This window comes from Capsicum annuum, chromosome 2, assembly GCF_002878395.1.
Source record: "Capsicum annuum cultivar UCD-10X-F1 chromosome 2, UCD10Xv1.1, whole genome shotgun sequence".
Classification (NCBI taxonomy): Eukaryota; Viridiplantae; Streptophyta; class Magnoliopsida; order Solanales; family Solanaceae; genus Capsicum; species Capsicum annuum.
In genome coordinates this window covers 150406119-150457376 of record NC_061112.1, presented here as the reverse complement: position 1 = coordinate 150457376, position 51258 = coordinate 150406119, and the positions used below count along the sequence as shown (strand labels likewise).

The 51258-nt window shown below is 33.6% G+C and overlaps 4 protein-coding genes and 2 long non-coding RNA genes across 15 annotated transcripts; 5 read left to right on the top strand and 1 right to left on the bottom strand.

Moving 5' to 3' along the window:
* The first annotated feature begins 5440 nt into the window (after positions 1-5440).
* LOC107860538 (tubulin alpha chain) lies at positions 5441-7594 on the top strand. Its single transcript, XM_016705929.2, has 4 exons — positions 5441-5690; positions 5778-6012; positions 6310-6680; positions 6771-7594. Exons 1-4 carry the CDS (start codon positions 5598-5600, stop codon positions 7422-7424), a joined length of 1353 nt encoding a protein of 450 aa, XP_016561415.1. The 5' UTR covers positions 5441-5597; the 3' UTR covers positions 7425-7594.
* A 237-nt stretch (positions 7595-7831) lies between these two features.
* LOC107860539 lies at positions 7832-9313 on the bottom strand. The gene is made up of 2 exons (XR_001671566.2): positions 8917-9313; positions 7832-8061 (listed from the first exon to the last, which is right to left on the bottom strand). It is a non-coding gene; the product is annotated as an uncharacterized LOC107860539 (long non-coding RNA).
* Positions 9314-12160: 2847 nt separating this feature from the next.
* LOC107860537 (G-type lectin S-receptor-like serine/threonine-protein kinase SD1-1) lies at positions 12161-17782 on the top strand. Of its 9 annotated transcripts, none has more exons than XM_047407533.1 (9): positions 12161-12719; positions 13180-13277; positions 13710-14900; positions 15017-15139; positions 15332-15489; positions 15903-16104; positions 16258-16495; positions 16581-16731; positions 16821-17782. In XM_047407533.1, exons 3-9 carry the CDS (start codon positions 13901-13903, stop codon positions 17127-17129), a joined length of 2181 nt encoding a protein of 726 aa, XP_047263489.1. In that variant the 5' UTR covers positions 12161-12719; positions 13180-13277; positions 13710-13900; the 3' UTR covers positions 17130-17782. The 9 variants fall into 9 exon arrangements, 8 of the variants coding, with proteins under 8 accessions (XP_047263489.1, XP_047263488.1, XP_016561414.1 ...); XM_016705928.2 differs by having other exon boundaries at positions 12164-12719; positions 15894-16104; XM_047407532.1 differs by lacking the exon at positions 13180-13277.
* A 676-nt stretch (positions 17783-18458) lies between these two features.
* LOC107860536 (cullin-3A) lies at positions 18459-23318 on the top strand. The gene is made up of 3 exons (XM_016705925.2): positions 18459-18718; positions 18832-19122; positions 21110-23318. Exons 2-3 carry the CDS (start codon positions 18962-18964, stop codon positions 23148-23150), a joined length of 2202 nt encoding a protein of 733 aa, XP_016561411.1. The 5' UTR covers positions 18459-18718; positions 18832-18961; the 3' UTR covers positions 23151-23318.
* A 1829-nt stretch (positions 23319-25147) lies between these two features.
* Positions 25148-26270, top strand: LOC107861454 (non-specific lipid-transfer protein A). The gene is made up of 2 exons (XM_016706792.2): positions 25148-25582; positions 26076-26270. The coding sequence occupies exons 1-2, from the start codon at positions 25254-25256 to the stop codon at positions 26083-26085; spliced, it is 339 nt and encodes a 112-aa protein (XP_016562278.1). The 5' UTR covers positions 25148-25253; the 3' UTR covers positions 26086-26270.
* Positions 26271-35529: 9259 nt separating this feature from the next.
* LOC107861453 lies at positions 35530-40365 on the top strand. Of its 2 annotated transcripts, none has more exons than XR_007052593.1 (3): positions 35530-35585; positions 35660-35809; positions 39762-40365. It is a non-coding gene; the product is annotated as an uncharacterized LOC107861453 (long non-coding RNA). The 2 variants fall into 2 exon arrangements; XR_001671813.1 differs by lacking the exon at positions 39762-40365 and adding an exon at positions 37965-38183.
* Positions 40366-51258: the final 10893 nt, after the last annotated feature.

Sequence of the window (51258 nt, the reverse complement as noted above, 5' to 3'; positions counted from 1 at the left end):
CATCCAAACAGGCACTTAATTGTCATATATTGAGAGATGAATAGGATACTTAACAACAAAGATAAAATATGTATAAAATGATAAATTATTTCTTAATTTTAAAATTAGATAATTAAAAATAAATATTTATTTTTAATAAAATGAACTGATAAAAGTAGACGAAAGGAGCAAGTATCTCCGCCTCTCCGGGGAAACAAAACAAGCTACTAGCATTGAATAACTTCCACACATTGATCCTACATTTTGGAATTGCTAGGCTAACAGGAAATTAAACAGCCTCTGACAGAAATGTAAGGTAAGGCTGCATATGATACACCCTTGTGGTGGGATCCTTCCCCAAACACCGTACATAGCGATAGCTTTAATACACCAAACTGTCTTTTTTTAGGCTAATAAGAAATCGACCATCAAATGGTGTCTTCATAAAACGAATACATGAGAGAACCTTTTGGAATTGGATTCGACAAATATAACATTAATTAATTGACGAGTTCAATCAACCCTACCAAAAACAGAGAAAAAGAATAGTGCCATTATATTTTAGATTGAAATTTATGACAGGACCATATTATTTTCCTTCTCTTTTTGCCAAACAGTGCTACATATGTTACATATGATATGTACAATACTAAAAGGGAAAAAGATAAAAATATATCCCTGTTGTTATACGATAGGGCCAAATATACCTATGCCATTAGTAAAGTTATCAAAAATATTCCTTTTTAACACTTCTCTACTATGACAAGGTGAAAGTCACGTGACATGACATTTGGGTTAGGTGAATGTCAAGCTCCATGCGACCTCAGTATTAATTTTTTTTCCTTTTTTATTAAAACTTTTTGCTTCAAATTTTATAAATTATTTATAAAAAACTGACAATTTAAATACTCATATATTTTATTTATTTAAAATAAAATATCTGAAATCATTAATAAACGTCGATATCTTCTCATCAAACGAAAGAGAACCACCACCAAAAGCGATGAAAGAAGAGATGTGCCACATATCGAGCTGTAATGAGCAAAAACGACAAGTTTAGAACTAAGTTATCGGAGAAGGTGGTGGAATTTGAAAAACATGGCGGAGAGGTGCCGAAAATGAGAGTTTAACGAAATGCTAGAAAAAGTTGACACTGTTATAGATGTTTTATTAGTAGTGATAGTGATTAGTTTTTTTTAGTATTAAATACTCACATATTTTATTTGTATTAAAAATTTGATAAATTAAATAATTAAGTACATTAAATCTAAAGCAAAAAATTTAAAATGAAGAAGGAAAAAAATCTGATGTTGTGATGGCATATCACATGGCATTCACCTTACCCAAATGTCATGCCATGTGGCCCAATCTTTGTCACGGTGGAAAACTATTTAAAAAAAAAGATATTTTTGATAACTTTGCTAATGTCAAGGGTATATTTTACCCAATAATATAACAATAGGAATATATTTGACCAATAATATAACGAAGACTAATTTAGCCAATTTATAAAAAATGTTTTGAGCCGAATGGTCTTCACAAAAATCTTTTGATTCCATTCCCCACATGAACAACCCCAAAAGGTTTTATTTTTTGCGATTAAAGGTTTTATTTATTATATCCATCACACGTTTGAAAAGTTTTTTGATGTCACCTTTTCCTCTTATGTTCTAGAACAATGATTTCAATTTCTCCAAAAAGAGAAAAAAAGACATTATCCCATACCCCAATTGGAAGAATGAATGAGGGTGTCCACTATCTAGCCTTTGCTTAACTGTTGATCAACCATTTGGGTAATCTGTATCACCTTTACAAACTACTAAATCACGAAATCCTGGCTTTAATGATCTGGCTGCTTCTTTTCCATCTTACACAACAAAAATATCCCATCTTTCTTAAGTCTAATCCTACATTGTCATTATTTTTAGAATGATGTTGTGTGTACCAGTTTTTGCGTATCGAATTGTTGTATTAGCATATGCTATCTCCCATTAGTGTAGATATGGTATAACTTAATTTATCCATCAAATCTTAATTAGACAGTTAGGAAGAAATTTATCATCTAATCAATGGTTGATCTAGAGGGTAAATTAAGTACGTGAAATCAACAACGTATGCTTAGACTTTCTAAACTTGAAACTTGGACTTGAAGCAGTTCTGAAATCCTTTATTTTTTTCAATAATCAGATGTTCATTGGTTCCATCATCACAAGGCTGGCTCTAGAGAATAAGTTCCTTTAATTTAATTCGTTTATTGTGCCCTCCGTTATCGTCTTCATTACTTTACCTCTATTCTTTCTCAGTAGCTTCACTTACCATGTATTGTGGTATATATTACTTTAAGATTGCTATATAGAAATTCATAAACTTTGACATTTATTAATTCCTTTTCTACTTGAATTTGAACACTCATCTCTTAGGGTTTCCCTCCACTCTATGACAACTATATCAAATTCTTGCCTTTCTCTTTCTTAAAGAACTAATTAAAAACTATAGTACAAGGGTTAATATATGATAATGTTCTTATAGAATATCCTGTGAGTAATTAAACTATCAAATCATGAGAAATGATCTGTTTTTCATCATAGTAATTCACACATAAACTATCTATTAGCTAGTGTGAAAAGAAAGACTAGGGCGCCATCAAATGGTGGCCGTTGTTCAAGCTGTAATTATTTATAATTAAATAAACGGCTTACTAAAATTTAAAAATATGAAATTAATAAACAGATCAGAAGGGAGAAATGGTAATATATGCTAATTAATTTATGATCCTAAATGTACTTGTTTGTTCTTATATGGCCCCATCAATACTTAGGCTTATAAAAAAGCTTGGGTGGTCCAGAAAAGATATGATTATTGACTAAAAGGGTCAAGAGTAAAATGATACTACTAAATAAAGATATATGGTACTCCGTATATTATTTATTATTATAAGGAACAAAATAGGATTTTGTATTTGAGCTAAAGGATTTATTAAGCAAATGAAGTGGCTTTTGTTGAGTTGTAGTCACTTTTGGGGACATAAGATCCGTTTTGGTGAAATAATTTAGACTAGTTTAAGCTTCTTGTAATTAGCTAGCATGCCCACTAGAGAGTACTAGCCATGTGCTACTCTTTTGGATATTATCCTCCCTTCTACCATGCAAACATTTCCACTTATCCCTCATTATCCCTTTTAAATTCCCTTTCTAGTTTTTTTTTTTTTTTAGACCTCAATAATTATCGAATGGTTCACTAAAAATAAGCTTAATAGAACTTTTGCTTATTTTGAAACAAAGTAATTTTTGAGAGTAGCAATTCGTGTTTGAAAATATTTATTAGAGCAGCAATTTGTGCTTGGCTAATCAATTTGAAAAGCATTATTGCCAATATTAGGATTTAGAACACCAATTTATTTATGGTCAAGATGCCAAAAGCGCTTATAGGAAAAGACTATTTTGTTCGTCAGCTTTTCCTAAAAGGTCAGTGAAACGCACCCCAACCCTCTAAAATAACGTCATACGTAGTGAAATCCACAAACATTGACGGAGCCAGAATTTTCACTAGGAAGTTAGTTTAAGATTGAGTCGAGGGTTGTCAATACGTAATATATATACATTAAAAAATATACTTTTATCTAGATAAATAGTATAATTTTTCGATGAAGAGGTGTGGACCCGTCAAGTAGATTGGCTCCGCTGCTGTCCAACATTGGGTTTGGAGAGGTTAGAGTGTACGCAGGTAGGTAGATTATTTTAGAAAGACCCTCGACTTAAGTGCAACAAACCCAAGAATAAAACATAGCAATTAATATGGAAAGGAGTGCATAGCGTACAAGAAAGGAACAATAACCATAACAAAATAGTGTGATAATCAAAATACAATAAACAACTCATGATGATAGATGTCAAAAGCAAGAACTACAAGAACACGACTACTACTTCAAGAGACACCAACAAGCCTAAGCCTTCGTAAAGCAAGACTGCACTCCATTACCTACTAATAATCTACTTTAATATGTGACCTTCACACCTTTCTATCTAAAGTCATGTCCTCGATAATATGAAGATGTGTCCTGTCCTGTCTAAACATTCCTTCCCGATGTTTTTTCGCTCTACCACTGAACCCTTCAAAATAAACATTTTTTAAAATAAAATATGCGCTTTTAGCTTTCAAAAGGTTTTGCCTAATAGCCGGCTATATGTCACTTCTTAATTTTTGCATGAAATCTTATGAAGTGATTTGGTTGATCAGATTAATTACAGTAATAATGGTTCAGTTGATTTAATTCATTCCCTTTATTCCCTGCTGAAACCTAGGCTAATAATTAAGCTAAGAAAATAGGAGGAAAACCTAGACAACTTAAAAAATGCAAAAGGGGCTTTGATAGTAATCATATAAATGATAACAGCAATGAAAATAAGAAGCTGAGAGTAATAATGAACAGCAATGATATATAAAAAACAACTGATTGGTGAAGGCTGTATGAATTTGCAAATGGGGTAGATAGGATTATTAGAGACAGACAGAAAGACATTAGGACCACTAACATAGACAGTGAAGCTGAATTAGTTTTATGTCTTGGACCACAAGTGCTTTTGTTCTATAAGTTCTATGGTCTATATATAAGGATATACCAATATTTCTGGTGAACTTTCCAACCAAATCCACATAATGAATTTGATGGATATATGTATAGTGGATTTTGAAATCCCTGAAAAACATGTCAAAAGTTACTAACATGGAATAATAATCATGTCAATAGCTTAGACTACTTTAGTTTAGGCCTTATTTATTGATTAATGGTTACTAGTAATTGAACATGTTGTATTTTATCAACATATAAAGTCCACAAGGCTAAATAAATTATTAGAAAACCGAAACTACAATTAACTTCAATCCTTCTAGTTTTTCAACTGCATCTCCACAACAACTATGACATACTCAGTATAATTTTATAAGTGAGGTCTGAGATTAAGCTATTTCTGACAGAACTTACAACTACATCTCCTTATTCCAAATCGATTTTTTCCAGTGTTTAGTAATTAGTTTGTTGTTGTCGACTTGTTTTTCATTGACTTGTTCATTTAAAGTAAACTTCTTTAACAAGGTGAAACAATTAAAATGTGAAGAAATCATTATAAATTATAAACTGAATAATAAAAGATGCTGACACAATGACACATCAATTCTACCATAATTTTTAGCATGTTAAACGCACAATCTTATGTCTCTTTACTTTTTACTCACCAATAAGTAAAGCGAGAGAGAGAGAGACATTGTGCACAATCTTCCCGTTAATGGTTTGGGCCACTTTAGAGTGTTTGGGCTTGGATCTCTAGCTAATCCACAAGATTGGCCCAATTAGTGAAAACAAGCGAGCCCATTTGTAGTCGGTCCAGTATAATGAGGCCCAAAGGAATCCAATTCAAATTTTCCAGAAAAAGTAGAGGAGCGGCAACGGTCACAAACAGCTGGCAATCATTTCAAATTTCAAAATTCCTCTTTCCCTCTCCTATTTAAACCACCCCTTTCATTCAAACCCTAGCTCCGTATTCATTTCACTCTTATCATTAGTTCTTATCCATTTTCCACTACATTCTTACTTCAATCTCTGTAATTTCTTCGAATTGAAAATGAGAGAGTGCATCTCCATCCACATCGGACAGGCCGGAATCCAAGTTGGAAACGCCTGTTGGGAGCTTTACTGTCTCGAGCACGGCATTAAGGTCTTTAGTTCTATTTTGAAAGTTTTTATAGTCAACGTTTATTTTTATTTTTTTTTATATTGACCGGGTTATGTTTGATATGTCTAGCCGGATGGACAAATGCCTGGAGACGTCACTGTTGGAGGAGGAGATGATGCGTTCAATACTTTTTTCAGTGAAACAGGTGCTGGAAAGCATGTACCTCGTGCTGTGTTTGTGGATCTGGAACCTACTGTCATTGATGAAGTGAGAACCGGGACTTATCGTCAGTTGTTTCATCCTGAACAACTCATCAGTGGCAAAGAAGATGCTGCTAACAACTTTGCTAGAGGACATTATACAAGTAAGACTCTAAACTCCAACTTTTGTTTAGTGTTTAATTGTTTATCGTAAACTGCCTTGCTACCTCTAAGGTAGTGGTACTGCCTGTGTTGATTTACCTTCCTTAGGACCTTACTTAGTGGGATTACAATGTGTATGTTGTTGTCGTTGTTGTTATATGCTGTTCAGTTGTCTATGGTATTGCCTGTGTAGATTCTACCTTCCTTCGACCTCACTATGTGGGATTAAACTGTGTATGTTGTTGTAGTTGTTGTTATTGTTGTATATATGGTGTTCAATTGTTAAATGTTGGTGACAGTTGGGAAGGAGATTGTGGACCTGTGTCTTGATAGAATAAGGAAGTTAGCGGACAACTGCACTGGGCTACAAGGATTTTTGGTGTTCCATGCTGTTGGAGGGGGTACTGGTTCAGGGCTTGGTTCTCTGCTTCTTGAGAGGCTTTCCGTTGACTACGGAAAGAAATCGAAGCTTGGATTCACCATTTACCCTTCACCTCAAGTCTCTACTGCTGTAGTTGAGCCTTACAACTCTGTGCTCTCAACACACTCACTTCTTGAGCACACTGATGTTGCTATCCTTTTGGACAATGAAGCCATTTATGACATTTGCCGAAAGTCTCTTGACATTGAAAGACCTACCTACACCAATCTTAACAGGCTCATTTCTCAGGTATTGTACTATTAGCATCGCATTGTGTTTCCTATTTTGAAATGATTGTTTGTTTTACGCGATGGACTAATCAGTTGGTTGACTCTGTAGGTTATCTCATCACTGACCGCGTCTCTGCGTTTTGATGGTGCTTTGAATGTGGATGTGAATGAATTCCAAACTAACTTGGTTCCATACCCAAGGATTCATTTCATGCTTTCTTCATACGCCCCTGTGATCTCTGCTGAAAAGGCGTATCACGAGCAGCTCTCTGTTGCAGAAATTACCAACACTGCTTTCGAGCCATCTTCTATGATGGTCAAGTGTGACCCGCGTCACGGGAAATACATGGCTTGCTGTTTGATGTACAGAGGTGATGTTGTGCCCAAGGATGTTAACGCTGCTGTCGCCACAATTAAGACCAAGCGGACCATTCAGTTTGTGGACTGGTGCCCAACTGGGTTCAAGTGTGGTATCAATTACCAGCCACCAACTGTTGTACCTGGTGGAGACTTGGCCAAAGTTCAAAGGGCTGTTTGTATGATATCAAACTCCACAAGTGTTGCTGAGGTTTTCTCAAGAATTGATCACAAGTTCGATTTGATGTACGCGAAGAGGGCTTTCGTGCACTGGTATGTTGGTGAAGGTATGGAGGAAGGAGAATTCTCTGAGGCTAGGGAAGATTTGGCTGCTCTTGAGAAGGACTATGAGGAAGTTGGATGTGAGTCTGGTGATGGTGAAGATGATGATGCTGAAGAGTATTAGTTTAATTTGATAATTCTCTATGTTTTGCTTGGAAAATTATGTAGCCAATGGTCTCATTGGTACCTAAATTTTAGTGGTTCATATTCAGTAGCTTCATGTATTGATTAAACTTTATGAATATGTATTTGCTATTTTAACTAAGTAATTGATAATCTGTGTCTCTCAACAAATATCCAACTACCTCGACCAATTTATGGAAGAGTAAACAAATATCTGTCTTGCCTACTATAGTTTCTTTGGCAAGTGTTGTATAGTTGTGCTTATTTTGAGTAAGTAGATATTTTAAACGTAGCAATCGAATAGCAACGTGGTTAACGTTCTATTATCTCCTTTTTCACATTCCAACAATACGTGTTCGTTAACTTATTTTTTCGTTGACAGGTAAGTACAAGTCACTATTCACTGACTTTGCTTCTCAACTACGTATATTGTACTTCTATATATTAAGGTACATACATAGAGGAGGGAGGAGATTTCGTCTAGTTTCTTCCTACTTGCTACGTATATACTACTATATATTACTGTACAACAAAAGATACATAACGAAAGTGATAAGAAAGGAACTTCATCTCCATATCTATTTACATCATCTTCATCATCCCTCTTTTCCTCTGGGCGGGTATGGCTCTATATCTTCCTGTTTCAATCATGAACTAAATCAGAAAACAAAATTCTGAATTCATGAACAAAATACACAGTACCTAAAAAAAATTTATAACATACCTGCTCTTCTTTCTTTCATGTATCAAGTAGTGATGAAGTCAATTTTTTAAGTAACAGAATTCCAAGAAATTTAAGGGTGTCCATATAAAAGTTGTACCGGCTACCTAACTCAATTCTTTAACTAATTTTGTCATCATATTAGAAGCTTCCCTAAAAATTAAGAGAATTTACCAATTTATATATCAACAAAGTTAAATTTCTCTCTATTTCAATTTAATTTGTCTGATTTAAACTTGAAACATAAATTATTTTAAATGAAAGACTTTGAATCACGTGATCTTAAGCCAAGAATATAATTTAATGTTGTGCCATAAAATGATGTAAGGCGAAAAACTAGAATTAAAAAGTCGTTAAGTTGACAGGAAAGAAAAGAAACATAAATGAACCTCAACGAAAAGTAAGGCAAATAAATTGACAGAATATATTTTTCTTTTCCACAGGAAAATTCAACTTTTCTTGACAAAGGATTTCAATCCAAAAAGGTGCTGCTCTTTTCTCCCCCTCTTTTCTCCCAAGGGAATTTAATTGAAACAATTTTGTGTAAAAACAATTGGATTTCAAAACAAGAGAAAGAAGAAGAGCTCCGTGTTAGAAGTTCAAAAAATAGTGAGACAGGTGCATTCACCATGACACCATGTTAATCAAAATTATCGAAATCTATCTATATAGAACACGATTAATTTTAAATTTTGAATCTGTCTCTTTGCTTCAACAAAGAGAATAAAAAATAAACAAGAAGGAAGGTAGAAAAAAGGATAGTGTAACGCACCTAGTTAGCAGACTTAATAGGCGTTTTGCCACTAAGTGGCGAAGCAGGCAAGATAGGCCTAGACAACATCAAAACAGAAGCAACATCTTGGTCAACAACAACTCTCTCCCAAAGCTTCTTAGCTATATCTTCACCAAGCTGTGAATCCTCTTCTCTAATTCTCATAATTTGGCTATGCATATAAGCATTCATTTTCCTACTACTACACTCCATCTCCCTCTCTTTGTTACTATTCTCCATATTTGAGTATTCGTATATCATTTTAGCAATAAAATGATGAAATCCCAAGTGTATATATATTCAAGGAAAAAAGAAAGATGAAGATTTGAGACAAGCAAAGGTGATGATAAAGAAAACAAAAATATGCCGCTTTGGTTGTCATCATGTAATATTGGAAGTATTTATAGTTGTTTATACATGTGGCACTGTTAGCGATAAGTGATAATTATTAATATGGTCATGCCCTTCGGTGGGCCGGTGGGGTGGTAAGCTATGACTTACCTGTTGAGCTACGCATTTTAGGTGGAGCTATGCTTAAGGCTTTTTTACCTTGTTGACACATGTATGCTCCCCTTGCCTAATTTTTTATTAATTATATTATACATGTACCTCATGTGTTGACAAGTCATCATATATGCTATTGGTGAGGGTTCATGATTTTTAAAAAAATCTACTACAAGTATTTTATGCAATATGTAAATTTAAAAACTATTACTACTATGAAATAGGATACATATTGTAGGTTTTTATTATGTGAATGTGTTGATGCAAATAAGAGCTATATTAAAAAGCAAATTTAAATTGTTAATGGTGAGAGGTTAGTGGAACTTAAATTATGTGATAGTGGAGATATACCCTACAATTAGGGTAGAAGAGTAGTGTTTCTGTTTAGTAATTTTATTTTGTATTCACGTATACGTTATTCTCCTGTTTTACTATAACTTATTGCTTTGTTTATTATGTGATCGTTCTGTTTCTTTTTATTTTATTTTGATTACATCTCTTTTGAGAGAACTTATATTGAAAACGACCTCTCGATTTTACAAAATCTACCTATGTTATATTCTTTCTAAATTTTATTTGTGAAAATTATACTAAGCATATTGTTGATGTTGTAGTGGAGGTACAATTCAACTTAATTAATTTTTTTTTTTGATTTCTCATCCGCTGTCCGATATTCGCATTGAAATTCGATTAATTCAAATTCGTGCTGGAGCCCCATTCGGGGGTAGCGCTCCCAACAGAGAACCTAATTAATATACTACGTTGTTAGTATGCCTTTCAGGTATAGAGGAAGACTTCTACCGGGTCGCATGTGTAAAGCTGCCGAATTTTTCAGGTTGAGATGTTAATTGCTAACTTCGCTCGTTGGAAAGTCGTGTGCCATCGTTGAGTTTATAATCATGATTTTAACATAATTAAATATTAAATTATATTAAAAAAGACACATATCGCATATTTGTCAATGACTATGGAGATTAGAGATGGCCTATTGAACGTCATCACGCCTCAGATTTAATTTTCAATAGAGATAAATACTAGATACACAGTCTGAGTTCGTGCTTTCAACGAGACTTTCTTAGCTTGTCAAACTTTCTCTCCTTCACCAGGAAAGTTATCCGGTAAGCAAGATCTTTGATTGATGTGCCTGAATAAGGTTGATCAATGGTAGCTGCTTGGAGCTTTCTCTATACCTTAATTGAACTGGACAGATACAATTGTTATCAAACAAAATTAAAAGAAAAAAAAGAAGAAGTGTTATGTTATAAAATGAAAAACTGGTCCAACCTAGTTGAAGCCGATCGAGAAGTCTCTTGAATTAACTTACATGACTAGATATCAACCTGACGTTTTCATTTCGTTTAACTTTATTAAATTATTATAAAATTACTCCTTAATCCAACAGTTTGGATTGATATAAAGAATAACTAATGCTACTTCATGTTGCTTCAAACTCAATTTATTAATTTACGAAAGAATTATTTTATCTTTTCACTTCTCAAATTACTATTTCGAAAATGATTGATCAAATTTAAAGCAAAAAATCAGTGGAATAAGTAAAGACCATTCTAAACTTGACGTATTTTATTTAATTCTCTTAAAACTATTAGTAATCTTAATTATTCTTTCCTCCATTTCGAACGTGGATATGGTCTGATGGCATATTTGATCAAACCATTGAGAAAAATAAACACAAATTCTCATAGTTTGAAGCTCAGTTTCAGTGACTTTTTTTGTAACTGAGGTGAGGTATTTTGTAAAATTTAAACAAAGGATTGGCCTTTTTTGATTGAAGGAGCCATAACTTTGATGGTCGTAATCCAGTTAAACCCGTAAAGCCAATTTACTTGCAGTCATATTAATTAAAATGACTAAGTTTAATGACTTGATCAGTTGTACTCATCATAAGAATCGACAGTTTTACAGATATTGATTGGAATATTGAAGGTATAAAATATTGCTTTCGGGTATAAATATTCTCTAATCTTTATTTAATTAGTGGAACGTATATTCAGCAAGCTAGTCGATATATTTGAATATTAAAAACATGTGAGGATCTTCAAAATGGCCTAGGTGGATTACAAATATTGGACTGGAGGTCCCTATCAAATCTGCACAGTCCCTATACAGTTTGCCAAACAATCAAGAAACTGATGAAGACAAATTTTTTTACAATAATGCAACTACTAGTGGTGTCCAAATGGCAGGGGAGTTGCAATAATGGTTGGGTCAATGGTCTTACAAGGATTTCTACGTGTGGAAATTGGAAAACAAGTGGCCTATTTTTTTAGCTTTTAATCAAGATTACAATATGACAGATATTTTTGAATTAGGCTTTAAATTTTGACAATCACTATCTATATAATATAAAGATTTTGAGATTACCATACACGTGGAATTGTTGAAAGTGCAAAAAAATTTTGTTCTTAAGCAATTACGTATTAATCTAATATACGTGAATCAAGCAATGCAAGATCAGATATGCTGCCCATTTAATAAGCGAAATACAAACTGAGTGTCAATCATATTTACACAATCAAGTTAGTTACTTTAGGTAATAGATATCTATAGGTAAACTTAACTTTAAAAAATGATAAATAAATGTCATAACATTTTAAAGTATTCTCCTATTCATCATTTCAATTTGTCTGTTATTTTTTTTTAGTTTGTTTTAAAAAGAGTATTTCTTATTTTTTTTTGGTAACTTTTTACTCTTAACTTTTCACATAGTTTGTATAAGATCACAAGATAAAACATTTGGCATATCTTTAATTTAAGATTACAAAACTCAAAATATTTGTACTTTGAAATGTAAGATGAGACCACATATAATGCACTCTTATTGTCCGATCCTTCCTAGACTCCAAACATAGCTGAAGCTTTAGTGGAACAGGTGCACTTTTAACAATACATGTAGCTTAAAGTCTTAATGCAAAGCACATGAAAACAGGCCAAACCCAATCGACACAGCAACTATAAAATGACTTTTGTGTATAACTCAAAAATGTTTACTCTTCTTCGATGTTCATTGACATGACAAGCAGCAGCCACCTTCAAAAATGAATTTAGGAGTCTATTGGTTGCCTGTTGAATAAAGAGAGTAACCAGTTGATGGATATACTGTCTTTATTTTGCCTTTTCATTGAACACACAAATGTTGCAGCTGCAGAAGCCAATATAATCAGTACACATTTCTATGTCTCTTTCAAGGAATCACAGAGAGAAACAGTATATTTATCCACCTCTTGATGTCATCAGTGTCAATTCTTGACCTACCAATTCCACTTCTGAGCAAAATAAGGGTAAGATGAAATTTCTTTTTAGGCAGCACTAGACTATAGTTTTCAAACGGTACTCAATTACTCCATATTTATTATTTCAGAAAAGTGATTTTTGTTCTTCATTCTAATTTTTTTTCCCCGTAAAAAAGCTCATGACCTTCTGAGATAATTAACTATTAATTGAGTGTGTCCATCTAAAAAATCAAACTTGTAATAGCTGATAGAGTACTGGGGATTGGGATATATAGCACTTAAGCAGTACCTATTAAGGCTTGACACCACAAGGCTGAAGATCTTGCAGCTAGAATTGTGAAAGCAAGTACAAAAGATTACGAAAGTAAAGTGCGACCAGATTACCAAGAGCCCAGATTTCAATTTTTTTTTAAAACCTTTTTTTTTTGTACGAACTGGCCATTTTCAAGGGTTGAAGCAAAATTTCAGAGTATAAGGAGAATGATTTACACTTTTTTCGCCGTTGCAGAATTTTTCCTCATACGGCGACTTTTCTCCTTGGAAAATTAACATTATGTGTAAATCTGGAAAACAATGGATAGATGTGATGGTCGTCAAAAACTGCGAGTAGGTGAACAGTTTGATTATGAAATCCAGCATAAAATATGACGAAATTTCCTTGTTATTTGAAATAGAAGCTTGTTTTCCTTTGAAAAGAAAACTGACCCTGTCAATCAAATTTCAAAGTAAACAAAAGATAAGAGTATCATTACTAACAACCTCATGTTTTGTGGTTATTTCAAGTTTTACCCACTTTTGACAACAATTTGGTCTAAACAAAAAAAATTAAATCCATTCATTGACTAATTATTTCAAGTTTTGATTCTTTCAAAGCAAAAAAAAAAAACAGGTGCATTCATTCAGTCATGAATTTGGGAATTCCTTTTATAATAACAAAATACCATCACAAGCTTCAACTCAAAAAAACAATGGAAGCCACAAATATTCATTTGTTTCTGTTTTCCATATTTTCTGTTTTGATTCTTTCTAGTGCTGCAGATACCATACCTATAGATCAACCATTGACAGATGGAAACACAATCATTTCATCAGGAGGAAAGTTTGAGCTGGGATTTTTCTCCCCTGGCACATCCAGGAAACGGTACGTTGGAATATGGTTCAGCAAAGTTTCTATACAGACAGTGGTATGGGTTGCTAATGGAGACAGTCCACTAAATGATAGAGATGGCATGCTAAACTTTACAAAACAAGGTACGCTTACTCTTCTTAATGGTTCTGGTCTTGTCGTGTGGTCCTCCAACATCACCAGGCACGTGCAAAATCCAATAGCCCAGCTTCTGGATTCAGGAAATCTTGTAGTTAGAGATGCAACTGTGAATTATTACTTGTGGCAGAGTTTCGACTATCCCAGTGACACAGAATTGCCTGGAATGAAGCTTGGGATCAATCTCAAGACTGGTTTCCATCGTTCATTCTGGTCATGGAAGAGCAGTAATGATCCTTCCCGGGGTGACTTTAATTGGGCATTTGATCCACGTGGATTCCCAGAACCATGTATCATGAACGGTTCCATCATACACTACAGGACTGGACCATGGAATGGTCGAGGATTTGCTACTGCACCATCCCGGCTACCAACTCCTCAAAATATCTATACATATGTATCTGATCCGGAGGAAATATACTTGACGTATGAGCCTACAGACAGCTCTATCATAACAAGGGTAGTGATGCAACAAAATGGGATTCTACAGCTTTCAGTATGGAACAATCAAACTCAGAATTGGGATAACTTTGGTAGACAACCAACAGATAACTGTGACTTTTATAGCCAGTGTCACTCATATGGTTTGTGCAACAATGGCATCTCTTCACTCTGCAGATGTTTGGATCATTTTGAACCCAGAAACACAACTGATTGGGCAAGGGGAAATTGGTCGGGAGGCTGTGTTAGAAAGACTACATTGAACTGCCAAAAGGAAGTTAAATTCTTGAAATATTCAGGCATCAAGTTGCCGGACACTCGTTTTTCCTGGTACAGTCAAGGAGTGAATCTCAATACATGTGAGGAATTGTGCTTGAGAAACTGTTCGTGTGTGGCCTATGCAAATCCAAACATAACAGCGACAAATGAAGGCTGCTTGCTTTGGTTTGATGACTTAATTGACATCAGAGATCTTGGTGCTAGAGGGCAGGATATCTATATAAAGTTGGACTCTTCCGCGTTAGGTACAACTCTCTGCTTCTTTACTTTTGCATGTAAGACAGCTAATTGCATTCTTGAGTTTTCTAGGCCAACTTAAGAATCAGCAAGTAACGAAACTCATGCCTTTTTAAATCCGCAGAGAACTCCACTACAGGGAAAGCAATGAAACTACGAATCATCTTGCCACTGGCAGCATTGAGCCTTCTCTTAGCACTATGCATCATCTGGTACATAAGACAAAAGAAGAAGCATCAGAACGAAGGTAAACTAGATGCATCACTGCTTTGCAATTTGAAATAAATGGCTCAACTTAGTGGTTTTATTTAGCTCAACAAATGTAAATCGCAGAATTTTCATCTTTACATTCAATTTTTGAAAAAGAAGGAAGAATTGAATATGGTATGATTTTTAATGGTTCTCTTTACATATCAAATTAAGCATTTATTTTTGGCAGGAGGAGGAATGAGATGCTTTGAAATGTTTTTCACTCGTGAAAGTAAAGACGAAGAACTGGATTTACCATTATTTGATTTTGCAACTATATCTGATGCTACCAATAACTTTTCATTGAAAAACAAGCTTGGAGAGGGTGGATTTGGACCCGTTTACAGGGTAAACATGTTGCCTTCAGCTCTTTCTGTTCTCCAAACTAACTGCTTGAAATCTGCATGACATTACTACTTTCAGTTTGAAAATTTGTCTTCGGATCTGCTATTCCACCTAAAAAGCAATGTCCTAAAAAGTTAATCCAATTCAAATAAAATACCATAGAGAGGCGTCAAGCTCTAGTTTAAAATTTCAAGGGTCTATGCATCAGGTGACTAAGTAGCGATCCATCTGGTCAAATATCCCGAGCAAAAAAAAAAAGTAAAATACAAATACGAGACATTTTCTATGAGAAAATTCAGCCATACTTACTTATCATTAGAAACCTATTTTTGTAATAACTTGAGTTCATTCATTTATACAATCTTTGGATAAATAACTATCATGAAAACTTGCATGATGATACTTAGGGTATGCAGAAAGGGGGACAAGAAATTGCTGTCAAGAGGCTTTCAAGATACTCAGCCCAAGGAACTCATGAGTTCAAGAATGAGGTTATCTTCATTGCTAAACTCCAGCACCGAAATCTTGTCAAGCTAATCGGTTGCTGTATTCAAGGAGAAGAAAAAATGTTGATTTATGAGTACATGCCTAATAATAGCTTGGATTGGTTTCTTTTTGGTTTGTTCTCACTTCTTTGAACATTAACACTTTTAGCTTTTGTGAATTATCTGACAAACAAGTTCAATAATCAGCTGGTTTTAGTTATAATTTCTGTGATCTCAAAATTTACAAAAAGGATCCTACAATAAGCTCTGCTCTGGATTTCTTCAGATAGAGATCGGAGCTCACAGCTTGATTGGCCTAAGCGCCTTCATATTATTAATGGAATTGCGCGAGGACTTCTGTATCTTCATCAAGACTCAAGACTGCGGATAATCCACAGAGATCTTAAACCTAGCAATGTATTGCTAGACATTGATCTGAACCCAAAGATATCAGACTTTGGCATGGCAAGAAGTTTTGGAGAAAATGAGACTGGAGCCATGACAACAAGAGTGGTTGGAACATAGTAAAGATCTTTAAGCCTACGAGCTAGCTATTTGCTCCCCACTAAAAAGATGTTCTTATTTTCTTTGTTTAACATTGTCCTGCAGTGGCTACATGTCTCCGGAATATGCATTAGAAGGAAAATTTTCAGTGAAATCAGATGTATTTAGCTTTGGAGTTCTAGTGCTGGAGATTGTAAGCGGGATAAGAAATAGAGGGTTCTCCCATCCGGACCATCACCATAATCTTATAGGACATGTAGGAACTCTTCCTGACTATCTTATATATATAGTGCAAAAATCATGATATGACATAAACAATCTAACTGCATGATATCAAATGTTCAGGGGTGGATCCTCTTCAAAGAAGGCAGGAGTTTGGAACTAACAAATACACATCTAAGGGAGTCATGTAACCTATCTGAAGTGCAAAGATCAATCCATGTAGGTCTATTGTGTGTGCAGCAGCGTCTGGAAGATAGACCTAGCATGTCATCAGTTGTGCTGATGTTGTCTAGTGATGTTCCATTGTCCGTACCTAAAGAACCAGGTTTTTTTACTGGCATAAGCCAATCTACTAACGCTGACAGTTTATCTAGCAACCCTGGCGAACCTTCTGCGAACAAATTAAGCATCACAATTTTGGATGCTAGATAGATCAATGTTTGTTTCTACCTTCTTTCAGAAAGAAAGTTATTGTATGCTTCTAGAGGCCTTTATCTACTAAATGTTTAATTCACATAGCTCAAGAACTTCCAGTTGTTTAACTAAATAGTTTTACTTAAAGGAAATTGGGTTATGGTGTACAATAGCAAAGTGTCTGTCCAGCTCTGATTCATCATAGGACTTACATTACTTATGCTGTATGCCTCCGCGCAAATCAAGAGTTCTCTGCTTTCTCCAATGCAAAAATCAACCGTCGCGAAGACTAAAAGCATAAGCATTCACGCTTATAAACGGATATAGAGGAGAAAACTGGGAAACGAACCAGTGAGGCCGCCGACATCTTGGAGGCACAATAATGGAAGGCACTGATGCATCATTATATTTGATGTGGAAGTGAAGGAATGAAGATTTTGCAATGACCTATTGTGACAGACGCGGCTGTTGGCGCCTAATCTAGAGTGTTAGTGGCTTAATATGGCAATTCAACTTATAGTCACTCACCTTTAATTTATCTAATTCAACTTATGATAAATAATTATTTTTGGCACTCAATTTTGTTTTGTCTTTCAAAAGCTACTCAACTTTATCAAGTTAGCTTTCATGGTCATTTTGATTGAGAATATAATTTTCATACCTATTTGAATGATGTGTATCTCTTGCGCTCGATTGAGAATATAATTGTATATAATATCACTCTCTCTAGTCTTTAACGCAACTTTCACTCATTTCATTGTCGCCTTCATTGTAATTTGTAATGCAAGTTCTTCCTTAAATCATTGTGTCAATATTCCTGTAAGCGCCAAATAATTCATATGACGTGTAACTCATTCAAAACTGAAAATAAATTTTTTGCATTTGATTTTTTGTATCAATATCTCGCAAGAAAAGAAAAGTATATAAAATATCAATCTTTGTAAGCCAATTTTCTCCTGTTAGTGTCAAATATTTCGAATGAAGTGTAATTCCCCAAATTGAAAATAAATTTATTGCGTTAGATTTCCTGTTTCAATGCCTCTCATATGAGAGAGAAATTATAGGAAAAACGATTATGTTTATCTAAAAATATTTTGAAGCAGCATTAAAATTGTCAAGTAAAACAACTATGTTTATTTTAAAAAAACACCTAATTATATCGTTATAGATAGTTTATACAAGCCTATTATAACATATCCTTGCTCTGAGCCAGGGTATCGGAAACAGCCTCCCTATTTCTTCAAAGATAGTGGTATGGACTGCATACATTCTACCCTTTCCAGACCCCACGCTTGGTTTGTTATTGTTGTATTATAACATAACAATCCAAAAAATCTCCACAAAATTCAACTTCTCAAGAAAGTTAATGCTGCTCTTGATAATTTCTTGGGCCATTTGGCTGGGCTTTAAAGTCAAAAATATTGACTCAAAAACCCAAATAAAGATAGGCTCCTAAAACAGGAAAAAACAAGACTCTAGGGGTGGTAAAAGGAAAGAACACACGAATAAAAAAAACAAATACATTACTATAACACATTGATAAGGAGCCAGTGTGTCACATAGACGAAAACCTCAAATTTTCAATCGACCAAACAAATGCCTATCTGGTAATTAATCCATCATTATCTTTTTATAATTCATCAAATCAATAATCTTCCGTTAATTTCTTAATTGCTCATTAAGTTAACTTTCCCATTTTTTTCATTTTTGTCATTTGCAGAGAAGCCCTAAATCCCCAATTTTTAGATCGGTGATTAAAGACCTGATCGTTCGATTTCGGATTTTAATCGTGTTTAGGAAGTTGGATAATTTAGCGGCGGCGTTGGTGAATTTGGGAATTGAGAGGAGAAATGAGTGCACAGAAGAAGAGGAATTTTCAGATAGAGGCGTTTAAGCATCGGGTTGTTGTGGATCCGAAGTATGCTGAAAAAACTTGGAAGATCCTTGAACATGCTATTCATGAGATTTATAATCATAACGCTAGTGGTTTAAGTTTTGAAGAGCTTTATAGGTTTGATTTCTCTTACTTTGTTTAATCTAATTTAATTTTGTTTAGTGTGATTTTCATTTCTGATGTTGCCTATTGTATTTTAAGCTGTTTGATTCTGTGTACAAGTAATTGCTTGTGTTTTGATGTTTACGGTAGAAGTAATAGCTGCTAAATTAGTCGATACGTAAGCTCTTAAGGGTCAATAAAGTAGATTGAGCAGCGTGAGGTCTTAGGTTCAAATCTCAGTAGAAACAAAAACGCTAGGTGTATCTGATATCTGTTGCTGGTGGGAGGTGGTGACACGGTATCCCGTGGAATTTGTATGGGTGCATGCTGGCCCGGACACCACCACGGTTATTAAAAAAGCTAAAAAAAATAAAATTACTAAAGATATAGAAGCTGCATGTGTTTGCAGCTTGGATTATATCTTGGCTTATACAAAGTTGCAAACTGGAAAGTTATTAGGTGATGCTATCTGTATTGTTGGATAGAACAGATTCAGTTGTTTTGTCCTTGTTATTAGGTGATGCTATCTGCATTGTTGGATAGAACAGATTCAGTTGCTTTGTCCTTGTTAGTCCTGGCTTCCGCTACTCATTTTTGCTTACTAGTGGAGGTTAATTCTGTTCTAGTGACTGTATTAAAAACTCGAAACTATAGTAAAAATACTACTATATTGATTTTAACTAGTTAATTGCTAGTAGTCCATTTAGTCTATTTGTTGGTTGTAGAAACTTAGAGAACCTCAAATTATTAAATTTTCGAATGTGCTTCTCTATTTAATACTCTTCCTTATACCTGACCGGGCTTCTTTCCCGGCTGACAGTTGGAAATAAGGATTTGCGGTCACAATTTTGACCATAATTTATTAGCATGTGACTCAAGGTTAGGTTGGCATTGATGCAACATAAAAAAGCCGATATGTTAGTCTGGTTTGTCAAATATGGACGTTCTTATTATTATCAAGAGGAAAGAAATACCTCCCGATTAAGCAACTTCAATTGATGTAGTTAATTTTGCATGTCTATTTTCGTTTGATGGGGAGGAAATGCAAGTGGATATAGAGATACTATTCTGTCGTTTTTGTTTTTTGGGGGTGGGGGGTGGGGGTAGGTATACATGTACAGTCCTTGTAGATCCACCTCTGGGGTACATTATGCCATATGAGCGAGAGAGCTAAGGAGCATAGCGTTAATTGTTGGAGATTAAGCTTAGAGGATTTACTTTTAATAAGTTGAATATATGTCTTTGTAAAAGGTCTCTCTTCCTCTTAGACTTCTGATAGTGGCTTTGTACGCTCCTCAATCTTATTCTGTTTCCCATCCTGCGTCAGATTCTCTTTCAGTTGTGGAAACAAGCCTCTATTCCTATCGGTTGACTAGCCCAAGCAAATAGAAATGTCATAATTTATATGGAAGTATGCTTCTCTTTTAAGTTCAAACTGTTAGCTTTGTCTATGTCCTTTAAGTGAAGAGTATTGGGTTTATCCATGTCTGTTAAGTCCAAACTGTTAGCTGTATCTTTTTTATTTTGATTAGAGATAATTTAGGTGATTTAGCACTTATCGTCAAAAGAAAATAATATGGCAGTAGTTTAATAACAGATGTAGTAGATATCTTTTGAAAACTTGATGTAGTTTGATTGCATCATTATACATATTGGCAGAAAACCTTTACTTGTTAGCTTGTTTGTCAAACGTTTACGTGCATAAACCATAAAGCTTCCCAGTTGAGATGAAATAATAGTTTCCAATATATCACTTCACATATCATTTTTAGGGAATGGGGGTTAGATGTTTGTATACTTGGTTTCTTTAATCAATTTCTTTATTTCTTGTATTTTTAAGGAGAAGATCTGCCGCCTATATTTTGATAATTCTGTCGCTTAACAATGTGGCATATTTGATATTGTTCAATCCATCGGGACCTATTAGCCTCTCTCTCTCTCTCTCTCTCTCTTGCATAGCCATCTATGTTACTTTGATGTTCTTAATATCTGGCATCTGCAGAAATGCATATAACATGGTACTGCACAAATTTGGGGAGAAGCTCTATTCAGGACTTGTGTCAACCATGACATCACATTTGAAGGAAATTGCAAAATTTATTGAAGCTTCTCAGGGAGGTTTGTTTCTTGAAGAACTGAATCGGAAATGGGCAGAGCATAACAAGGCACTGCAAATGATTCGAGATATATTGATGTATATGGATAGAACTTTCATTCCCAGTACACATAAAACACCTGTTCATGAGCTTGGTTTGAATTTATGGAGAGACCATATCATCCACTGTAGTAAAATCCACAAAAGGCTTCAGGACACACTTCTTGAACTTATTCAGCTTGAGAGGACTGGTGAAGTGATAAACAGGGGTTTGATGAGGAATGTGATAAAAATGCTAATGGATTTGGGTTCTTCAGTATATCAAGAAGATTTTGAAAAGCCTTTTCTTGATGTCTCGGCTGATTTTTATCGGCTTGAGTCTCAGCAATTCATTGAGTGCTGTGATTGTGGGGATTATCTGAAGAAAGCTGAGAAACGTCTCAATGAAGAGATTGAAAGAGTGTCTCATTATTTAGATACAAGAAGTGAACCCAAACTTACTAATGTCGTGGAGAAAGAGATGATTGAAAGCCATATGCACAGATTGGTTCATATGGATAACTCAGGCTTGGTGAATATGATTGTGAATGATAAGTATGAAGATCTAGGCAGGATGTACAACTTGTTCCGAAGAGTGTCAACTGGGCTCGCATTGATTAGAGATGTCATGACTTCTCATATTCGAGAAATTGGTAAGCAGCTTGTCACTGATCCAGAAAAGTTAAAGGATCCTGTAGACTTTGTGCAGAGGCTTTTGGATGAGAAGGATAAGCATGATAAGATCATAAGTTCAGCATTTAATAATGACAAAACATTCCAGAATGCTCTAAATTCCTCATTTGAGTACTTCATTAATCTGAATCCGCGATCACCCGAGTATATCTCTTTGTTTGTGGATGACAAACTTCGGAAAGGGCTTAAAGGGGTTACTGAGGAGGATGTAGAGCTCGTATTAGACAAAGTGATGATGCTCTTCCGCTACCTTCAGGAGAAAGATGTGTTTGAGAAGTACTACAAGCAGCACTTGGCAAAGAGGCTACTCTCTGGGAAGACGGTATCTGATGACGCGGAGAGAAGTTTGATAGTTAAGCTTAAAACAGAATGCGGGTACCAGTTCACCTCAAAACTGGAAGGCATGTTTACTGATATGAAGACCTCACAGGATACGATGCAGGGTTTTCATGCTGCTGTGGGTGCTGAAATCGCTGAGGGTCCTTCACTTACTGTCCAGGTTCTTACTACCGGGTCCTGGCCAACACAGTCTGTTACTACTTGCAATCTTCCTTCAGAAATTTTAGGGGTCTGTGAGAAGTTCAAGACCTACTATCTGGGGACCCATACAGGTAGGAGGCTGTCTTGGCAAACCAATATGGGGACTGCTGATGTGAAAGCTACATTTGGAAAGGGACAGAAGCATGAGCTTAACGTTTCCACTTACCAGATGTGCATCCTTATGCTGTTCAACAATGCCGATCGATTGAGTTATAGAGAAATTGAACAGGCTACAGAAATACCAGCTTCAGACTTAAAGAGGTGCTTACAGTCTCTCGCTTGTGTCAAGGGGAAGAATGTTCTGAGGAAGGAACCAATGAGCAAGGATATAGCTGAAGATGATGCCTTTTACTTCAATGATAAGTTCTCGAGCAAGTTCTACAAGTTAAAGATAGGTACTGTTGTTGCGCAAAAGGAGTCGGAACCTGAGAAACAGGAGACTAGGCAGAGAGTGGAGGAGGACCGAAAACCACAGATTGAGGCAGCAATAGTCAGAATCATGAAATCTCGGAGGGTGCTAGATCACAACAATATAGTTACTGAAGTAACGAAGCAGCTGCAGTCTCGATTCCTGCCAAACCCAGTTGTCATAAAGAAACGAATCGAGTCTTTGATTGAGCGTGAATTCTTGGAGAGGGATAAAATAGATAGGAAGTTGTATCGTTATCTGGCTTGAAGAAGCCACAGGCACTGAACCCGCGATTTTTTTCGGGACTTGTTGGGCCTTAAACTTGTGGAAATGTAAGTTTGAATATTTGTCAAGTCACTTGATACCCACACGGGCGTTAATGACGGTTGTTTGTTGGTACAATACATCCGTTTTATATATGCTCTTTCCTTTGTACTTGTTTCCAGTTTTCCAGTTCCGAAGAGGCTTCCAAATTAGATAAGCTCATGTCTGGGAGATAACCACCTGTACTGAAATGGCTGAATATTAACAATAGATGTTATACGTGCTCGGTTAGCTAGCAACTGTAGAATGGTAATTCCAGACTTGTTTTGAAGAACTTAAAAGTTACCACCAGAAATGATTTTAAATTTCTTTATAGGACTACGGGACTGGGTGCTTTGATGTTTGATGCATTGGTGTTTTTGATGTCCACAAATTTTCAGCCCCTTATTTAACCAGCAATTTTTGTATAAAGGATATACTAGATGAGATGAACAGGGTAGGGAGTAACAATCATGTGCAGCTAAGTTGTTCTGGTGAAGGCCAAGTATACGGGCCAAGCTTGAGATGACGATTTCTCATTAACGAAAGTAAACTTCGGCCTGGGATTCAATTTCTCAATTGAGTAATTGGCAATTTTAACCTTATAACGAACTATAAGAATGCGGTAATGCTTTACTTAAGTCGATGACCTATTGAAAACAACTTTGCTATCTCGTATACTCTATCCTTCCAGACCCCATTGTGGGATTACGTCAGGCATGTTGTTGTAACGAGCTATAAGAATGTGATAGAGATAAAGTTAAGGGTAAACATGTCAATAATCTTATGAAACGTAGCAAAGAACAGAATAAAAGTTAAAAAATTTAGGCGGTTTAAGTTCCAATACCATATCATATTGAGATATAAATCAATAAATTTAATAAGAGGTAATTACATCAATAATATTTTGGCATTGGCCTTCACTCTGAAACTCGGATACAGGTAACAAACGGGTGAAATTACACTGATGAGTTCAAGTTGTATGCATTGACGGACTAAAAGATATTCACACTTTCAGGTCATTTAAAGTTAATTGCAGGTGAATTTATTTAATAACACCAATTGATGACCTACTATAAAGTGTTAAATTACACCAATAGACCCGGGCGGACCTCTGTGCAAACTTGTGGTGCTCCGACATTCGTTAAATTTGATGCAGAGTAGGTATAATTATCTAAGAAATGTATAAAAATCGGTATATGATATAAGAAATCATCCTTGAAACCATGAAGAAAGCTGAATGCTTTGATTTCCAGGCGGAACCTTAGAACTTTGGTTGTCAATATGCGTGCTCGAACCTTCTGGACGCCCACAACCCCTAAATTCTAGATCAATATTCACGTGAATAGTTCTTCACCAAAAAAATGTTCATTCTTTCACTTAAATCCTTCCTTCAACAAGCACGCATCCTACAGAGTTTCAAAATGTTAAGGAAAATGAAAAAATCGTGTCCTGGGTCATACCAAACGCATTCGAGTAAAGACAAAATGGAACATAGATTTTATGATACTTTTATTACTATTAGCTAAGAGGTAATTATACTTCAATAATATTTTGTCACAAGTAATTAACAAATGTTCAATTTACAACTGATGAATGAGTTTAAGTTGTGTGCATTGAATTTCTAAAAGTCATTAACACCATCAAGTAATTTGGCGTACGTCAATTGCAGGTGAATTTATTTAATAACACTCTATTATAACATGTTAAATTACACCGGCAGAATAGAATAAAACCGTCCGTAACAACTCAATATTCATGCAAATAGTTCTTCACAAAAAAAGGTTGTTGTTTCCTGAAATCCTTCCTTCAACAAGCACGCATCCTACAAAGTTCCAAAAATGTGGAAGAAAATGAAACAAGTTGTCCATTTTCCTAAAATTAGTAGCAAAATGACATCCTATTTCAGCAAAGCCTTACAATATGTCCAACACGATATCCATTGTTCCATCAATAATAACTCTTGTCCACAAGCACCAACAAACTACTATAAATACTCAACACTCCATTTCCTCATCATATACTCAACTGAATTCTAGAAACAGCCAAAAAAAAAAGAAACATAATATGAAGGGAATTTTAGTGGCTTTGTTAATGTTCCTAGTTGTGGTAGTGCAATTAGGTGAAGCAATTACTTGTGGAGAAGTTGATTTATCACTGGCCCCTTGTCTGCCTTATTTGATACAAGGTGGAGATCCACCAGTGCCATGTTGTGATGGTGTAAAAAAACTTGTACAGATAACACCAACACAACAAGATAGGCAAGTTGCTTGTGAATGTGTGAAATCTGCTGCTGCTCGTTACACTAACCTTAAGCCAGATGCTGCAACTAATCTCCTTTCACGTTGTGGTGTTACTACCAATATCCCCATCTCTCCTACTATTGACTGCAAAACGTACGTAATTAATTATACTATCGTCTGGATTTAACTTATATATACGGACGCCTATCTGACTGCATAAATTGTTTTCATACTATATATCCATGTATACCTTGACATGTTGCAAAGTAACTTGGCGACAGACATCATCTATCATAAGTTCTAGGAGTATTTAACAATGGATTGTTTTTTTTTTTAAAAAAAAAAAAACAACAACTTTTATCTATGGGTTATTTAACGAAGAATTTCGTTTCTAATTCTTATTTTTCCTTTCATAGAGAGATATCTTTTATTTTAGTATACTAATCTCACTTATTATAGACAATTACGTGTAATTATTGTTTTGTATGTGATCTGATCGTTGTGAAGTTAACTCTTCATGTTTATATATATATCGATTGATTAGTACTTGGTGTTTTGTGTTCAACTTCTTCGTTAGTTTTCGCCATGTATAAATTCCAGCCAGTTTCTAACTATGCCTTTTTTTTTTTCTTGAAATTTCTTGCAGAGTTCCTTGAGCATGCATGGATATTGTGGTACAAGAGATTGTAGGAGAGGAAGCTTTTATTAATTTAATATTTACTTTAGTTTAATAATGAGTGCAAAACAAATACTAGTTTTTTTACCCTCAAAGTTTCTCTCCTATTAATTGTGTATGTATTAACACTATTTTAAAAGTAAATATGTCTACGCTCTTTTGTTATGATCTCTTATTTCATTATGTCATTGTTTTTATAACTAGTTGTCCTATTTTTACGCTTACTCCTGTTACCAACCCCTAGTGGTGACAAAATTTAACACAAAATAATATGATTTTGGTTGGGTACACTCTTAATAAATTCTTTTACTTCTATAAAATTAAAAATAATTTTATCAATATATTTCTAATTAAATTTTATATCTCTTTCCAAATCAATTATGATTATATTTATTGAATAAGGACATAATAGAAAGATTTTATTTAAACTACGGAAAAGGGTCTAATATAACCTTCAAGTATTATAAATGGTTCAGAAATACACTTCATCCACTTCTGGGGTCTAAAATAACCTTCCATCCACCTATATGACTCTATTTTACCCTTTTCCTTAACAAAAATTTTAAAAAATATAATTAGTATTTTCATTTATTATATGACAATTTCTTATTAGTTGAAATTTAACAATTAAAAACTAATTAATAATCAAACCTAACCCGATTTAACTTGCAAAAATCCTATCAGACGCCCAAATCCAATCCAACAATCCGACACAAACATTTTCAGAGCCCTTATAGCTGCCATTCACAGTAAACTCGATTCCGTTTGAGAATCATCAATAGTTTGAGTTGTTACATTCAACTCTTCCTCTTCTCTATGCGTTTCTTCAATACCCACATAACTACTAGTCCCTGTCAATTCAAAGTTCAGTGTGAAATAATCATTGTTTTGATTTGTCATACTCAAATCAGATGACTCATCAACTGCTCATGGCCAGATTCAAGGTGAAGCGATTGAAGCAAGTGCTTTAGGCCTCCGAATTTTGAAGGCCTCATTTTTTTTTATAGCATTATAGGTTTGTAGTTTTTTTAGATTTTTTCCTTTAGAAAATATCAAATATTTCTTAATATTTTCTTCATCACATTTTAATTTCTCTTAAGCTCAAATAGAAATATCACTTTAGAAATTCAAGATTAAAGTTGACAATTAATATTTTAAAAAAATTCTTTCAATACTCTCAATTATAAAAAAAACATCTAATAAATAGAAGTAACTCAAAAAACCATACCTTCAAGTTATTATTTTGATTAATGGACACCAAAAAAATTAAAGCAATGATTACAGTGGAATCGAAAAAGTTGAAAGATAAGATGTATTTCAATCACATAATTTTTTTTTTATTATTTTACAAATGCATATTTTTCTTGATCTTATATAATTATCTTAGCTGAAAGAAGATTTTTAAAAATAAAATTTCAAAAGTATTACCCAAGCTTAAAAAAAAGATTCAAGAGATATCAAATGAGTTAAGTATACTATTAATTCAAAAAGAATTTTTGGATAAATCAATTACAAAGTAATTTTATTTATAATTTTATACCTCAAAAAGCTATAAATATAAATTTATGAAAAATAAATAAATTCATAGCCTTATTTTAAAATTTTACTTTAAGCCACTAATTATGTTGAGCCGCCACTACAACTGCAACATTTTGTTGATCTAGCAACAAAGCATCTAGTAAAGGAAAAGTTCTATGTGTTTCTGTGCAGATTTTATAACAAGAACTTTTAAAATGAAAAGGAATCCACGTAGATAAATGGGCTAAAATATATAGACTCCTGTAAATTGTGTCACCTTTACCCGATATAATCGGTATACTTTTTATATAAACAACAATTTTTTTTAATGGAAGAAGATCAATTAACATGGAGAAGATTTAGTCAATAATACTATAAGAGATGAAATTTTCATCATCTCACCATATTCAAGGTGTGAATTTCTTCTTTTCTGAGCTTCAAGGTTCATCTTAGATTAAAGTTTTTGACTTTCGATTCGATATTTTGGACTGATTTTATAAATTTTCATGGAAGTTAAATTTATTCTCCTTTTGTTTTATTTCCTGAGCTCTCTTGGTAGCTGGAGTTAAAAAAATTGACCTGATGATGACCAAAAGTTTCAAGCTTTGTAATTAGTGATATACAGGAAGAGACTGAATTTTGTAATGGTGCTGGAGAGGAAGATTAGCTTTTGTTGGGTGATGCAGAAACAACGGAGTTTTCAAAATGGGTCACTGGGTTGGATTTGGGTCTTGAATTGGGTTTTTTTAAAGTTAAACCGAATTATATTTGAGATTTTAATTAATTAAATTTCAACCAATAAGAAATTATCACATAATAAATAAAAAAATACTAATAACATTTTTTAAAATTTATGTTAAGGAGAAGGGTAAAATAGAGCCATAAAGGTGGATGAAAGGGTATTTTAGACCCCAAAGATGAATGAAGGGTATTTCTGAACCATTTTCAATACTCGAAAGTTATATTATACCACTCATAAAATGTGTATATGGATTAATTTGGTTATATCCTTATATGTGGCAATCATGCACAATGATCATACAATATAAGGAAATGCGAAAATTTTTCATACGGAAATATGGTCAATCTCATAAGTAAACTGAATAATTCGAAAGGAAGTTCTTAACATTCAAAACACATTACACCAATCTACGAAATCTCTAACAACAAAGAATCAACATACGTCTAAAAACTAGGACAAGACCTCCAGTCGAACCATGAACCAAAATAAAATCACAATGTTCTAAAAACAGGCCTTCCGAAATAAGGGAGGCTCACCAACTGCACACTTCTGTAGGACAAATCTACGACTTAGCGGGACCTCGGAATTGAGCCTCAGATCCTGAAATATTGGGGGTCAATACAAATGTACCAGTATGTAGAACAATCCAAAATAAAAAATACATTTATATGCAACATAGGTGAGAACGTTTCAAAAGATACATGTTACCTTAAAGCAGTTAAAAATCACATGGGCATAATCTAAATCTTTCAAATCACATTCTGCAAATCACGACTCTACTGCTTATCTTACTTCTGAGCTAGATGGTACTCCTTACAAATCTACGAATCCACGGGCTATATGGAATCCGCCCTTGACTCGGTGGTCAAGCCCCCAACCCAAGTTTGCCGTAAGGGTTGGAATGTCTGCTTGTCTACTACGCCACAGGGCCGTCGCCAGCGTATAATTTCTCTTTCAGGTAACATAAATCCGTGTCGGCAAATTACGGTTTCGTGCAATGATTCATTTGACTCATGCCTTCTTCGGGTAACGTAACCATCTAACTCTCTTAAGCCCAATTTTAGATTCTTTAAAACATATCTTCTTTGAAAAGTTGTTTCTTTCTTAATATCTTCGGGCATATCAAAGGGTATTGTAATACCCAGACTTGCAAATCATGTCACAACATCTCTACTGCCTTTATCTTATTTCAAAAGATGTTTATTAACCGCCGAAAAGATTTACCTTTTAAACAAAAGTTCATGTTTCAAAACAATTGAAAACCAAACCATTCTCTACTCAAAACTTACTCTACGGTGGTCACACTTTTCAATCATTTAAAAGTTATTCTAAATAGGAATCATGATCATTATAAAACAAGTGAAGACACTCCTTCATTATCTCATGAAAAATAGTACGGTTTGTACATAACGATTCACCACATGTAAAATCAAGGAATTATCATAGTAAAGGAGTGAATTACATATTCCAAGCTCTCATTTAACATCACAATCTTAATATTTCATGATCACACAAAAATAATTTGAGTTAAAACACTACATCACAATTTTCATAATTTTTTCATAAAATATAGAATTCTCAATGCATATTCATCAACATTCTTGAAACCAAATTCGTGTGAATACATACATACATACATACATATATATATACATACATACATATATATATACATACATATAATATATATATATATATATATATATATATATATATATATATATATATATACTTTTAAATCCATGTCCATGAGGTTTAGGATAGTCCCACTGTAATGTTTGGAAACCTAGTCCCGAAATGTCACACGGTTCTCAAGACTACGAGTAGCGTTAAGCTAACTCTGTCTGCCTTCTACTGGATATAAATCTCATAATCAAGGTAATATAGACATGAAAGTCATTCTAAATGCGGAAAACTATCTGAATATAAAATCTGAAACAATATCTGAAATCTCAAATACTAAATAAGCTGAATCAAAATAGCAGTTTGACAAGCCTCTACTACTAATACTAGAGAGTCACTGGGACAGACCCCCAACTAACTCGAACTGTCTGAAAAGAATACTGAATCATATAAAACTACTAAGTTGCAGAATCTGAATGAATAAGTCCCCAAACTATGAGGACTCACCAACTGTCTGATGTAGATGAAGATGCTCGAACTACTCACGCTGCTGATACTGAGCACCTGAACCTACATTATGACACAATGTAGTACATAGACGTATATGTGGATCAGTACTTTGAGGATGTACTGAGTATATAGGGGTGAAATGCATAAGTAAAACATCATCTCATCATCATAATTTATAAAAATAAAAATGTATGCTAAATGTAAATGACCCACATAGGCTGGAATATCTGAAATACTGAAATCATGAATAATAAATCAATCATACTTTTTAAATCTAGTGAGTCATAACATTTAGTTCTGAAAGTTGGACTAGTATTCTATCTGTAAATCATACTATCTAAGTGTAGAAAGAGCTCACTTCTAAAATCTGAAATCTAAAAGCTGAAGTCTGTAACAATTATCTTTCTGTGAAGCATAATTTGATAAACTTTGTGAGCCTTTACACTTAGTTTTCTAAAATACTTTCCTATAAATCTTTTCTGTTAGGCTTTACTATTAGGGAAAACTATTTTGCAAGAGAAATACTTTTTCAAAAGCTTATCTATAAGGGGGGTTCTTCTAACCGACATAAACCATGCGAGCTACATGGAGTTCAACATCTCCTCCTCCGAAGGAAGAAACCTCACATTGGGGAGAGGTGTTATACTCTTTCCAGGGAGTATAACCTCAGCTTAAGTGATCACTATCTCAGCCCACTATGGGCTCTTTAATCTCAATTCTACGGTGGCACGTAGTTCTGGGGTGAAATCATACCCAACTCGGTGCTGAATACTACTCTCTTTAGTTTTCCACGCTCATCTTATTGGAAATCCACTTTAAAACTAACGTAAGGGTTTATTATGAAACCAGTTATGCACTTATTAAATCAATATGTAAATAAAGCTATTTTTCTTTCTGTAATCTGTAATAAATCTGTAAAGTAGATTCCAAAACTTATCTAGTGATCAAAAGATCAAAGCTTTACTGAAAATCTGTAAATAATCTGATAATAGGATGCTTAAAGCATTATCTTATTTGAAATAATAATATTCAATCTTGGGGTAGTAACCCATGCTTCAATTTCATGTCAGACATCATAATAATCATGCTTGATATTGAAAACAATGATAACTCATCTCAAAATCTTGGGGGTCTCTGCGATGTGTAGCTATCGCGTTGTCCCATTGGTTTTCGATAATTGGGACCTGGAACTTCAATGCGATGCGCCACCGTCGCGGTGCCCTATAGAAATGTCATTTTGGCCTTCGACGCGATGCGCCAATATCACGTTGGTCCACTAAAATTGACAATTACCATTTTGCACACTTTCGCGATGTGCCAAGTGCCCAGGTGGCACATTGTCAACTTAAAAATGCTCTTACACCTCAACCGAGTATCGAATTTAGGCGAATTTGGAATCGATGAAAAGCTTATTCAATTTTCCACACAATGGGAGGTCTAAATCTGGATAATTCCATACGAAATAAATATTCTTCATTTTGGAATCTATTTTTTAACATTCTAGGAACAAATTTAAGCTAGAAAAAGTATGTGGTTTCACACCCACGTACCTTAAGTTTCTTATCTTGAAGGATGAAACCCTAATTTTGATACTTTCTTGAGACTCTTGAACTTGAAAGGCTTGAATTCTAGATTACTTGAAGGAGAAGAGTTGAATTTTGTTCTTGGGAAAAGGGGAGGGTTTTTACGTGAGTTGATTTGAAGAAGATGGACAAATAATTCCCCTTTTTAAGTTATAAATCGTGTTTGAACGGCTGGGGTTGAGGGAAAAGGACTAAACTACCCCTTGACCTCTTTTTTCCGTGGAAATGACCACTGTGGCACGACCCCTAATCGGGTTGAATAGCCATCGCGGTGTCGGGTTATCGCAACCCCTTACTACCTCTCCCGAAAAATGTCATAACTTTTCACTCAGATATCGGATTAAGACAAAATTGTTATCGTTGGAAAGATAACTCAATTATGTATCATTTGGTGTGTCTTTATCTGAAAAATTCTACATATATCAAAATTTATACATGTTCAAAGTAGACTCTTGTAGAATCAAATACCAAACTTTGGACGAATCAAAGGTTCTTAGATCAACTTTACTCTAAGTGATTTCTATGAATATTTTTCACCTTGATAGCACTTCAAACACGAGCATAAAAATCATGAAAAATGAATTTAAATATACATTATGGGGTTAGTACAACGCCCCGCATTTTCGAGCTAGAAATCGGACCATCGTTCCTACGTGTGTAAACTCTAATCCCATGACTCATATTTAAATTTATATGTCATTATATTTATCCTAGTGTGTTAAGTGATATGAGGTGAAAAATGTTTATGGAAATCACTTAAAGAAAAGTTGAGCTAAGAGCCTTTGAATCGTCCAAAGTTTGACATTCAATTCTACAAGGATCAACTTTGAATGTGTATAACTTTTGATATATGTGGAATTTTTCAGATCAAGACCTACCAAATTGTAGATAATTGAGTCAGCTTTCCCATGATACCAATTTTGTCTTAATCCAAGTAAAAAGTTATGGCATTATTTGTGAGAGCCAGTAAGCCGATACGATAGCGACGCAATGTGTTGCTCTCCCCAACGCGATATCTAACGTGAATTGAACCTATTTCACACGCTATTTCAATTTCCTAAGGGTCTAGGGGCACTTTGATCATATTCGCTCATCCAAAATCCATCCATAACATAAAATTTCAGCCCCAAGGAACATTATTTGCCTCTTTTTTTAATTTTCTATCAAAGAAAAATCCTAGCCACCTTCCAAGATAAAAGATTCAACTCTTCTTCTCCAAAACAAGAATTCAAGCCATTTAACTTCCAGACTTTCAAGAAGAGAGTCAAGATTAGGTTTTTAATTTTCAAACTAATTAATATAAGGTACGTGGGGTTTTCCTAAACTACATGGGCATGCTGAAATCATTTTGAGTAAGTTTAAAGTTACGAAATCATATGTTTACGAAGGGTTTTAAAATTACATTAACAAATATGCATTGTGAATCCTTTTGATGATAATGTTTTGGTCTTTAGGCTTTCCCCTAAAGTTGATTTTTGTTCGTATATGTGTATGTATGAAGTTTGAGATTGAAAGTTGAATTGAGATAATGAATATCTATACCCCTCTCTTTTTATGACATCACTTGATTTTCACGTGTTATGAATTGATGAATTTTATATTTAGAAGCATGGCATAAATGTTTTTGACTATTGTTTAAGTCTTGATATTGATTATAAACTGAAGAGGGTGTTATCTTGTTTGTAAATATTAACGATGATTATTGAAAGAATTGCATAGTTTGCTACGAAGTAAATGACCACCACATGTTTAAGAATTGAAAGAGGGAATCTTTGCATATGTTTTTATGTACTTCGATATACAAATTCTCTTGTACTGTTTGAATGGATTGGTAGTCCAAACAATTTTTTTTTGAATGAAGGGATTGTAACATGATACTAGATGACTTAGACATATGACTTGCAAGTCTTGGTATGACAATACCAAACAGATGAATGCCATAGCAGATTCAGAATAGACTAAAAATATAGATTTTACTCAAATTTTGAATTCAGAAAGATGCATGTTTAGAAAAGATTAAAAATGGACATAAAGAGAGTTAGATGGTTACCCGAAGAAAGTACGAGTTGAAAAACTCAATGCTAGAAATCATGATTTGTCGACACGGGGTTATGGTATTATGTTGTGTGGTCTTGTGTACCTTGATTTATGTCATCCCAATTTGGGACTATGGTTAGGAGTCATGCTTTGTGGTCTTTTGCACTACCATGACATATTGATTTGATTGGGGATCATGGCACCATGCTGTGTGGTCTTGCGTGTCCCCCCTTACTGATACTCCAATCCTTACGACAAACTTGGATTGGAGGCTTGGCCGCCGAGTCAAGGAAGGATTTCATATAGCCCATGAAATTACAGATTGTAAGGTGTACCATCTAGCTCAGAAGTAACATAAAGAGTGGTTCATGATTTCAAAGAAATGTTTCAAAGTCTTTAAATTATGCTCATGCATGTGTTTTCCTATATCGTATGTAAATTGTTTTATGAATTTCTCTCACTTATGTTGTATAAAAGTACATTATTTTTAATTGCTCTGAAGACCAGTAAATCTGTATCGGCCCCCTATAAATCTAGCAGTCCTGCTAAACAGTATATTGTTGTCGGACATTCAGAGTTGGTGAGCCTCCCTTACTTCGGAAAGTGTCTTGTTTCACTTGTGTTGATATCATTTGGTTTTGATTTCTGGTCCGACCCGGGGCCTTGTCTCGGTCTTCAAACAGATGTTGTTTTTCTTCAATAAGTAGGATTTCGCAAACAGGTGTTAGAAAGATTTGAGTCTTGTTTAACTTATGTCGTGTTGTTTTGTTAATGTAATTAGATGACCATGTTTCCTTTTTGTTTCCGCATTTTATAGTTATGAACTATGCATATGATTGTCAGTTAGAAGGGCTCTCGGACATTCATGGTTCGGGATGCCCATCGCGGTCAGGGCCTCAGTTCGGGTCAAGACAGTTAGAATCTACATCCGTAAGAATGACGGTTCGATTTCTAGCTCGAAAATGTAGGGTATTACAAAGGTAGAAATGTAAAAAACGTTATAGTGGATTGTAATACAATGCATCACATTTTTTTGAAACTACATCAACTATCAGAGACCTTTTTGAATGTATAGTAGATTTATTCTTAATTTAACTACCAAAAGAGATAAAAATTCAAGCTAATTTAATATATCAAAGAATATCTTTGACTATATAGTAGACCAATATTTGACTTAATTATCAAAAAATAAGATTTAATTAAATTTAATATATCAAAGACCATTCTTGTCTGTATAGTAGACATTCTTGACTTAGCTGTCAAAAAGATAAGAATCTAATTAAATTTGATATCCTTAACTTAACTACCAAATAGATGAAGATCTAATCAAATTTAATATATGACAACACAAAAAACGTGAATTATTTTTGTATAAATATACTTGAAACTTCACACTTGAAACACCACTATACTCACTCTATATAAACTTAACAAAAAGTTAAATTATATGGTCAATCTACAATGGAGGTACATTCCTGTGCTTCCTAACAATTTTTTTCTATTTTATTTATAAATTTTTAATTTTAAATATTTATTTTCAGAGCCAATCATCATCTATCATGGAACAATCACACATTGAAAGTGCTGAAACACCATAGATTAATGAGGATGAATACGGGCCACTTTTCGGGGAAAAAACTTATTGTGATCTGTTTCTTTCGAAGACTAGTGTTAATCCCCCATACAATTTGGTAAATTTTATTTTTTCCACTTTCCTTTCTATATTTATTAGTATGGGTATCAAATATCATGTCAAAATTTTAGAATTGAAATTTTTTCACAGTTATGGAAAAAATAGGTCAAAGGCATCGATAGGCACTCAAACTTGTTGTCAAAATTCACTTAGACATCTAAATTAAGGTCTGTTCCTATTAGGCCCCTAAACACCCCCCCCTTCCTATTAGGCCCCCAAACACCCCCCCCCCCCACACATTTTATTCCAATTGGACATTTTTTACCTATGTGGCACTGCATCGTGAGAGGCTCGTGAGGAGTATTTTTTTTATTAATTTACGAATAAAAAGATGTCAAGTGGCATTGAGGGCCCCAAAATTTTTTTAATAACAATTTTTTTTTTTAAACACTAAAGGCCCCAAAAAACTTTTTAATAAAACAAAAAGCCTTAGAGAGCCCCAATTTTTTTTTTTAACAAAACAGAATTAAAACAAAAAAACCTCCCCACAAAACCCCCACCCCATCCGATACCCCTGGCCTCATTTTTTTTCTCTCTATTTCATCTTCTTCACCATACTTCTTCTTCATTCTTTTTTTTTTTTGCTAAACTTAATTCTCATACCATTTTTTCTACTTTTTCTCCTTTCTTGTTCTTACTTTTGAATTTGATTTTTTTTTTTTTGTTATTCTTATTCTTTTCCGCCATTAAAGTGCCGGAAAAAATGAAAGTTCGCCGGAAAAAATAAAAGTTTGCTACATTTGAATTGTTGGATTTTCAACATATTATTCATCGTTTCATATCCTCACCTCACTCGGTGTCTTCATCGTTTCACAGTACCCCACCCCGCCCCATTGATGCTATTTTATTGATATGAATATGATGGAAACTAATTATCAAGCTAAGAAGAAAATTAAGATTTTTTCTTGTAATGTGAATATGTTTTTGTTGTGCTGTGTGTTAGTGTAAAATTTGAGAAATTATAAAATTATTTCATGGAAAAGAAGAGGAACATTGGGGGGGGGGGGGTGGGGGGTAGGTGGGGGAGTTTTATTTTCGTCTTTTAAAAAATTTTATAATTTCTTTTTAATAATTAGTTTTTTATTTTTATTTTTAAAATAATTTTATAATTATTTTAAATAATTTGGATCCTCAATGCCATTTTTTATTTTTATTTTTTTAAAATTTTATAATTTTTTTATAATTAGGTTTTTATTTTTATTTTTAAATAATTTTATAATTATTTTTAATAATTGGATCCTCAATGCAATTTTTTATTTTCATTTTTAAAATTTTAAAATTTCTTTTTAATAATCAGTTTTTTATTTTTATTTTTAAAAATAATTTTATAATTATTTTTTCATAATTTGGATCCTCAATGCCATTTTTTATTTTCATTTTTCAAAAATTTTTATAATTATTTTAATAATTAATTTTTAAAATAATTTTTTATAATTTTTTTTAAATAATCAGTTTTTTATTTTTATTTTTAAAATAATTTTATAATTATTTTTTAATAATTTCCTCAATGCCATTTTACATAATTTTTTTTAAAAAAATTATAATTAATTTTTAATAATTATTGAACCCACAATGTCACGTGTTAGCTTCCAATTAGCTCGTTTTGCCACGTCATCGAGTGTGTGCAACACACACTTTGAGCTTTTTGCTGATAGGGAAAAAAATGTCCAATTGGAACAAAATTCGGAAGGTTTAGGGGTCTGATAGGTTCAGGCCTTATTTGAGGGGTCTAAGTGTATTTTCGCAACAAGTTTGAGTGTCTGTCGATGACTTTGACCAAAAATATATGTATACATACATATACATAAATATATGTATATGTATGTATGTATATATATATATATATATATATATATATATATATATATATATTGATTCATAGAATTTATATTACTGAATCTCTTTATATGTTTGACAGTATTTACCTAGGAAAATGCAGAATTGGCTTCCTTTATTTGGAGCTCCTGTAGTCTTTACTTGTGGTAAATACAAGTGGGATATATTTACGATAGAGAAAATTCTTATCACAAATTTAATCGTACTGACTGGAAAAAATTTATGACTGATAAAAATCTGAAGGAAGGGAATGCACTCGTGTTTGAACTTACATAGTACAACGCTAATAGAATTGATTTAAGGGTTATTTTTCTCAGGGAAGATCTTTCAGCTGAATTGATTATTAAAGATGAAGATAAAAAGAGGGCAAGAAGTGACAACCCAATACTACTTGGCTAACAATAGCCTTCTAATTTTTAGAAGTTGTTCATCAATAAATTTTATTTTTTCCAAGATACATCTACAGTTATATAAAATTTATCTAGTGAGTTTTATTTTTCTATAAAATACATCCAGTTGTATTCATTTATGTTAGTGGGTCCAATTACTATTTATTTTAAAAGAATCGACTTTTTATTTATTTTGTGTATGTTTTGTTTGGTGACTGTGGTTATCTTTTGATTGCATTTTATATAAGTAATAACTCCTCTATATCATTTAAATTTAAAGAAAATCGCGACTATCTTGACAATAATTACAAATTTGTTAACATGTCAATATAAAAAATATGCATTTTTTGTATTTGACATCTTGAAGCTTTCCTTCTTATAAAGTTAAACCTAGCTTCTTCATAAAAATATTATTTTAAAAAATTATAAAATTCATAAATTGAATTGAATGAAATAAAACTCAAGGAAAATAAGAGGGAAAAATTACAAGAGACCAGATAAGAAAGTAAATTAATTTTTTTCTTGAATAAAAACACATTGAAAATCAGATTTGATATATTTGGTTATTCAATCAATAGCATCCATATTCTTGAATTATTAAAATTTCTCATGCAAGTATCAGAGAATTCTATCAGAATCCCCCAAAATGCTGTTGTTAGCCAGCGTCGCTCAATCTCGAAAAAATAATCGCTTTTATCCTTCGTAATCTTGACATGTTTTTCATTTGTTTTAATATAAAATATTAAAAATTAACTTCTTTCAGCATTTCTATTCCTGACACGTTTTTATTCTTAAAAAAAAATATATCAAGTGAAATTTGAAATTTTGTAAAGTTAATTGTGTTTTTTAGACATTTAAATTTGAATATGACTAAATAAAAAAGTGTGAATAGCATGAGTTGGACTAACAATATTCACCAGCAATATGTGACAAGAAATTTTTCTGCCAAATTAGTTAAGATTTTAAGTGTTGCAATTTTCATTACCTATTTTATCTGAGTTTTTCTCGTGCATTATTGAACATTTTTAATAATTACAACCTTAATAGTCTATTTTGTGTGTTTTATTACCCTAATCTTAATGTTACTACAAAATTTTAAATTTGTGCCAATTATATCATTAACAAAAAGTTATTTGGAACCACCAAACAATTCAACCAATGAATTAAAATAAAATAAAATAAATTCTTAAAAAACAGTAAGAATTAAATCAGTGAAAATTCGATTGGATTATTCCGATTCCAATATTTACAAGACTAAATTAATTAGTTGGGTTTTCTTTTAGAAAAATCAATTGAAGTCTACCCATGAAAACCTCTAATTCGAAGTTAAATTAAAGATTTTACTTCATAAATTTTTTCTGCTTTGTAACTCCTATTTGGTAATAAAATTATTTATTTACCCTAAAAAGGGATGTAATGAAAGTAATGACATCACTTTTGAATCGCAACAAGTATACCCATGTCATTCTAGAGTAATCATCTACAATAGTAAGAAAAAAACTATGACCATTATAAGTGCATTGCTTATATTGTCCTCAAACATCCATATGCAGAAGTTCAAAAGGAAACACAGTTTTTTTTACCATTAGAAGGAAATGGAAGTCTAGTTTGTTTTGCAAGAGGGCAAACAGGACAAGAATTGAAATCTTTATGCTGCATATATGACTTCAAGAGACCAATCTTGTGAAGTACATCAATTGATGCATGACCAAGTCTCATATGCAGATAGAAGGGTCTGATTCAGGAGCAGAACAAGAGGAATGAAGAGTTGTGGCAGGTGTTAGTTTCTTGGTGGTGGCGGGAGCATGTAATGACCTCCTTCCTCTTTACCAATCCCCTTCATCTTTCCAGTGCAAAGGTTCTGAAACAAGCAAAAGGAAGGATAAAAGAAAACACAACAATTCAGTTCTTTTGTGAGCTTAGAGATGGAGAAAAGGTTGTATGCAAAGTGGGGTATGTATAAAACATACTGTAATTCACTATTGTCGAAGATAGCAACAGAAACAGTATGAGAAACTACAGTGATTTGATCATTTGGTAGGTGGACAAAATTTGAATTGGGAGCAACTAAGGTGGGATGCAGTAGTGAATTCAAATTTAATACCATGTGATTCGTAGCCCCAGTGTCCACAATCCAGAAAATTGAATCATTTACCTATAGAAAAACAAGCATTGAATGTATATAATATAGAGTGAATTTTCTGATGTGTACCTTCCATATTAGCAGCAATGTCCTTTGATGAAGCATACTTGGCAATAAGTTTCATTAAATACTGGTACTGATCATGTGTAAAGGTTGGCACAGGTTACAATGAAAAGAGATTTAGCATATCATTGCCGCTAATGTCAGGACTAACATTGCAATAACCATCAGTGACATGAGACCTTCTACCATCTCCAAATTGTTGCATACTACTGTTCCCAGATTCAAAGTCTTTAACACATTGCACATTATTTGCATGTGTTTTTTGTAATTTCATAGTTTTGTTGCTTATTTCCTCCAACATTTTGTAGCCTATTACCTCCATAATTTTGTTGTCTGTTTCCTCCATAACCTGGTGTCTTATTGCTCCTGTCCACAACTCTTCTCTTAGCAAACTTGTGGTTGGGAGGATAACCAACAAGTTGACAGCAATCTCCTTTTATGTAATTTGTCATATGGCAATGATCATAATAGACGCATGTGCTTCGATTTTGATTGAACTTATTACTTTGTATGGAATCTAGAAAAGTAGAATCCTTCAAATCCATTTTCTGTAGAGGTAAAACACAGTTAAAGATCAGGCTTGATTGCACTTTTTGACTCTCATCCTGCGTTATCATTTTGAAAGCTTGATTGAGATTTGGACTCAAAATTGTCATAAGGATCTGAATCCTTGACTGTGCAAACACATCATTTAGCCCCATCAGAAATTGCATAAGTTTTTACCTTTTCATAAGTTCTACATATACCTTGTACTTGTCACACCCACATACTGGGAGAGGGACGAGTGATATATGCTCATCCCATAGATTTCTCAATTTAGAATAATATTCCGACACCGTCAGAGTTCCTAGACTCATTGTACTAATTTCTCTATGCACCTGATATATCCTAGTTAGATCGCGCCTATTAAATCTCTCTTTCAAATCGACCCACACACTATGTGTGTTGGATGAGAACATCAAGCCATTTGCTAATTCCTTCGAAACAGAGTTAGTAATCCATGATAGAACGAATGCATTATATCATTCCCACTTATGTTCCAAGTCTCCTGTGTAATGTTCATTTCTGCATTTTCCATCAATAAACATAGTTTTGTTCTTCGCTAGCAATGCTACCTTCATAGAATTACTCCAAGCAGTGTAATTTTCCATGTCAGACAATTGTTGAGGGATTAGAATACTACCTGGTATATCTGACGGATGCAAATAGAGAGGATTTCTGGGATAAATATTAATGAATCGTTGAGTTTGCACTTGATTTGCAGTCTCCGTTGTTTCACCTGTTTGCGCCATTTTCGTAACTCCTTCGACAAATCAATGTCACTGATGTACTGAGAATTCGATAAAATTGACTACAAATGTTGAATCTTTAGTGAAATCAACAACAATATGTTGAAATTCGAATTGATTCCGATAAATTTGACGGAATCGCAATTAATTGATCTTCCACCATTCGCAGCTCTTCGACGTGTGCGAAGAGTGAGAAATCCCCAAATCCTCACTATATCAGCTAGGTTTCTTCGACAACCTAACTCTGATACCATATTGAAAGTTCACTTCTAGCTATGAAGGTGCAGTTGGGGAAGAGAGTCAGCTGAGATAATGGGGAATCAATGGTACAGTGGATTTGAAAATAATCGACTCAATCTTATTAGCTGTCTAGCAGAATGTATATATACAACCAACTAACTACCTCATTAATTAAAATAACATCTTGCCACTAATTATTTACTTCCACTAACTTTATACGGGTGGTAAATGCATGTATAATTATGTACAACTCACACTAACTAATACTACAACTCACTCTAATCTTTATAGAAAATAAGATAAAAAGAGTAATATTTAATGATTACCAACAAATAACCTTCTTGAAACTATAAGACCTTCATAGGTATCTAGTGATAGAGAGTTTGAGTCCACTAAGGTAGATTTTATTTAAACTATTCTTGAAAAACAAAAGAAGCAAGTATTTAGCAATATAACCACAATCCTAATAGAGCAAATAAAAAAGAACAGAGGAAGTATTTTTACGAGTTGTAAATTTTTCTCTTATTTGCTCACCTTCCTTCATTTAGTTTGTATATATCACATATGAACATATTTGTCATTTTATTAAGAGAAAAGACATCATTCCCTCCCTCCCCTCCTCCCTTGAACTTGTCTGCTCAACTAACTTTATCACTTAAACTTAACTTCTATTTATTTACCCCCTTAACATTTTTAAAGTGTATTAATTTCACCCCTCAAGCTGATGTGAATTTTTTTTTTTTAAGAAAAAAATGCGTGAATATTATTTAAACAAAAAGCTATTTATATTTATATTTATATTTTATATATATATATATATATATATATATATATATATACATATATATATATAAATATAAAAAAATAAAAAAATAAATTCATCTTCTTCTTCTCCCCACCCCCATCCTACCCCCACCATAACTTTTTCTCCCCTAACCCGCCACTACCAGCCCCTCTCCTCCTTCAACCATCAATTTCACCACCACCAGCCTCCCTCCCCTCTAACCCCCATCCCACCTGATTTATCCTCCCCAAATCCGCAAACCCCTCACTCCTCCTTCAACTACAATTTTCACCATCACCTGCCCTCTCCTCCCCCCAAAACCCCCAATTTCTTCTCCTTGAATTACCAAATCCTTCACCCTGCCTTCAAATAAAAAGAATGAAATTGGATTTCCAAATAAAAAGTTATCTTTGTGGATTTGAAAATTCGAAATAAAATTAAAATTGAAGAAAACTTATTAGCGACGATATTAATGGTGGTGGTGTTAATTTTGTGCATATATTTTTTGTGAATTTATTTTAATTATTTTTCGGTGAATTTTGCCGGAATATGTCGGAATGAAGGATTTTGAATGGGAACGTGGTGATGCAACTGTGTTTTTGTTTCTTATTATTTGCTTATCCGCTTATGCTTATGCTAGCTACTGCATTTTTGGTTGAATTTTTTGGACAGCTTGGGAGGGTTCGAATTTGGGGTTGAGAAGGCTTTCGGGGTTTGTTTTGATGAGGTGGGCAATGAGGGATGAATTTGGGGTGAAGAAATTAAAGATTTGATTGGTAAAGATGGAGTTTTACGATGGAAATTCGTCAAAAAATTTATATGTATATAGATTTGATTGGTAAAGATGGAGTTTTCCGGCGGAAATTCGCTGAAAAATCTAAGTTTCATGGCTATTTTTTTTAATTTAAAAAGTATTTATATATATATAAAAAAACTTTTTAAATAATTTATGACTTGGCAACGACGTGGCAGTGATGTGACATTGATGTGTGGGCGAGTGTAATACACTCTTCAGTGTGAGAGTGGTATTATATCGTTAGGGGTGAAATTAATACACTTTAAAAATGTTAAGGGGGCAAATAAACGAAACTTAAGTTTAAATGCTAAAGTAAGTTGAGCGAACAAGTTCAGGAGATTTTGATATCTTTTTTCTTTTATTAAAATGTAACTTTACTGTAAAGAGCTAATCACAGTTATTAGTTCCAAATTACTGCAAGCTTGGGAAAATGAATATATTCATCAAAAAATGTCAAATCAGAAATCTCATACTTTAGAGTAAAAAAATATCCTGTCGTAACAAGCTGGAGTGCCTTCATTGGCTTAAGTCAAAATCATTGCAGCAAATAAGAGAATAACCCATTAATTATATTACGAACAAATCACTTATTTTCGAAAACGATTGGCTGCTTGGATTATCAGGCATTTGAGAAAACGAAAAAGAAAAAAAAAGATTATTTATCATGAATATTACTAGCAAAGTCTTATGATAATCATTGATTAGTAACTATTGAAAATAGTAACTAATTAACTTTTGATCATCGGTTTGACTCCGTTGATTGTATAATTACACCGTCATTATTTTATTATGTATGTGTGTATAAGTACTTAAATACTAATGAGTAATGCCAACACCAAAAAGGAATTTAAATAATCTGTCACACCTCATGAGTCATGATAATGTTGCCGTTAATTTATTTGTGTGAATGTGAATAGAGGTTATAATCCTTGTGGTGTTGTTGTTCATGGGCTATGATCTACTAATTCACGTCAAGTGTATGTTCGACGTGTAAAGAAGGTTACGTGCGAATCATCCAACTGAGACTCAGAGAGATCCGAAATGAATCATCCAATTGGTAGTATTAATTGCACTAGCCCCAATACTTTTGTAGACAAAGAGAATTTTGTGACTCTATCAAAAGAATCCAATCTTCAATATCCCACAAAATCATAAAGAGATTATCCGATATTCGAGAAATATGTTATTAATGATCATCGAATCACGAGAAAATCAAGAGAAAAGAATCAAATTAAAGGAGGAATAGATTTGTATTCATATTGTTTATCAATAAAAATTCTCGTTTCCTCATCTTTTATTTGTGATTGCAATTTATTTCTGTCAATGTAAAAATCTGTTGGAACAAATTGGCATGCCCAGAGGGACCAAATCTTTATTTCATCTCTTCTCTCATAAATCAGATATGCAAATTTTGAGCAGCAGCACACCTGTAGCCGCAAGACATGGAAGCTCTATGTGTACTTCAAGTCCAAGACTCGTCTTTGAGTTTCATCAAGTCTACACTTCGATAAGCCTTGAAGTGGAGGCATTTGTAGACATCAAAATTTTGTGGAACGCTACAAGATAAATTCAAATTTTGTTAGAGTACTTGAACACTACTTTGCCTAAACCTAATTGGAGGTTGCTACCCTAAATCCTAAATTATACCTATTAGGAGTGTGCAAAAATTGAACCGACCAATAAATCGAACCGATAAAAATGATATGGATTTATTGTTATTGGGTTAATGGTTTTATAAAAAAAAATATTGGGTTATTGGTTGGGTTTCGATTTTTTCTTATTGGGTTATTGGGTAAAACAATAACCCAATAAAAACATACTAAAGTATTATTTTATACCTACTTACATATATCTATATATGACTTATTATATATTTCTCTTTAATTTCTACAAATTAACAAGACTATTATTTCAATTCTACAAACTCTTAATTTCTCTTAATAACATTTAGTTCAAACTTGAAGATTCTTGTAAATTAAAACACATGATCTAGAATTTTTGGTTGCCACTAAGATTCGATTTCTTTTCATGTTAGGAACTACAATTTCTATTTTAATAAGTATTTTCTTATCGATTAAACGAAAATCAAACCGCTAAGGACTAAAAGCCGATAAACCAAAAACCGATAAAAAATATCTTATTGATTTGATTATTAGTTTAGCATATTTAAAAATAAAAAATCGATAAACCGAACCAATAATATATAAAATCGAACCAAACCGACCGATGCATAAAGAGATCAAATATCTCGAATATCACTAGATAATTCTATAAACTCATGCAATATCACATATTCACCGGAGATTCAAGATTCCCCGTTACTCTCTTAAGGTAGTAATTTTTTTTTGTTTTTTTTTTCAGTTCTTGAATTCTTGTTAATTAAAATTGCAACAAGTTTAATTTCCTCGTTCGAAATTGTTGATGTTATCTTTACATATGTGGGATTTAAAGTTTATGGATTCGAACCGTAAGATTGTAACTTTGATGTTATCTTTGCATATTTGGGATTTAAAATTTATGGGTTCAAACGGAAGATTGTAACTGGATTTGAAATTGTTGTGACACTCTAATTTTGTCCCTTCCGAAGTCCAATTTTATCCATTTTTAGCTCACCTTACCACGCACCCTCTTCCATGTGATTATACCTCACAAAAATACAAAAATAACAACCCGTAACAAACCCATAACAAATTTTATCCTACCTCACAACCCACCCCTACCCCGGCCACGTATACCCCTACCTCACCTAATCACATGTTATTCCTTTTTTCTTAACAGAATATGGGAACAAAAAAAGGGATAACCATTGATTCTCCTCTATATATATAGAAATATACACACGGAATAAAGGGGTGTCCTCACTCCTTCTATTTCTTACTTCGAATAATCAGGACAAAATTCTGTCTCGTTGTCTACTTCTATGTATAAAAACATTTTGTGTTTACATTCAAAGGGGCATGATGTAGACACGTAATTTTATCTCATCCCAAATTCAATTTACCCATTTTTACCCTCGTCTTACATTGTATCCTACCCCGTGTGATAATCTCCCTAGCAGAATCGCCAGAGCTGTCAAATCCCCTTTGATTTGACATTGTATTTAAAAAGAAAAGAAATTTTTTAAAAGTTATAGTTTAAAAAGAATTCTTCGTATATTTGTGTAATTGTAAATTATCTTCTTCCCTTTCATTTTCCTTCTCTGTCCTGCCATTTTTTCACCTGAAATTACTTCAATTAGTACTCTAAAAAAACAACCAAACATTCACAATTAGCAATTGATCTTTACTTGAGTAGATAGAGTAGTGAGCACGAATTGATGAAAAGATCTTAACTTGAATTGATCTTTACTTGAGTAGATAGAGTAGTGAGCACGAATTGATGAAAAGATCTTAACTCCGATTCAAGCATAGAAACCGCCCATGAAAGTTTTAAATGATTGCAAAGGAAATTGTATTTTTATATGACATCTCAATAAAATTAATGATCTAAAGTTAAATTTTAATTTAATCTTAAAATTACATATATATATATATATATATAATAAATAAATAATTGATATTATTTTTTTCATGTTATTTCACAATTGTTGTTTTAGCGTAGTATTATATTTCACATAGTAATATTATTATTTATAATAGAAAGGATTGATTCAAGTTAATATTACGTTAACCATGCATTTTCAATACATTACCTTGGATGTTATTGTAAACATATTATTTATTATTATAAAGATACGAGTAATTTAATTCAAAGTTTCAAAGTATTTTTATTTAATGATGTTAAAACTATATTCACTATTGTCAAAAAGAAAAACAAAATTATAAAATTAATAATTAATTTTTTGAGGCCTAAAGTAAAGGTTTTACTAGCCTCACCGTTGAGTCGTTCCTTATGTTAACATCAACATATGTATTTTCTACCATATTTATTTTAGTGCATTGTATTCTGTTATTTTCTCGGATTAGACCATGAAGTTAATAGACAAGGGTCCTCTAGTAACTGTAATTTTGTACTATTATGTGACAAAGTAGCAGTCATTAACTCAACCAAAAATTTCTATAGTTAAGTCTAAACTGTACGTCTAGTTACTTGAATACTGTTCGATAATCCTATTAGAGCTAGCTAGCAGAGCAGGATTAATTTGTATTCTGTAATATGAACATCTAATTAATTAAGTACAACTATTGTTCTATCTAAAAAATCTCCACCATGCTATATTTAAGTAATGTCTCACAAGGAGAACATTTATTTATTCGTGAAAATTGTCTCTACATTTAGAAACAAAATAATTTCTCCCTCCATCAAGATTCCATCAATTTATGTGTAATATTTTTTTGGCCTGATGATGTTAATTGATTTGCTAACGACGTATAATGACAAAGCCAATAAACTAGTCTTGTTGGGCTATCTCAATCTAGAGTAATGCACAAAATCTTCAAACAGCGTTATCACATTCTAAAAGAAAATACAATCCAGCATCCAACACCCAACTTCCAACAAATCACAATAGTAAATATCTACATAGATACACTGGAGGTTTATATATCCAATCAATTATTTCAATCTTAGTTAATTAGAAATTACATACAGTAAATATATATCATCTAATCATGATTAAGTGATAAACTTATATATAAAAGACATATGTCTTGCATTTATTGATTTGATGTAAATATATGATACAGCAGTGCTACAAATTTAACCACTACAGTCCAATTCCGAGATGTATACTATTCTTGTAACTATATATATGTGAGGAAATATCACCCCCATGGCCTTGTTTATTTTCTTCCCGAATATGATCTGTGATTGTTAGGGCCATTGGAAAGATAGTAAGTAACTCATAGCCAGACAAAATATACACGATCGTACCTATATTATATATAAATTATACATATATTTATACTGAACGACTATGTTTAATTTAATCAATTGGGTGGACTGCAGTTAATTCTTCTTGATGATATTAATTATACTGCCGTGGATAATTATATTTTGGAAGCATAATGCCTCAAAAATTTTAAAATATATAAATTGGAGATATAGTTTTATTAGATTTTGAGAAAAGCACATGCGTAAATGACAAAATTTGAATGTCACTTAGTCACATTATGATGTATGTGTGTCTAATATTACTGCTATTACTATTCTACGTCCACAGCCATCCCCCCTAGCTCCCCCACCCCCAGGTCCCAACAATAATAACACATATGTACTCGGCAGACAGCACAATAACAATAACAAATTCAGTTTATTCCCATATAGTGAGGTCTGGGGAGGGTAAGATGTACGCAGTCCATACCACTACATCCGGAGAAGTAGCGAGGTTGTTTCCGATAAACCCCCGGCTCAAGATAAGATAAGTCATCAAAAACGTACACAAAGCATGGAACAATATGACATGATATAAATACGCCACCTATAAGGAGTAGTAAACAAAGAATAGTAAGCAATCGTAATGCAGCAAAACAAGAATATTGCACCGGCCAAGTAAAGCCCTATCCTACCTACCGAAAAAGTCACTAGCTTTCTATCCTAATACGCGTCCTCCAGATCTTCCTATCTAGGGTCATGTCCTCAGTAAGCTGTAACTGCTCCATGTCCCACCTAATCACCTCTCTCCAGTATTTCTTCGGCCTACTCCTGCCCCGCCTGAAACCATCCAAAGCAAGCCTCTCACACCTACGAACCAGAGCATTCGTGCCCCTCCTCATCACATGTCCGAACAATCTCAAACGGACCTCCCGTATCTTGTCCTCCTTCGAAGCCACACCAACCTTATCTCGAATAGTCTCATTCCGAATCCTATCCCCCTAGTAAGCCCACACATCCAACGCAACATCCGCATTTCCGCCACCTTTAGTTTTTGAATGTGAGAGTTCTTGACAGGCCAACACTCCACTCCATACAACATGGCCGGACGGACTGCCACCCTATAAAATTTGTCTTTAAGTTTGGATGACACCTTCTTATCACACAACATCCCCGAGGCGAGCTTCCACTTCATCCATCCCGCCACGATCCGATGAGAGACATCCTCGTCAATCTCACCATTCCCCTGAATCATGACCCCTAAGTACTTGAAACTATCCCTCTTACACACCACCTGAGAATCCAACCTTACTACCACCTCGTCCACCTCCCTCGAGACATTAAACTTACATTCCAAATAATCGGTCTTACTCCTACTTAACCTGAACCCTTTAGACTCAATGGTCTATCTCCACACCTCTAATTTATCATTCATGCCCCCCGAGTCTCATCAATCAAAACCACATCGTCTGCAAAAAGCATACACCAGGGCACCTCGCCTTGGATACACTGCGTCAACACATCCATAACCAAAGCAAACAAAAACGGGCTAAGAGTAGATCCCTGATGCAACCCTATCAAGACCAAGTTGTCCCTGTACTGTTTCACTAGTTTCCGCACAAGGTGAATTGCCTCCGTCGTCGAGCACCCAGGCATAAATCTAAACTGATTCTCCGAAATAGATACAATCCTTCTCAACCTCCACTCGAGCACTCTCTCCCAAATCTTCATTGTGTGGCACAATAACTTAATACTCCTATAGTTGTTGTAACTCCGAATGTCACCCTTATTCTTATACAGAGGGATCATAGTACTCCATCTCCATGCCTCAGGCATTTTCGCCGACTTAAAAATTTCGTTGACCAAATCCGTCAACCATCTCAAACCAGCCTCGCCAGAAAACTTCAAAAAATCCACGAGGATCTCATCAGGCCCTATCGCCCTACCCCTTCGCATCCTGCGAACGGCCTCTCTGACCTCCTCCACCTTAAAACGTCTACAATAACTAAAATCACGATACTCCTCCGAATGCTCCAGCTCACCCAACTCAATAACTCCCTCCCCTTCATCATTCAAAAGCCTATGAAAATACGACTGCCACCTTTTCTTAATATGACATCCTCCACCAAAATTCTACCATCCTCTCCCTTAATGCACTTCACCTGGTCTAAGTCACGACCCTTTCTCTCCCTAGCCTTAGCCATAACGGCAAGCTTAGCCTCCTTCCTTGCTAGCTTGTACTCCTTCCTAAAAACCCGCTTCTCTTCATCATCCTTACTCTCAACCAACTTTGCATACGCCCCCTTCTTAGTCTCCACTTTCTTCTTTACTTCATCATTCCACCACCAATCCCCCTTGTAGACACGTGATTTTTGACCCTCCCCGAGTGTAATATATATATTTTTCGATATTAAATATTTACACTTGATTTGATATTATTTTAATTCTTATTTTATTTTTGATAAATTTTTTTAGTTACAAAATAAATAACTAAATGAAGTTAATTTTAGAATATTATTTTAGTTTATTACAATTTTAAAAAAATAATACAAAAATTTAAAAATATTTTTCTTTTAAATTTTAAATAAATAAGTTAATAGTTTTAGTACTATCTTAATTATATTATTTTTGGCTATTTATAAACTTTTATTTTATTTTCTTAAATATAAAAAGTAATTAGTTATATTTATTATTATTGTTTTTCTATTATCTTATTTATTTATTCATTTATCTTTATTTTTATTTATTATTATTATAATTATTTAAAAAAAATCAAAATTCAAACCCTTCCCCCTTATCTGATGTTAATCGTTCCTCCTAGAATCGCTATATTTAATGACTCCCTCAACTCCCAGAAAACAACGTACATTCTCACACTATACACTATATCAGACAAAAACCAGAGAGCAAAAGATCAGAGAAAAGAAAAACATCAAAAACAAAGAAAAAAAAAGGCATTGAATCTGAGTTTCGTATTTTTGTTCGAGTTTCGATTCCGGTGACGATTTCTTGCTTCATCACAGGCTTTATTCAATCTTGTATTTTTAATTTATGAGTTGTTGTAAATTGAATCATAATGATTGTTTTAGTGATAC

Bases quoted from the DNA above. Each gene is read 5' to 3' on its own strand.
- LOC107860538 (XM_016705929.2), top strand. From the start codon at position 5,598: ATGAGAGAGTGCATCTCCATCCACATCGGACAGGCCGGAATCCAAGTT. The intron at 5,691-5,777 runs GTCTTTAGTTCT...TGATATGTCTAG, and splicing joins GTCTCGAGCACGGCATTAAG to CCGGATGGACAAATGCCTGG. The intron at 6,013-6,309 runs GTAAGACTCTAA...TGTTGGTGACAG, and splicing joins TGCTAGAGGACATTATACAA to TTGGGAAGGAGATTGTGGAC.
- LOC107860537 (XM_016705926.2), top strand. From the start codon at position 13,577: ATGAATTTGGGAATTCCTTTTATAATAACAAAATACCATCACAAGCTT. The intron at 14,901-15,016 runs GTACAACTCTCT...TTAAATCCGCAG, and splicing joins GTTGGACTCTTCCGCGTTAG to AGAACTCCACTACAGGGAAA. The intron at 16,496-16,580 runs GTAAAGATCTTT...ATTGTCCTGCAG, and splicing joins ACAAGAGTGGTTGGAACATA to TGGCTACATGTCTCCGGAAT.
- LOC107860536 (XM_016705925.2), top strand. From the start codon at position 18,962: ATGAGTGCACAGAAGAAGAGGAATTTTCAGATAGAGGCGTTTAAGCAT. The intron at 19,123-21,109 runs GTTTGATTTCTC...TGGCATCTGCAG, and splicing joins AGTTTTGAAGAGCTTTATAG to AAATGCATATAACATGGTAC.
- LOC107861454 (XM_016706792.2), top strand. From the start codon at position 25,254: ATGAAGGGAATTTTAGTGGCTTTGTTAATGTTCCTAGTTGTGGTAGTG.